At 41.0% G+C, this 60,948-nt stretch overlaps 3 protein-coding genes across 3 annotated transcripts; 1 reads left to right on the forward strand and 2 right to left on the reverse strand.

Moving 5' to 3' along the window:
• Positions 1-5,724: 5,724 nt before the first annotated feature.
• On the reverse strand, positions 5,725-31,788 carry crabp1a (cellular retinoic acid binding protein 1a). Its single transcript, XM_085357668.1, has 6 exons — positions 31,756-31,788; positions 29,919-29,931; positions 28,043-28,114; positions 24,231-24,409; positions 10,119-10,232; positions 5,725-5,775 (listed from the first exon to the last, which is right to left on the reverse strand). The coding sequence occupies exons 3-6, from the start codon at positions 28,110-28,112 to the stop codon at positions 5,725-5,727; spliced, it is 414 nt and encodes a 137-aa protein (XP_085213794.1). The 5' UTR covers positions 28,113-28,114; positions 29,919-29,931; positions 31,756-31,788.
• Positions 31,789-32,798: 1,010 nt separating this feature from the next.
• On the forward strand, positions 32,799-40,482 carry skic8 (SKI8 subunit of superkiller complex). Its single transcript, XM_085357669.1, has 11 exons — positions 32,799-32,885; positions 33,226-33,275; positions 33,370-33,397; positions 34,109-34,214; positions 36,099-36,271; positions 37,245-37,393; positions 37,642-37,735; positions 38,721-38,814; positions 38,994-39,086; positions 39,528-39,606; positions 40,215-40,482. The coding sequence occupies exons 2-11, from the start codon at positions 33,264-33,266 to the stop codon at positions 40,302-40,304; spliced, it is 918 nt and encodes a 305-aa protein (XP_085213795.1). The 5' UTR covers positions 32,799-32,885; positions 33,226-33,263; the 3' UTR covers positions 40,305-40,482.
• Positions 40,483-41,382: 900 nt separating this feature from the next.
• slc25a44a (solute carrier family 25 member 44a) lies at positions 41,383-60,091 on the reverse strand. Its single transcript, XM_085357670.1, has 4 exons — positions 59,817-60,091; positions 46,054-46,749; positions 44,924-45,051; positions 41,383-43,048 (listed from the first exon to the last, which is right to left on the reverse strand). Exons 2-4 carry the CDS (start codon positions 46,685-46,687, stop codon positions 42,857-42,859), a joined length of 954 nt encoding a protein of 317 aa, XP_085213796.1. The 5' UTR covers positions 46,688-46,749; positions 59,817-60,091; the 3' UTR covers positions 41,383-42,856.
• Between the last annotated feature and the right edge of the window lie 857 nt (positions 60,092-60,948).

Raw genomic sequence — 60,948 nt, forward strand, 5'->3', positions numbered from 1 at the left:
AATTCAGTGAATTCTTAAAACTTTGGCAAGACTGTCTCTGAAGCCCATGTGGAGTAGCTGTAATTACTTTTTACCAATTAACACTTTGCTTTGCAATTAACACCAGACACCGAAGAGACAATTGATGGGTTAATTGTTTAGAACATAAAAATGGATATCTACTGTGTTAGAAAGTTATGCATTACTCATTAAAGGAATTGGTTACAACCTTTTAACCCTTTAACAAAGTCATGAAAATAACTTACTATGTAAATAGTACTGTTGGTCAAATCTCTAACCTATAATGTTGCTGTTTCTCATAATTATTTACAACTAGATTGCAAGCTAGCTTAAATCTGTCTGATTATCTGAATGTTGTTTGTTATGCCACATTTCAGCAGTTGGCTTGGTGGAATTTCACTTAAGATTAATTAACTAATTAGGGTAAAGTCTTATTGTGGGGGGAGATGGAAAAAAATCCAAATGAGCCTCTTTCAATAAACAAGCAGTGAAGAGGAGGGGAACTTTTTATTTTCTTTGCAGTACTGTACTCCAGTGTACTTACAGAGGAACTACTGTTTGGTGCCCAGAAGAGCTGCTCCCTTCTGGGCACCAAACAGGAGAGAGCACCCCTTGAGGTGGAGGGCCCCCCCAGTCTTTACAAAATGGAGCAAAAAGACAACAATTGCTTTATTCAGCTGTTTGGACCTGCCATCTGAACAGCAGCTCGTCATTAAATTAACATCACAGCAGGCGCGCGCCCTGGCCCTTGCTTCCCGGTGCATTGTGGTGCACTGAGGAGGAAATTCATTCTTTGAGCGGATACCAGGTCAAAAAGCAGGACTGGCATGGACTCGTCCTCACAGTCTTGGCGTTGAGGAATGGGAACAGAAGCAGTGCTGCTGTGTAAGTCCTTGCGAGTCCAACTGTTCAAAGGACAACCTTTTAATCCCTGGCAGCCGTGAAGGACAAAGACAGATTTGCTTTTTGTCTTTTGATGTTGTGCCACTTTCTCGCCATATCCACCCCAAGGACACGACTGTAGTCCACGCCAAGGCCTCCAACCACTGGTGAGGCTGTGACACATTTCCCTGTGCTAAGGCTGAAGCGTTCTTGGCCTGGGCCATAGGCTTATGTGTCGTGCACCTGCTCAGTGGAAGTGTCTTGTAGCAGTTTCCAAATGTTTTTTTTTAGCAGAAAGTTTTGTATGTTAGTAGTGCACGGTGAACAGTAAATTAGCTAATGAGCTTCATTGAAATGTCGTTTAAATAAAACAAATGCAAAGTTATTGTTAACGCAGAAGATTTGAAAACCCTGATTAATAAAGGAAATTGATCACATTCACTTCACATTCATATTTTCAGATAACTGATCTAACTGTCCTATTCAAACAGTCGGGCCATTGACTCCAACCTTTGTGAATGGGTGCATTTGTTTTAGTCAACCCGTTTTCTTTTCCTTAAGCTATTAGCATGAAAGAAGCCTTTCTGGGGAAAAACATTCAGCCTTAGTCCATCACACGAGGAAAGAGAGTTCAAGTAAAAGATGTAAAGAAGAAAGTTTAAACCAACAGTATCACAGTCTGGGGAAAACAAACTTGTTAGGAGTAAAAAGTTACTTAATCACACATCCAACAGTTACAGAACTACACTATCACTCATTGTGGGTCTACTTGAGTTCTGTGTGCGAACTACTGAATGGAAAAATGCTCTCTGTTCACCAGCTAGTTGTTGCTGTTTTGGTTTTTTTAAACTGTGGCATCCCCTCTTTTGTTTTGTTTTTTAGCAACAGTGCGTAAATGTCTGGGAACTGAGAAAACTAGCTGCTGGATTTCTGGGAGAGCAATGTTGTCCCATTCTTGCCTGAGTCAGTCCTGGGTCTTCTTTGTCTTATTTTTTGTTTCATGGTGTGCCAGATGTTTTCAGTTTGGTAAAAGATGTGGACTGCAGGCAGACCAGTTTAGCACTTTTAAATACAAAGCCATGCTGCAGTAATAGATTTTGTAGGCGGTGTAGCATTGTATTGCTAAAATATGCCTGAGAAAAACATGATGGATGGAAGCATATATTGCGCTAAAACCTGTATAGACTTTTCAGCATATATGATGCCTTTCCAGATGTGCCGTGTACCCTCTTACCACCTGAGATGCTGGCCTTTAAAGTGATTGCAGTGATTTCCATGACAGAATTGTGTCCGAGTCCTCAAAGATCAGTCATTCAGTATTGATTTTCAGCCTTGCCCCTTGCACACAGAGACTTCTCCAGATTTTTTATGATACCCTATGCTGTAGCTAATGACATATTTAAAGTATTCCCAGCCTTTTGTTGTCCCGTTTTTTTCAGACCTGTTGCAGCCATTAAATTTAAAATGAGTGAATATTTTTTTTCAAGAAATATTCAAATGTCTTAGTTTAAACATTCAATATGTTTTCTCTGTTCTATTGTGGATAAAATATGGGTTTGTGAGATCTCCAAATCCTTCTGTTTTTGTTTATGTTACACAGCATTCCAACTTTCTGGAATTGAAGTCGTATTGTTTTTGGCCACGATCCCCACGGCGAGGCGTCCGCTCAGAGGAGTCTGTGTAACATGTGCGGTGCAGACATGAAACATTCCTCTAATCAAAATCTATCAGTGTCAGAATACTGCTGACTGCAATGAAAGAAATGTACACAAACAGATTGCATTTTATTGACTATTTCATTTTGCCACGAGACCAGGATGATGGCCGTCATGATGCTAAATGAGCAATGTAGTGAACACAGCTATATTACCTGCTCCTGCCAGAAAGTGCACAAATATGGAGATAACACAGATTCTTTCATTTAAAAAAAGGATTAATTCACCAGCTATTAATTCTTTCTGTCTGACAATCTGGTCATCGCCCTTTTGTTCATCATAATTCGTACAGATTGTTTTTTTGTTTTGTTTTTTCAATCTAACTGCCTCAGCAATGATAAACATATGCTTCCATTAATACTACTTCTTCTTGTCCTTCTTTTTTCCCTGGACTTTGTAGTTCAGGTGGTTATTTTTCACACCAAAGATCACTTGAGAAACAGATTTGAAAGGGTGATGAAGCAAACAAGGTCAGATAGATTAAGTGACCACAACTCAACTCTGCCTGTTTGTTCCAACACTTCCTCCACATGACGGGCCCGGGGAGCAAGTCACATGAAAACAAATTTCCTTCATTTCTACCTCGCATCTATTTCTCTTTTACACCCTCAATGCATTTTCCAAAACCTTACAAATGTCTCCATTTCTTCTTATGTCTCCGTGAACGGTTGACTCTTTTAAATGTGTAGCTGTGGCATAAGTGAAGGTGGAATGACAGAGGCTTGCTTGGAAGCCTTTGCTCCAGTGTGACTGGTCTTATCTTGTGGCCCAGCTCGGTCTTTAATCATGTTGCCTCAGCGCTGCATCAGACACAGAGACGCGTCTCTCTGGAGTTTCTGCTAAGCGCCGGCGCTAATGATGAGAAGCAGGGGTGAGGAGAGGAAGGCGGGGGTATGATGGGATGTCGTGTTTTCTGCATCTCTTTGATAAAAGAGGCAACTGAGTTTTTAGAAGTGTCTGAGAGTTCTTGCCACTTCACTCCAAAAGTGCCTTCAATCGCCTGTTTTACCGTCAAGATTTGAAGTTCATATTATATGTTTGTTGTATCTGACAAGGTTGGTTTAAATGACTGGGACTAAAAGCACAAAATAAGAAAATAAAAATATAAGTGTTAGTTTGTTTCTTTGTTTACGTGGAATCTTTGACTTATTAACATTAACACATTTCTGGAGTTGGGAATTCAGCATGAATATTTACAGTATCTTTTTTACAAAATAATGTGACATTGTGCTCCATCTGGTAGCTACTCTGGAGCTGTCAGTAACAGTACATCATTAGTCAGCACTCAGATGAGTTTGCCCAATGGGATTTTAAGCTCATATTACATTTTATAAGGGGGAAATTATAGTTGCACAGACCTCTATAGGTTGGAAGACGAGACTTTCCACGATGCACTGAGCGCTCCTTCTCCACTGGCCTTTTTTCACTCACAATATATTTATTTTTATTTATTTATATATTAATTTTTTCCTACACCTTCATGTTGGAGGTTTCTTCCTGCTAAAAGGGATTTCTTCCTCACCACTTTTGCCAAGTGCTTCCTTAGGGATCACTGGGGTTCTCTCTCTAATTATGTAGGGTCCTTGCACTATAAAGTGAGGCTGTGAACTGCCGACCTACAAAAAAACATTGCGTTATAAGGAAGAGAAGTAAAGAAAAGGGTAAGAAAACTGAATGAGAAACTTTTTAACCCATTCAGAGGTGGACTTGCTGGTGTTTTTCAGATTATTGTCCTGCTGTGTAACTCAAGGACTTCAGGTCAAAAGTTCTCCTCCTGAGTTTTCTGGTAGAGAGCAGGATTCATGGTTCCATCAGTTACAGCATGCCATCCATGTCCTAGACCATCACACTAACGCCACCATGTTTGACTGTTTGTGTAATCTTTTTATGAAATGCTGTGTTAGTTTTATGCCCGAAGTAACCGGTTGCAAACCTTTCAAAAAAATTCAGCTTTTGTCAGATCAGACGTTAGAAAATTTTCCTAAAAGTCTTGTGGGATCATCAAGATGTTTTTGAGAGATGTAATGAAAATGACTCGGCCTTCCGAAAAACATGGTTAATCTCAGTAAATTCTCGATTTAACAAGGTGACAATTACTTTTTCACACAGGGCCAGGAAGGTCTGGAAAGAGCTTTTTCCTCCAAGAAATGAAATCATCATTCAAAAACTGCACTTTGCAATTACTCGGGTCATCTTTGTCTATTATTAAAATTTGTTTGATGATCTGAAATATGTATTACAAATATGCAAAAAAAAAGAAGATAAGAAACCAGGAAGAGGGCAAATTATTTTATTTTTTTTGCAGATTTTACTGATTCTATACATGCGGTTTTGTGTTTCCAGTGAAGTTGCAGCTCTCTTTCCAGTCATGTAAACTGGTAAGGCTAGTTGATCAGGACTTTATTCAAAGTAGGATGATGCCAGTAGTTGTTTTGTCTCGTGAGTGACTGCACTGCATGCTCATAGGGTGGCTGTAGCTCAGGACATAGAGCAGAACATCTACTAGCCAGAAGGGTTGTGGTTTGATCCTGCATCCATCAGAGTGTGAATGTTCGATAGTAAAAAAGTGCTTGTATGAATGTGAGGGAGTGGGTGAATGATGCATGTTGGATAAAGCGTTTTGAGTGCGCAGGTAGAGTAGAAAGGTGCTATTGCTACCATTGTCACTGAAGCAACTCATACATGTGAACGCTGTTTCTCTCATTGTGGTGCTTTCACCAAACTATTCCTTTGAAATGATGTTTTGATGGCCAGGGCACTTTCACTTTAAATTCATGTAATCGAGAAATGAGCGCAGAGACTATTTGTTTCCATTTTTTATTGTGTGTTCTCATTGAACATGAACATTTAATCGATGCAACTGATGACTAACTCCTACTTAAACAACCGACACCGGGATTGTACGTATGGATATGGAGATACCCAGCTACTGTACTGCTGACACAATATTCACTATTAATAACCAGATTACAGAGACATCGCTATGGGATACTAAGCAGGCTGATGCTGAGAGATAATACAGGATACGTCGCAAATGCGTTAGCATGTTAGCATGATGTGTTGTTGGGTTTAAATGAGCTGTGGCCCAAATGGGCGTCTGCCTCGGTCTGATGAAGGTCGTAGCGCTTCACTCCCGGACATAAATCCTTGTGCACACTACGTCATCCGCACCAAAAATCTGGAGGGGACAAAAAGATAATTTCATCCATGTGATAGTGATTATCGCTTATAATGGTCACATTTTAAAACTTCAACAAGCCTGCCTAAAAGTCCTAAGGCATTTGGACTTTTTCAGTTTTTGAGTGTGCAAATAAGTGCACACTAAATCTTTCTGAAAGAATGTGACTTTATCCTCTGTTCTAAACACACTGAGATGACAAAAGCCGAGCCTTGAGCTAATGCAAACATTTTTTCCCCCTTTGCACAAAGACACAGACACCGCAGCATAGTTTGTGTTGACATGCAGGACCACAAAATACCAGAAAATATGTGTTCTCAACCGATCTCCCAGGACTGATCATGAACAGGTTTTGTATTTCACATGAGAGTACTGATGTGTTTCCTGTAGTCTTATTACTGTTGAAGTGCAATGGACTCATTTGGAAATGGCTTATGTCTGTTTCTGAATATGTCCTTTGTTTGCTATGAAATTGAATTTCATTTGTTCTCCACTGTTTTCTTTATAAATTTAAAGTTTATATGCTTTTTTTAAAATAAATTTCTGCTGTATATACAGGAGAATTTCCAGAATTTTTTTTTCTTTAAATAGAGTGGCACAGGTGGGCCTAAGACAGGAATTTAAAAATGTTCTCTTAAACCATTTAAACAACAGTGAGGTATCTGAGGGGGAATCAGGGGTGGTGTCCTCAAAGAAATTGTCTACAGAACCAAAAATCTGTGCCAAAGGTGACAAAAAGATTCTAGTTTCTCAGTTTCCCCCTCGCTCACATCCAGAATCTGATGATAGCTGCTGAATTCTTTGGTCAAAAATCATACTAGCAGTTGTTCACTGTTAAACTTTAAATGGGTGTTCAGTTCAGTTCAATTTTATTATATTTATATAGCATCAATCATAACAAGGCATTTTATATTGTAAGATAAAGACCAACCCTACAATAATACAGAGAAAACACCAACAGTCAGAGAACCTCTTTGAGCAAACACTTGGTGACAGTGGGAAGGAAAAACTTCCTTTTAACAGGAAGTCCAAGGAGCTTGAAAAGAAAAGCGTCTGGACTTCTTTAGGTTTCTTGATTTGATTGATTTCTTTACTTCTTGATTTCAAGAAACTTAAAGAAGTCCAGATGCTTTTCTTTCCAAGCTCATTAGACTACGATCACCTGGATGACTGAGGACCTTCACAGACCTTTTAACAGGAAGGAAACCTACAGCAGAACAAAGGCTCAGAGAGAGGCAGCCATCTGCCGTGCGACGGGTTGGAAGTGAGGGGAGGGAGACGGGACAAAAGACACACCGTGGAGGAGAGACAGAGGTTAATAATAACTAATAATAAATGCAAAGTGCTGTATAAACGCAGAGTGCATCACGGGAAGCCCCCAGCAGCGACAACCACATGTCATACGGCTGAGAGTGGTTTGAGTCTGCCCCTGCTTTCCTGTCCTTTCTTCACTGAGCCTATCAAATAAAGCTGAAAAAGGCCCCCCAAAAAACCTATATGCTTGATCAAAAAGGAAGGTTTTGAGCCTAATCTTAAAAGTAGAGATAGTGACTGTCTCCCAAATCCAAACTGGAAATGGTTCCACTGAAGAGGGGCCTGAAAGTTAAAGTTAAAGGTGCAGGTAACAGTGCACATGACTCCCACCCACTGGGATCTGAATTGCGTTGTATAGATTTCATACTAGAGAGCTGGCAGGATAAAAATATCTGATGTCTGTGCCTGACATTTATGTTTCCACACACGCCTCCATCGAATAACATCTAGAAAGGTTCTGGGCTGTGACACATGTGTTATAATGGTTTTAGACTCATATTAATAGGTTTCCCATTTTATTTTTGGCCATTTAGTTGTCAATCAGAGTGATTGAAAGATACTTTCAAATCGACTTACTTTCTCCTTAGAAAGTATTCTTGCTTTGAATTCTGAACCAAACAACAATCTGCTTTTTTCTTCAGGATAATGTCAAGAGAATAAGATTATGTGGGCTGAAGAAGAAAACTTTTCTCCTTTTAATAGTGAAGTATGTGCCACTACATCAGTGTCACATTTATGCTCATCAGTCTGGGTCTACCTCACACTGCCGATGATGAAACCAAAGGAAACTTCTGAATGACTGATTTATGCACAGCTCGAGCCCAGCCTTCTGTTCTCTGATTTCATTTCAAGATGATGCAGCTGCAAAAAGACGTCCACACAACAACTTTATCCCTCAAGTATTTCCAGACTTAAACCAATTAAACAGATCATGCAAATCATATGGAAATGTGCCCTAGTTATGTGCCACATTCAGACCATTGCTGTGTGATCTTGAGTCTTCCTTTGAGTCAGGAGCTGAAGCTCTGCTATTGTTAGTCGCTTTTTTTTTTTTTAAAGCAGATAGCTTCAAATTAGATTCACACAATATTTCTTTCGGGTTTTGCAGCTCCTTGTCTGACAGAAAGGCATCTGGGTGTGAAGATGACTCGTGGCTCTCTCGTTCTCGTAATGGTGCTTCATGACGTGCTGAACAATTAGTAAATGATGCCTCTGTTCGTTCAGTGATTTAGAAATAAAGCAATCAAGAGTGTTGGCTTTCCGCTTCAATGAGTTTAAAAAAACATAAACCATGTAAACCTGCTTGTTTAGTGTGTGGTGTGTTTCTGTTTCTGTTTGTTGAATTTCTTGTTTCGTGTTTCTAATAGTCTTATTTTCCCAGTGTTCCCAGTAGTGTTTATGCATTTATTTCCCTTACATTTCATCTGCCTTCTGTCTTGCATTTGGTCTTTGCAATTTTATAACAAATTATGGAGATAAAAAGTCTGGAGGGTTTTTAAAAAAATTTTTTTAAAGTTTAACATTTGGTAATCCTGCTTAAGAACTCTTATAATCTGTCCAGTGAGATGAAATGCAAACCAAAGGAGCCTATCAGAGACCTATCAGAGTATAGTGCATTAGTTGCCTAAACCTATCCGCAGATGGCTCCAAATGTAATCCAGGCAGCGATTATGTTTGCCACTCCAAAGTCATTTTAGTAATCTATAGACCAGAGCGTAGACCACTGAGTCAAGGTTAGACATCAGCCTGGCAGATCAGATGATGTCTCAGCTGACAGCCTTGCGTGAGTCCTATCCTGTCACATCCCCCATGCTGTTTAATCAGCTTCAGCTTGTGCACATGTGCTGCTTCTCTGCAAGCCCCTTTGCAACCCAGAGGTTAATGGCAAGGCAATGGCACACTACTCCTTAGTATTATCATGGATGGACAGTTTAAATTACATTGCATATTATTCTTTAAACTCTACATATTATTCTTTAAACTCTACAGTAGCATGGACAAATGTGGCTTCAAGCTTCTCTGACTGTGTAGCGACGTACATGGATAATAACAGTGAGGAGAGCTGAGAAGCACAGAGAGTGAGCTTCTGTCACAGTTCAGCAGGATCACTCTCCGTAAGTGTGTGAATGCTTCAGCTCCTCCACAGCAGCATGGCTACCAGAGGGGCAAGCTCTGTAACACATTTTGCTTTTATCGCCTCGAGAAGAATTCATATGTTCAGCCTCCTCAGCTTGTCAGTTTGAACGAGGAGCTTCGAGCAAAATACTATTTAGACACTGAGGATTTGATTTAAGCTGTTTCTTGCTTGATTCTGGCCTGTAATATAGAGCTATATAAACATTCTGTGATGACTTATTTTCAGCATCTAAACCTTCCATATTGTTTCAGGCTTTGGCCTTTTGGATATTCATCTCATAAGAACAACAGGAATGAGTGTGGGAGCGCTGAACATTGAGAATAGAAAGCTGTTGAGGCCCTGAGAACTGGTCTTCTGATGCGTTGCTCTGCTCCCCTGCACGTCATTTGAGGGGCTTCAGACCCATTGACTCCTGCCCATATTAATCTGGATAAATACAGGGGGTATTACTGCAATGTCAGCGTAGCAGCCCCTCTTGTTCTCTTTTCACATCTCTCTGCGGGGTGGATGAAAGCTTGCCTCCTTGGTAAACAGCCTCTCTCATTTCCTTTATGGATGAATCTCCAGGGTGACTTCATACACTCACTGCCTGAGTTTTATTAACCATTTCTCAAACAGAGTACACTAGTTGCTCAAAAGGCACATCTTAATGCATCTGATGTCTTCTGGGTCCAAGCCGTGATGCCTTACAGAAGAAACCTTACAGATCCTGCTCTCGATCCGTGTAAAATAACATTTTTAGGCGAACATTCATTCTTTGTCTTTCTCTTCATTTAGCCTCGACTTTTCTGCTTTTGTGTTGGTAAAGTTGCTTTGGGGTTTTTTTCTAAGCAACAGTGGTCATCTATTAAGAGGCTTTCAGTGAGAAGATGACTTATTAGTGTGCGCTCACCAGTGTGAGCTCATCTCCATTCAGCTCTCGGGTCCAGAAGGTCTTGGGGCCGTCACCATCCACCAGAGTCTGCTGACAGTGAATTTTGTTCTCTGACTCCCAGGTGGCGATGCTCTGGGAAGACAGGGACAAAAAGGCACCAGGGTCAGCACGATTTTCTAGAAGATATATATTCATGTTGCACTTTTACACTGTTTCAGGGTGTGCAATGTGATCATTTCCCAAATGGGCTTTTTGAATTTTACCCTTAATGCATGTCAGCATCAGCACTAAGTTGATTTAGCCAGAAGTGAGTTTTGCTCACAGACTGCATGTCAAAGATGCATTCAGCATTTTGACCGCCGCCATCTTGTTTTGTTTTTTTAAACTACGCATTATGAGAAACCGAAGAATGCTGTGTGTTCAGACACTGCTGACTTGCCAATCACAAGGTAGCACACCCTAAAACATGTCCAGCTTTAACATGAGTTTCATTCTAAATGGGAGCAATAATTTCAAACATGAACATTAAGCTATGCTGAACAATAACTAAAAGTAGTAACTGAGATCATAAATACACAAGGAAAATCTTTACCGAGCTCATAAATCAGAGAACACGAGAAAGACTTCTGAGAAACTTCTGAGAAATCGCCATTAGAAAGAAATGTAGGATTTAACCTTTTATTACCCAGACAGCTCACAGGCCACGTGGACTTAGTTTCAAATTTTGGCTGTAAAATGACCAAAATTACAGAATTACCAAAAATGACCAAAATGGTTGATGAGTTACAGTAATGTAAGGGTACTGTGTACACAGCAGAACTCTGTGAATGCATAAAGGTTTCACATTTGGTTGATATATAGTTCCCAAGCTTGATGTTTTACTGTATATTTAAAATATCAATATAGCAACGATTTGTAGAACATTTACACATTTACCAATTTTAAACTCATTTGCCAGCATTAATGTATCTTCAGTCTAGCCATGTACTGGTTCAGTGGACGTATTCGCCAATAACCTGACTGAACAACTTTATTCGGCCACACATGAATTAGAACAACAAGCAAAGCTGCTTACAAACACTTGATGCATGTAACACATTACAGCCAGTCCTGGCAGACCTCCATTGGCTTCACATTTGCTAAAAAATCCAACACAGCCTACTTGAGAGAAAAAAACCCCAAAAAGGTCAGCGTATATAATTTAGACGGTGTGGGACTCATAAACTGCCCTTGTAGTTCATTTCAGCTGTCCACTGTTTCCACAGCTGTTCTGTTAAATAAACTGTATGATATTTTAGGAAATGTGCTTCTCTTTCTGGATACGAATTCATTGAGGAGTCATTTTACATCATACATGTTAATTTACTCTTTGTTGTAATTTTACTCAGATTTCATATATTTAAAAATGAGAGAAGAATTCAGAATTAGAGAACTTTTTTTTTCTAGTTTAATCAGTGTCACTGGCATCTACCGGTTTAACAGAGTGAAGCAGGGAGGTATGCAGTTTAGCACAAAGACTGGAAACTCAGTGTACCACCAGCTCTATTATAACACCAAATGTTTTATTTTGTTAATCCATTATTTTATTGAATTTAACAAAATATCAGAGTGTAACTGGTGGCTAGGTTGTCACTCAAGAATAAAAACACTGCCTTATTCTTCTCTGACTCTGATTTCCCACAGTTGAAGTTTGCTTCGTCTCCATACAACCAGCTGCATTTTTCATTTCAGCATTGCATCCTAATTAGCTAAGTGATCTCACTCCAAAGCCTGGAACTGATCAAAGCTGTCAAAGCATTATCCAAGACTGCATTTAAGCTTAAAAAACCCTAAAAAAATCTCTACAATATGAACTCTCACATGGTGGAGTATTTGTGTTTTGATTTCTGATCATTTGTTTGATAGTTTGTGCTATTTTGTAATTCGAAAAAAGCACCATTCCTCTGATTTGAATTCAGCAGCCACCTCGGTTTCTCAGAGGCAAATGTTAATCACCATATCAAAGGTAGCCAAAGCCATCACAGATCCCCGCGGGCTGCCGTCCACAGTCTTTGCCAAGCTGAAGAACAGCAGGGCTTTCTTCCAGCGTTCCCTCTGTTTATCAGCCACGACAGCAAGGCTGATATGGTTTTTCACTTTGTAACTCTGTGTGTATCAGTAGCAAGTCTTAGAGAGATTTCCTGTAGCAGGAACTATACCACAAAGACTTTATATGGTGCTCATATTTATATATCTGTGGACAGATTTTACCAAACGTCACATGCAGTAACAGCTGTGCAGCTGACATAAAAAATAAAAAGGTCAGCTGATGATATTCCTGCCAGATCATCTACTACTTTCTTTCTTTAGCTCTTTTTTCCACTCTTTGCCTTTTTTCTTTTTTCTTCATTTGATCTTTCTTTTGCTTTCCTAGTCACAGATAAATTCTCATGCATCCTAAGTGCTTATGTACACACATTTGAGGCCAAGACCAATGTCTGCAGCATGTGTTTCACCTTTTCCAGTGTTGTCTGTAGTGTTTTACTTATCAGAAAATCCCCTGTCTTTGCTTTTCTTTTAGTCTCTCATGTTTTACCAGATGCAAATAATATGATGGGATGTGGAGGGAAAGCATCTCATTTCCTGTTAAGGTTTAAAGTTTTATGTTGGATTTTTCAAGCTTTCTTTCAGAGCCCAAAATAACACTCTCGCTCAGCTTCCTCCCACAGTTTGATCACATTATCTCTCTAACGGCAGTGTTTATCCTTTGGCTTTCCTTGCAGCTGCCAGAAGACAAATGACGTGTCAGACTGGTAAAGAGAGGGCAGATGCACAGTTTTTTCTAAGAACCGTTTAAAACGGACTCCTACAAAAAGATGACAGATATTTGAAAAGAAAAACGCAACCTCTTTAGTGATAGATTCCCACGGGAACTTATGGTCACAAATTGTCATTTCGTTCATCTAATATGCGTCTTTGCAATTTTTTCATTGTTTCAAAATGGCTTTTGCGGGCATATTTTTCAGTATCCCATAATAATATCATATGAGCATATGAGAAAATAGAGAAGAAAAAAAGCTAATGTTGGCTGTTAAATTTCAGAATCTTTAGATTATTATCCATCAATGAATATCTCAGTGTAAACCTGTGTAACTGTGGTGGGTCTCAGACCCCAGAGTTAGTGTTCTTCCGCCATTATCATAATAATGTTGAGCAAGGATCAACATCGCAATTGACCAATCATGTTGTTGTGATGTCATAGCTTTGCATGTGGGGAAAAAGAAAAAAATGTGATTGATTATACAAAACTCCCTTGTGGTAAAAATGGTAAACATTTCCACTCTTTTCTTTATTAATTTATACAATGTAATAAACACTTTACCAAGCAGCATATCCGATCTGTATGGAAGCCCGTTTCCGCCACTAAAAAAAAAAAAAAAAGGATCCATAACTCAAAATTTCGAGTTATTTTCTCGAAATTTCGAGTTATTATCTCGAAATTTTGAGTTTTTTTCTCGAAATTTCGAGTTATTATCTCGAAATTTCGACATATTAACTCAAAATTTTGAGAAAAGCAACTCGAAATTTCGAGTTAGCGCTGCCAATCAGTAATCTACGTGAATGACGTCATTTCCATGTTACCCGGAAGCTGAAGCCCTCAGCTACAAATGCTACAGCTAAGCTACCGGTATTACATCCAGTCGTGAATGCACAGATTGCTGAGTGTTTTCAGCCTGGCTTCACAAATGATGAAATCCCTGTGTTATTAGCTGAATCACATGGTGTTACTATCAGCAAACATACTTTAATTTGTTGGGATCCGTTTTTGAGTGCGCGGTCCTGCGCCATATGCTTCCGGGTAACAAGAAAGCGACCTCATTCACGTATATTTTTGATTGGCAGAGCTAACTCGAAATTTTGAGAAAATAACTCGAAATTTCGAGAAAATAACTCGAAATTTCGAGTTATGGATACTAGCTTTTTTTTTTTTTTAGTGGCGGAAACGGGCTTCCATAGGATCTGACATCCGAGCGTTAGCTAGCTTTAAGGCTAGTGCTAATTGAACGCGATTGGTCAGTTGCACTGCTGATCTTGTACCAGCATTATTACGATGGTGTACAAACAATACCACTGCATCAGATTAACATATCATAATTGCATCATTTCCTATATTTTTTGTCATTGAAAGCATCGCTCTTTAGGTTGAAGTGCTACACACAACATTAGGTGGAATTATGAAAATCACTGGGTATTTATTAAAGCGTTTGACACAGCAGTATTTTTCTAAGATGTACATCGAGGTCATATGAAACTTGACTAAGCAAAAGGTAAACGGTCCACCCTTAGAAAGAAATTTTTATCATTAGCCGGTGTTACAGTGGTTCGTTAGCAAAAAAGACACCACCATCATCAGTGCTGCCCATCAGCATAAATGAAGAAAGTGCTCTTTGCTATGTTGTGCTCAGATGATTTTTTACATTTACAAATGCAAAAACCACAATTGCAGGTAGTAAATTACCTGATAATAACCACCTCTCTCCACTAAAGCGTATCTCCTTTAACTTTCGCTGTCACCTCTGGCATTGACAGGAAGCACCTTATCAGTTACCACACAGATTAACCGGAGCTTTTTAACCTTGTGGTGGTGTTAATAAGCCCTCTGCTCTTCACAAGGTGCAGATCAGTTTGTAATCCTTTTAACCACTGGTGCAGCCAAGCCTGAAGGCTAAAACCCACTAAGGGCTTCTCTGCCAACCTCATCCACCTGAGACCTCGCCAACACCCGCGCACTCCCTCTCGCCCCTGTGGCACATGTGCCAGGGTCAGCGGGTCCTGCCTTCTGCAGGTTTTGCTCTAGGATTGTGTAATAATTGCCACACAAGGGAACAGCAGGCTTGCTGCTGACCACCATTGCTTCATTTTTACCTTGAAATATGCAGCAGTATTTTTAATTGTGTTTAAAATAAAATCGTGATTATGTGGGGCATTTCATCACCTTTCATCTCCTTACAGCTTTACTGTTTTGATTTAAAGCCTTAAGCTAAACAGCTGTTTTAAGACAAAGGGGGCATTAAAGCCTTGCCAGCAACAAACTGCAGGGAGCTCAGTGGTAATAATGGTCTATTTAGTAGTTTAATACACAGTAAGTGGTTAAATAAGCTTAAGATTGGGTGCATATTGGAAAGACCGGCTTCAAATAAATAATAGTGTTGCTTTATCTGTAAATTGGCAACTGCTAAAAAATAATTCTCCTTGTAATGTTGAACCATCAATGCTATACAGTGTTTTCAGTTTCAGCCTCCCGTGAGTGTCCGGGATTTGTTCAGCACTGTTTGCATAACCCCTAATTAGTGGCTGAACTCAGTCCAACACTGAGGTTGTTGTCATTTTCTTTTCTGTGAAAATGTCCTGCTGGTTTGCAACCATCTCCTCTTTTTTCACTTGTTTCAGGCACTCTGTGGTCTCAGGAGAGAAACATGGGATCAGTCAGAATGCAGAACGAGAAGAATTTGCTGCACATCAAAACTAGCTAGAAGACTTTTTTTGTTATTATTATTTATATTATAATTTAAAATATTTGGTCCCGTGCTGAATTTGTAAGTCTTGCAAAGACGTGAACATTATCTAATTTTTGGACAAGCCCTTGTTGGTGGTAAGACATTTCTTGAAGTTGGTCAGTTTGCAGACATCTCAGGGTGGACTCCTTTAGGTTTCTTGGCTGCTGCTCAACAACTTGAAGGACTGAAGTCTGGAGACTAGCTAGGCCACTCCATGACCTTAATGTGTTCTTCTTTAGCCGCTCCTTTGTTGGAATGGCTGTTTTGGGTCTTTGTCTTGCTGGAAGACCCATCCATGACCCATTTTCAGTGTTCGGGCTGAGGGAAGGAGGTTCTTATCCTCCGTCTTTTTTTTGTTGTTATTCTGTCTCCAGTAAAATGAAGCTGCCATAAAAAATATGTACAGTTCATTTCTTCGTGAGTGAACAAACAAATTCAGAAGTGGATTGAATAATTATTTCCCCTACTGTGCATGCTATAACACAAATTTGATTAAGCCAAACACAATAAATATAAACCCCTATTTAAAGTGGCCCGACAGCCACTTTAATTTAAAGACAATTTTACATTTAAATCCAGGGTCAGGCACACCTCTGCCTGTACCTTTTGTCTTTCATAAAGCCTTTCGCCCCTAAATGCAGTGACGCTGATGCGCTAGCTCAAGCAACCAGAGGTGAGAAATGTGTGACGGTAACTTGACTTGTCGCCTTCCTAGCAGAGATGCTGAGAGCTGTGTAGCCCAGCCCCAGGGCTCAGACAGAGGGAGCCAACGCTGTCATATAAAATGGGTCATGTCTGCTCCCCCTGGCTGCAACATGTAGATCAAACCATAAAACAAAAGGTAAAGACAACAAGTCTGTGTGTCACATGTTATCCGGTGAGTGCAGCTAAAGCATTCAGGTATTATCTGCAGTGCTACAGAGAGAGAGATACAAGGCTCAAACTGTTAATGAGTTCAGTCCAAATACCCACAGGGATGCTGTGGTTTGGGATAAATACACACTGTATCTCCAATTTCTCAGGCTTTGGGCTGAATTATATTGACTAGCACATGCATGCAATTACACAGTTTCCTTTCCGTGTGCAGAATTTCTTCTCCACAAGCAGGAATTTCACTCGTCCTGTTGCCCAGGAATATTTCGGGATGTTAACTTTTCCATTACAGATTTGAAAATGGAACCAGACAACTGTCTAGCTTTTTGGAAGAGCAAGCTGGCGGGGAAATTACGTAATACAGGATAAAGAAAAGCAGCTTGAAAACTTGCTACTGAATGTCGACGGCCAATTCTAATAAAAAGAAAAAAGGTCTCTAAACGACTTCAGTCCCTCACGAATAGATGATAAAGGTATAGCGTGTTTTTTGATCATTTATGAGACTTGCAATGAAGTAGATTAACATTAAAAGGGAACCTCTTTATGTTTTAATGATGGTTGCTAATATTACCATTAACAGAGTTTTATATATGGAGTTCATGTAGGTTCATGTGTGTACTGTACAAGTAAACCCAGTGAGCCAGTGGGTAAGACTAATCTCTGTATGATGTTAACTAGTGGCAGTATTCCCAATATAGGGATGTCAGGTGCAGATGCCCCACCCACCTGTTGTTTAAATCTTCTAAGAGGGGGCAGCCAATCGGAGGAAAGTTGTCTTAAATGGAGGAGCTAAAAGTTCAAATATTTGACAAATATTTGACAATATCTTATCAAAGTATTTTAAAAATATGACTGATCTCCAAATTCATATAGGTTTGAGAAGGTCGACAAGATTCTCATTCGCACATCTGTTATGTAACTCTCTGCACTGCACTTTCTATATTCACATAGGTGAATATACTGCAGCACAGCTCTCACTTATTCCAAGCTACTTTTCTCCTGGCACTTATAGCAGGGTGACAGCTTACTGCTAGATACAGAATCCCTCCCAGCTGCAGGATTTATGCTGTGCAGCTCCAAGTTCTTGTTGAACACAGGCAAATGTAAAAGTGACTATCTTGCTTTTAAAATGCTCGTTGCAAATCTGCACGTGTGGAAATAAAATCCTCAATTTAGTCATGTTAACTTTTATGCTCAGTTGTATGTCTCCTCTAAGTACCACAACCCAAATTAATATGTTTTTCCCTCTTACATACAATAATTTTTATATCAATTATAGGCCCAGAAAGACAGATGTTTAAATCAGTGGCTCCCAAACTTTTTTTGCTAGGCCCCCTTTGTTTTACAAGAAAAATGTTCTCGCCCCGCCCCCTTCTCGCGCGCGCGCACACGCACAAACACATCCTCCGACTACACACACCCATATTTTGCTCCATTGCGGTTTATTTCACACCTCAAACATTTAGTTAACACTTAAACAAATACAAGTAATCTGCAATAAATTACAGGTAGTAATAAAATAAACTAGGGGAGACCGGGGATAGTTGTAACATTTTTGACATTTCTGTCTGTAAATTGAAGCTCTTTTAAGGTAGTGGATTCAAAATGTAATGCAAAGTATTTACATGTCTCTGCTATTAAATAGTGCAGCTATTTTCTCTGCAGCACAATTACCCATTGCATGGTATGGCCTCAAACACAAAGAGTGAAATGTTACAATTAACCCCATAGTCTGGGTTAGTTGTAACATATCCTGGGGTGAAATGTAACACAATGAAATAAGGGTACTAACAAAACATTAACGTGTAATCTTTGTTTATTCAACACATGAATGCACTTAGAGCCATTTATGTAATTATGTGTGTGTGTGACAGAATGCAGAAATCTAGCTTTTGAACATATTCCAACCCCCCAAAAAGACAAATTATGGAATTTTCTGCAACTGAATATTTCATTAATTTTGGTTGGTCTTCCTTGAGTTTGGCCTCATTGGTTCAGTGGGCATTATAACCTACAGCTCTTGCACCAATTTTGAACATAACAATGAAGCTGAAAAAATGTAGTTGTTCACCAGCATCGCAATTCCATTACTTTTTATCATGGCTTACCTTGGTGTGGTTTGCAAAGTGCTTCAGAAAGATGAGGAAATCTGTTTCTTGCATCCATCCTGATTTATTTCCACTACCAGTACTTCCTACTGGTCCATCTCTGACACAGTGGTCTGCATAATGTATGTGTGGGAACACAAACAGTGGAGGAATTGTGTTGCCAATGGCATTAACCGCATATAGAAATGCGACCAGTGAACCTCTCTCTGCTGATGTCGTTGCCCCAACTTGTTTAATATAAGTTAAAGTAATATTGTGGTAAGTTGCAACATCTGCATTATTGTTACAACTAACCCAGACTGTTGCTGTTACAACTGACCCAGACTCCTATAGCCATGAACTAGCTAACATTACAGGCAACGGCTAAAACATTAGCACTAAAGACCTACACAGAATATATCCCCATAGACATACAAATAACATAATTTAAGTTTGATGAGTTTAACTGCAAAGCAGATAATGCTATTACAAATTGAAATAAAGTAGAAAAACGTACTTTTTGGCATACAAATCACTTTTTTTCATGTTAAATTGTCTGTGTTTGACAAAATGTGCTGATTTTTCACATGTGATAGCAGAACTGAATTGGGCATGCACAGGATGAGTCACATCATTTGAAACTTAGCCCTGATTGGAGAAATTGGAAGTGTTACAACTGACCCACGTTACAACTATCCCCGGTCTCCCCTACTAACTATTTTACACTGTGTCCACATCTACACTGGTATTTTTGAAAACGCAGCTGTTTCGTCCACAAACGGCGTTTCGAATCACCGAAAACGGAGATTTTTTTAAAACACCTTTTTTGCATTATGTGGACAAGGAATACAGAGTTGGTCACGCAACGTCAAAGGTATGTGCCTTTTTTCCCATCACGCTGTGCACCACGTTATTGTTTACATGAGATGAATTGCAGAATGACAGATAGAGACAAAATACTGTTAATCTGACTATCTTCAGGTTTTACAAGCTTACATATACACACGCAGTTACAGTCCCTCCATTTAGAAAGGCAGAGGCTTCATGGTGTGATTATTTTACGCATGGTTGTTTGTTTTTTTCATGTGCTATAATATTCAACATTGCTATCAATACATTTTTCAAAAAATGCCTCTGTGTGCAAAATGGGTTTAAAAACATAAACAACTGTGGGACACTGTTTGTCCGTGATTTGAACAGCCCAGTGCTTGATCCCGACACAGGGAAAACCAATTCTGCAGGGGAGACCTACCTTGGCACTTGTGCAGGTGAAACCAAAGGGCAGATATGCTTCACCAAAAGTTCATTTTTCTTCCTTCCTTCACACAGATTTGACATTTATAGCAATAAACAATATGACACCATGTATAAACTACATAAACAAAGTAACTAATGATATTACAGTAACAAATATAAAGTAGAAAAACGTCCACGTCTCCATTTACAGTACATAAATATTATCTCTGTAATATCAGGAAATGACTGAATGCAGATGATGTAAGTGACAAAAGTAAAGTGATTAATTTTCTATTAGGTCAACTTTAGAGGAGTGCAACTGATCATATGAGATCATTTTATTCGTTGATATGCAGACACAGGTGGCGCTCAGCTCTAAGAAGGTCAGTTTTCACATGGGCCTTATCAGGCTTAATCGATCCCCGCTTCCTCTTTATTTAATTGTGCAGCCTGCATATTCACTTTACGGATGATGTAAATGCCTTGTTGTTCAGATCGTATCGAGAGATGTCTCTAAGAGACGAGCTCACTATCATCACAAGCAACAGAGTACAGCTGTTAGTTCAGGATGTCTACATTTCCTCCCCTCAGATATGCAGATTGTTGTAATTATGAATTACACATTGAGTGACTGTTGCTTTACTGGGATTTGTTATTAAATGAACAATTTTATTACATCCTTAGTCCACTCTGCTCCCCCTGGGGCACACACACACACACACACACACACACACATATATATATATATATATATATATATATATATATATATATATATATATATATATATATATATAAAAAACACCCAGCACGCCTCTGCGGGCGGTTTATCCTTCAAGCTCGGGTCCTCTACCAGAGGCCTGGGAGCTTGAGGGTCCTGCGCAGTATCTTAGCTGTTCCCAGGACTGCGCTCTTCTGGACAGAGATCTCCGATGTTATTCCCGGGATCTGCTGGAGCCACTCGCCTAGCTTGGGAGTCACCGCACCTAGTGCTCCGATTACCACGGGGACCACCGTTACCTTCACCCTCCACATCCTCTCCAGCTCTTCTCTGAGCCCTTGGTATTTCTCCAGCTTCTCGTGTTCCTTCTTCCTGATATTGCTGTCATTCGGAACCGCTACATCGATCACTACGGCCGTCTTCTTCTGTTTGTCTACCACCACTATGTCCGGTTGGTTAGCCACCACCATTTTGTCCGTCTGTATCTGGAAGTCCCACAGGATCTTAGCTCGGTCATTCTCCACCACCCTTGGGGGCATCTCCCATTTTGACCTCGGGACTTCCAGGTTATACTCGGCACAGATGTTCCTGTACACTATGCCGGCCACTTGGTTATGGCGTTCCATGTATGCCTTGCCTGCTAGCATCTTGCACCCTGCTGTTATGTGCTGGATTGTCTCTGGGGCATCTTTACACAGCCTGCACCTGGGGTCTTGCCTGGTGTGATAGACCCCAGCCTCTATGGATCTTGTGCTCAGAGCTTGTTCTTGTGCTGCCATGATTAGTGCCTCTGTGCTGTCTTTCAGTCCAGCTTTGTCCAGCCACTGGTAGGATTTCTGGATATCAGCCACCTCCTCTATCTGCCGGTGGTACATACCGTGCAGGGGCCTGTCCTTCCATGATGGTTCCTCGTCTCCCTCCTCTTTCTTGGGTTTCTGCTGCCTGAGGTATTCACTGAGCACTCGGTCAGTTGGGGCCATCTTCCCAATGTATTCTTGGATGTTCCTTGTCTCATCCTGGACTGTGGTGCTGACACTCACCAGTCCCCGGCCCCCTTCCTTCCGCTTAGCGTACAGCCTCAGGGTGCTGGACTTGGGGTGAAACCCTCCATGCATGGTCAGGAGCTTTCTTGTCTTTATGTCAGTGGCTTCTATCTCCTCCTTTGGCCAGCCTATTACCCCAGCAGGGTACCTGATCACGGGCAGGGCGTATGTGTTGATGGCCCGGATCTTGTTCTTACCATTCAGCTGACTCCTCAGGACTTGCCTGACCCTCTGCAGGTACTTGGTGGTTGCAGCCTTTCTAGCGGCCTCTTCATGGTTCCCATTTGCCTGCGGGATCCCCAGGTACTTGTAACTGTCCTCTATGTCTGCAATGTTGCCTTCTGGTAGTTCAATCCCCTCAGTTCTGACTACCTTCCCTCTCTTTGTTACCATCCGACTACACTTCTCCAGTCCGAACGACATTCCAATGTCATTGCTGTATAGCCTGGTAGTGTGGATCAGTGAATCGATGTCTCGTTCACTCTTGGCATACAGCTTGATGTCATCCATGTACAGGAGGTGGCTGACAACTGCTCCGTTCCGTAGTCGGTATCCGTAGCCAGTCTTGTTAATGATCTCACTGAGGGGGTTCAGGCCTATGCAGAACAGCAGTGGGGACAGAGCATCTCCTTGGTAGATCCCGCACTTGATGGTAACTTGTGCTATGGGCTTGGAGTTGGCCTCTAGTGTTGTACGCCACATCCCCATTGAGTTCCTGATGAAGGCTCTTAGGGTCCCATTGATCTTGTACAATTCTAGGCATTCCAGTATCCAGCTGTGGGGCATTGAGTCATAGGCCTTCTTGTAATCAATCCAGGCAGTGCACAGGTTGGTCAGTCTGGTCTTGCAGTCTCGGCTGATTGTTCTGTCTACCAGTAGCTGGTGTTTTGCGCCTCTGGTATTCTTGCCAATTCCTTTCTGTGTCCCGCTCATGTATTGACCCATGTGCCTGTTCATCTTAGCCGATATGATGCCTGACAGGAGCTTCCATGTAGTACTGAGGCAGGTTATTGGTCGGTAGTTGGAGGGGACCGGTCCCTTCTTGGGGTCCTTGGGGATCAGGATATATATGTATATGTATATATACATATGTATATATATATATATATATATATATATATATATATATATATATATATATATATATATATATATATATATATACATATACATTTATATGTCTGTGTCAAAACTTTAGCTGCTTTTGAGGATGAAAGAGTCCTCCCTCGGGGACTGCAGAGGTTCAGAGAGAAACTCTCACCAGTGCCCTTAATCTCTCTGCTCTGACGTGAGCATGATACCAATAGATGAGACTGTGAGGAGGTATTAATTTCTCATTCGGGCCTTTGAAACAGCTTTGAAGCTCTTGAAGACAGAAAGAATTACCAGCAGTACAAACAATGCAGACAGTTTAAAGCATGAAGCCGATTGCGTGTAATATCTGCTGGAAAAGAAGACCAAAGACAACTATTTGAGACGTACCAAAGATTACAACATTGTGCTTATATGTCACATCTTTTCATGAAATTAATGTGTTGAAGGATGCCTGCTGATTTAAACCTCACATTAGTGCATGATTGTTTTCTTTTTTCAAACAGCTGCAATGATCTGTATAAAATGCTTAAGCCAACTTTAATGAACTCTAAGGCACTTTGTCAGCAGTTCAGAGGCAATACCCACGACATCCTAACCCTTACACTTAAACTAATTCTGATTTTTTTTAAAGTTTCTATGTCCACCTTCAGGGGACTTCTGTTGCAGCACATGGGAGGCGAGTCCCCACAGTGGGTTTGTGGTCCCACAGTCACACCATTAATCAAGCTTCTCCTAACACATGGGTGACTGTAACATAAACCATCTGCTTCGCATCTTATTTGCTTCGCAGAAAAACAGCACAAAAATTATTGTGTTTGAAAAAAACAGAAAAAGATAGAGTTTAACATTTAAATGAGGGTGGGGAAAAGGGAAAGCGAAGGGGAGTAAAGCAATGTGGTTCTCATAAGCACCACAAATATAATTGAAAAATCTCAACAGCCGTGTCTTTTTTTTCCATCCAGAAATTATGACTCGATTGCTCAGTAAAATCCACACATCTTGTTTTGAAATCTCTTTCTCTCTACAGAGCTACACCTGCCTCTTGTACCACTTTACAGAAGGACATGCGGACCTCAAGGGGCTGTGCTAGTGACAGGGTATAAATATTTATGACACCTTTGTGTCTCTAAAACCACCGACATAGGTGGTTTTAGAAAGCAGAAAGAAAATAAGTTCTGCATTAAGTGATTGGTTTGTGGATTTTTCTTTTTAAGTAACTGGACTGTTTTCAAAGAGCCAGTTCTGCTGATTTTTTATTTATTTTGACAATAAATGAAAATAAAATCCTTTTGACAGTGGTGCTCCTATTCCAGACCGTCCCATTATTTTCTGTTTTTAATTTGCCAAATAATATGCAAACTTAACATTTTCAAGAACCTGAGACAAAATTGAGCGTGCTAGAACGGCCTAAAACATACCTTTAAACTAAACCAAACTAAGCCAAAAAAAATAGACTTAGTTAGTTTTAGCCTTTATTCTGGACCACGTTTAACTTAAGGTTACCACTTGATTTTTTTTTTACTTCTCACCAAATTTACCTTGCATTTCCGTCCATCCACCGTCTCCTCGTCAAACTCTTCACCGATGTGGAAGTTGATTTCAGTGGTGCGCACACTGGTGGAGGTTTTGATGTAGAACTGCTCCCCGTCCTGACGGATCTCCACATGAGGGTTGGAGGCCGCTGCCACGGCCACCTTCCTCAGCATGGCGTTCACTCCTGGATGGACACGACCCGAACCAGGTCAACAAGAGGGAGAAACAAAGGTCAGTCTCACGATTGTAGCTGGGTTTCACTAATTTATAGTTTCAAAATATCCTTTATGATGTTTTAAAGTTGTTCAAACTCTCCACTGTCTAAAAAACCTTTTACTTCCTCTCCCCTTATGCAATCTTTCTTCTGACTGGTTGCCCTTCACAAACAGAAGGTTTGAATAATGGTTGGGTGTGGCTTTTCTACCCAGACTCAGTGGTATGTGCTTGGAGTCACAATATTATCCCTTATGTTTGCTCTTGTTGTCTCTGGGACCCATTTTTGGTGTTCACCAAAACCAAATTTCTTTTGTTTTATTAATATTTCAATGTTGGGCTCTTTGGCTTTGGCTTGTTTTCCATTAAAAGCAAAAATTAAAACAAGTTAAGTGACTTCACAAGGTTCCACTCACATGATCAAGATGGCAAAAATTCTCTCTGCTCAGATTTTAGAAGAGAGAAGGATTTGAAAGAGTTTTCAGATTGTGAGACCTTTTGGCTTTACTGGATAGTGCAAGGCAGACAGTTGGCAGGAAAGAGGGGAGAGAGTGAGGGACACGCAGGAAATGGTTTGGATCAGACTCGAGCCTAGATCCCACAAGCAAGGACCTCAGCCTTTAATACTTGGGTCACCTGCTCAACCAGATCAGCTACACCAGCATCTTCAATTCAGAGTCTGACTCGGCGCATGAGACTGACCATCAGTCAGCTCCTAAATAAGCTGGTCAGCAGCCAGCAAGGGCAGAAATATGGATGTCAGAAATGGTCTTGCATGGTCTTCGTTTCCAAGGAATGAGCCACCCCACACGCCTGCCAGTGTGATTACTTGTGGTTCCTCTGATATTCAAAAGTAGAGTGGGAGGAAGAGCCTTTTAGCTTTCAGCCGCTCTTCTGTGGAACCTGCTCCCAGTTTGGATTCAGGAGACAGACTTTCTCTTTACTTTTCACATTAGACTTAAAACTTTCCTTTTTGATAAAGCTTATAGTGAGAGATGGATCAGGTGAACCCGAATCCTCCCCTAGTTTTGCTGCAATAGGCCTCTGGGGGTCTGGGGGCTTCCCGTGATGCACCAAGTGTTTCTTCTTCAGCTCTTTTCACTCTGTGTTTATACACCACTCTGCATTTAACTATTAGTTATTATTCATCTCTAGCTCTCTTAATCATTGTGTCTTTTGTCCTGTCTCCCTCCCCCAACCAGTCATGGCAGATGCCCCCTCCTTCCTGAACCTGGTTCTGCTGGAGTTTTTCCTTCCCACTGTCGCCAAGTGCTTGCTCAAAGGAGGACATTTAAATGTTGGGGTTTTGACTTGTACTTGAAAAGAAGTCAAATAGAGATTTCCAAAAACAAGTCTTTTTAGTCTGTTTTAGTAAAGATACAGTGTTTCATTTTTTTTTTTGAAATTTTGACACATTATGAGAAAAAGTGGGAAATGCTGTTTATTCTGTACAGTAACAAGATGTAGGAAACCAGCCATCGATATACCCTCAGCCCCACCCAGATAGTCTTCTCTGGGCTTGCATGCCAGTTTCTATCAGCTCAGGACCTTAAATATAGTGAGACAAGCTGACTGCAGGTTTCCTTGTATTGGTTTGTGTTTGCATCCAAACATGTTTGAATATTAACCAAGAATGACAGCGACACATTTGTGAGTGAAAACACAATAAATGCTCTGTGGCTCGGGCAGAGCCCACAACTATTTCACTAAACTGCACTAAACTCACTGTGAGGGATTATTCAGCCATGTCTGCAAGGAAAGGAAACAAACTGTTGAAGATGTCAGGTCAGGTCAGCGTTGACTTTCTCCTTTTGTTTGACGGGTGCAAAAGTGGTGATCCTGCACGTGGCTCCATGCAGGCGTGTGACAAGTGTTTGGCATGCCCGGTTTGAGTCCGCAAGACCATCTGGCCTTGCGTCCTGCCAAAACCCTGGCTCTTTTATGTCTCAGTGCCCTTCTCCTACCAACAGCCGACTTACAGTTCCATCCATAGACAGTTTATAAGCTTGCAAACAACATCAAGTGTTTCATTTCCCAATCCCTAATTAGCTCAGATCATTCTATCCCCAAACCGCTGTGTTAACAGTCAGGATTCAAAACACATTTGACAGTTTACTTGACCCCACCCATGGTCTAAGGAGATCACAGAGTGGTTTGGGGTTTTTTTTAGCATTAAATATGCATGAGGATCAGTGCAGGCTGCCCTCATGTCTAAAAAGGCTGCATTTCCTTTGAATTTAATTTGCATGCATGTCTCAAGGTCTATAAACGGTTCTAACGGTGCTAACAACTTGACTAAAGTTTCTATTGAGTATTTACAACATGCTTTGGATGCAGGTTTGCACACATCAGGTCTTTTCGTTCTGCATATTGTCCCCTCTTTCTTCAGGGGAAACCTCTGAGCCAATAAATAATTATAAAGATGTTGATGGAAAGTGGAGGCCGCAGCACTGGCATCCACGTCAGTTGCCCATCACTGCCCTCTCTCATTCTCATTGATGGGGTCCTTATGTAAGAGCTACCGGGTGATCTGACGTGGCAGATGTTAATGTGTTCCTGAATGGATGAGGTGCTAAACTAGCAGAGTGACTGATTTCCCCATTAGAGTTAAGGCCAGATCAGCTGCTGCCTGGTGAATGTCAAACGCAAAATGGGGAGGGGTTGCTGGAGAGGTGCTTTAGTGAACTTTCCAAACTCCTTAATGACTCCATATAAATAGAGGCTGGAAATGAAAGAAGTGTGATGTTAATTTATTTATCCATAAAAACTGAAACCAGCATTGTTTCAGTCTTTGCCTCGGTGATCTCCAACTAAGGCTATAGGTTCAAACCAGAAGACATTTTTCAAACATGTCAGGAGACCAGATACAGTAGATACGACCAGCATCCATATTGATATTAAATGACATAGATTAGACCTGGATGATTTTTTTTATGCTAAAACCTGAAGTGTCCATTAACATTTTGAATCTTAATCCAGTCTTTGGTGTCAGCAGTTCGGGAGAGTTCCTGGAACCTCTCACAGTGGAACTTCTCCCTGAAGGGTTCTGCATTATTCTAAAGACAGGCGGCCCTTTGCCGTGCTCTGCCTGCCTCGGCGCTGCCAGCATGACTAAACACTGCAACACAATTGAATGACCCAGTTAAACTGGTCTGAACCTAAACCATCACAACCATCAGTTAAGATTAAGAAGAGTGAAAAAACAAAGAAAAAAGAACAGAGGCGAGAGAAAACACTGGGCTCCAGAGACCTCCCCTGGCATTAATGCATGCCCTACTTAAATGCTTAACATGAATAATGTTGTGCACCCCCCATTTTCCTCCCCATGTAACAATACAACGTCTGTTTAGGGTGGAATTTAGCATCCACTGTTTCTTATCTCCCTTAAAGCCAAGGGTTTTCCCTGCGGCAGCATCTCTCCGTTCTCTGCCTCCTGTTCCCAGGGAGCTTCTCCGAACAATATGATGTTGTCGGAAGTCAGGAATGCCATTCCCAAAGAACAAGAAAAGCCCATTTCCTATATGGGCATGATGGATAGTCAGCCTTGCACAGAGATGTGGCTCTGGCTGTGGAGGAGACTGAGGGAAGGATAGAGAGGGCTTACCTAGAGCTTTGAGAAGTTCATCAAAATTCTCGCTCTTCTTCATCTTCCAGGTGCCAGCAAAGTTAGGCATGTCTGCTGAGGCTGAGTGAGAGGGCTCCAGAAAGAACCTGTTCCACGCTCTGATGATCTCTCCTCTGTCTCTCTTTGACTCTTTCTCACCCTCCTCCTTCGCTGCGCTCCCGTGTCCTCTGCTCTGGGCTCAGCCTCCCGCTCACACTGTTAACACCCAATTGTTTCTGTTTCTTTATTCACACAGACAGACGCTCACTCACACACACATACACACACACACTCCTGCCGCTTTTTTCATCCGTGCGTCTCGGTGTGCTGGATGCTGGATGTCTTCAGCTCCTTTTTAGCAACTGTCTTTAATGAGAGGCAGTGCAGGTCCCTCCCCCCCTCCACCCACCGCCCGGACGCTCTGTCCCATTAATACAGGAGAACAAGACTGACACGTCTGCTCTCTCTGGGGATCAGGAAGACTAAATTCATTCTTTTAAAGAGTATTTATAGACCAGCAGCTTGTCAACAGCTGCTTTAGGAGTAGCCATAGTGTGAAAGTTTGCTTTCATAGTAATTGACAAGCTGGATCCAAAGGCAGAAAATATATCAGGTCACAGGTTTTACAGATTTTTGTGCACTTCTACAGATCCTGTGAGATATTAGGTTAAACCGAATGAGCTTAAAACACATCGTGAACCACAAACCCAGATCAAAGATTTTCCTTATTGCTTCAGATAGTTCTTGTGTAATCCCCTCGCAGGCTTTAACAAACAATGTATTTATTATGCATTCTATTGTGTTGCATTAATTATGTATTAGCTTGTGAACTTTTGCCTTTTCCAGTCAGAAATGTGTTGCTGTGAGAAATCTGCTTACATGAGGAAGTAGAACAACCCCAAAATTTCCTAAAAGTGAAAGTTGATGAAAACAGATGTCTGTGTGTCTCACTCATGCTAATGATATAAACTAAATAACATGAGGGAGTGAGTGGAAATTGTCAGGGTGCGGAGAGAGTGCTGGATCATGAAAGGCCAAAAGGCTGTAATATGCTTCCCAGGCAAATGCTGCCCGCATAAATGCAAGTCTCTCTCTCAGCCAATCATATACAAAATTTTGGTCAGGATGTGACTGTGTCCCATTTTCATGCATGTATGTATACCGACCCGCCACTTCATTAGTAACACCTTGTGATTGCCTTTAAAACGTTAAATTCTTCCATGGCACAGGTTCAACAAGGAACCAAGAAAAATTCAGCAGACATCCACTCTCAACATTTCTCCAATCGTCTGCTGGGCATTTTTGGTGAGCCCATATAAATTGTTGCTAGTGGATAAAAATATTCTGACTGTAAAAATACTTTGCTGTTAACAAGTGATTGTTGAGAAAGACTCAAAGGTGTCTTGCTATTCTCCTTATACCTCTGACATCAACGAAGCATTTTCTCCGATGCAACTGACACATTGCTCACTGGATATTTCCCTGTTCCAGATCCTTTTCTAGAGGTGCTTATGTGGGAAAACACCAGTCGATTGGAGGTTTTGCAAAACTCAGACCTGTCCATATATCACCAACAGCCATGCCATATTTCAAGTCACCTAAATCTTCTTTCTTCCCATTCTGATGCTCAGTTTGAACTTCAGCAGGTCGTCTTGACCATGCCAACACACCTAAATGCACTCAGTTGCTCTCATGTGATTGGCTGATTACATATTTGTGTTAATGATCAGCTGAGTCACGAGTGGTCCTTTCATAGACCCCTCAGTGTCTGAAAGGGACAGCATGAGATCATGTACCAATTAGTTTTGTTGTCTAAACCTAACCAAAGAGCAAAAGTAAAAAGTTAATGTGAAAGATACAGCGGTCCCATGCACACCTCTGTCGACTTGCTGGAAGTCACGTATTTGTGCCATTTACAAACCAGCACTCATGTGGTGGATGCATGTTATTGTTATTTACCCTGGAAAAGGTCCTCTGACGCAGCACAGCCTTATCATGTCCCTACAAACTGCTAAGCAGTGTTTAGTCCCTAAACCTTACCAAAGGACGAAAGCAGGAATTTAAAAAAAAAGTTAATGATAATTCAATTCAATTCAATTCAATTTTATTTATATAGCGCCAAATCACAACAAAAGTCGCCTCAAGGCGCTTCATAACAAAGTGCAGTCCAGACAAGACGTCAGCCATAGCTGTCCAATTCATAAACCAGCAACCTGTGGCACCACAGTCCCTCTAACCCTCTTGTTTGGGACTTGGTGGTCTCTAAATGTGTCCTGGTAAGATGCAGATACTCTGATAAAACAGTTTTACACGACCCCTCCAGGATATATAATCTATATATACATATACAAAAAAATCCACTCTAGCCCCTGCAGGTGGTCTATCCCTCAGGTTCCCAGGCTTCCGGTAGAGGACCTGAGCTTGAGGGTCCTGTGCAGTATCTTAGCTGTTCCTGGGACTGCACTCTTGTAGACAGAGATCTCAGATGTTGTTCCTGGGATCTGCTGGAACCACTCGCCTATTTGGGTGTCACCACATCTAGTGCTCCGGTTACCACTGGGACCACCGTTACCTTCACTCTCCACATCTTCTCGAGTTCTTCTCTGAGCCCTTGGTATTTCTCCAGCTTCTCTTCTTGCTGATGTTGCTGTCATTCGGTGTTGCTACGTCTATCATTATGGCTGTCTTCTTCTGTTTGTCTACCACTACTATGTCTGGTTGGTTAGCCATCACCATTTTGTTCGTCTGTATCTGGAAGTCCCACAGGATCTTCGCTCAGTCATTCTCGACTACCCTAGGAGGCGTCTCCCATTTTGTTTCTGTGCTGCCATGATTAGTGCCTCTGCACTGTCTTTCAGTCCAGCTTTGTTAGCCACTAATAGGACTTCTGGATGTCAGGCAGTTCCTCTATCTGCTGGTGGTGCATACTGTGCAGGGGCCTGTCCTTCCATCATGGTTCCTCCTCTTCCTCCTCTTTCTTGGGTTTCTGCTGCCTGAGGTATTCACTGAGCGTGCGGTTGGTTGGGGCCATCTTGCTGATGTATTCATGGATGTTTGTTGTCAGACTTGATCTCTTTTTAAATGTAAATGCCACTAATTTTATTCTCAGTTTTCAGTCCACAAGAATTAATAGCAGTTTGTTCTTTCTTCGAGACTAAAATAGAAACTCCTGTCTTCATCTAAGAAAATCTTGATCTGATCTACAAACAGGGTTAATAGTAAATTCAATTCAATGCTGCTCTGCTCTTACAGTGCTTCGTTTTGTCATGTCAAACATAATGACAACATCGCTGTCCTCCTTCCAGTACGCCGCATGCAGCCATTGCCACAACAACAGGTTCATTACCCGCCATTATTACTTCCCTGAAACTCATCTATGCTGAAAATAGCTGCATCATTATTGTTGCTGCATCAAGTGCCTGAAGAAAAATACATGCGTGCGTTCCAGTCGAGGCTGAGAGAAAAGAATCCAGGTCCACACGTTGTACTGTATGCAGCGTGTTTCAGGTTTAATACTGGAGGCACGGATTCCTATTTGCCGATGTTTGCTTTCCCCTTCTTCTGCATGTATGATGAAGCCCCCCTACAATAAGAGACTGTCCTATAAGTCTATGTCTGTGTTTCCAGTTGTCATCGTCACAAATGTCCAACATTTTAAACAAACAATGAAGCAACTGTGACTGGCAAAGAGATTTTTAATTTACTTTTTCTGCATTAGTGAAAAGTAAGTTATAACATTATATCATTACATTTGTATTTTACCATGTTGTCATTTATTCATACATGAACCTTATAGGAGCCCACACTTAACTGTACATTAAAGATGGAAATATCCTCTGTCTGAAAACTGAAACCAGTGCAGAAGAGCTTTAAACCTGCATCCTTTATAATAGCCACTAGGGGTGACTCTTGTGATTTCAGAAGGAGTTCATAGAAGTTTACTGGGAAACAAACCTACTACTCCTGTGACCTATGACCTCTTAAACAGCTTTTCCAATGGGCTCCATTACCAAATTAGAGTCTTACTGAATAAAACATGTTGTTCCTTTAGTCCATTGTGGTCCCCATTAGTGTGCAAAAAGACAGATAAATCAGGACTAATATGGCAATTGCTAAAATGCTCAAGTAAAGAATTCAAAAAAGGACTTGATATCAGAGCTGCTACATCCTATAGGTACAGTCTGAGTTTATTCAAGAAAAAAACATCCTTTGCCGAATATATCCACTTTCCTTTGTCTGCACATTTCCAAATTATCTGAGCTTTGCCTCTCTAATTTTGTCTCCAACCTGAACTATTTGATGTGCTCATTTCTAATATCGTCCTTGCGATCCCAATGCAAATCTGACATCTTCTACAACTTACATGCAAAGCCACATTATTGTAAGCAGGTCTCACCACTCTTAAGGGTTTTTTTGTTTTTGTTTGTTTTACTGCAAACACTATTTAAATTAACTCTAATTTCAGTTTTTACCAGGAAATGAAAAACTGGATACAAAGTCACAAATCAGATTTAGAGTATCAATTTTTCTGTCTGACTGAAAAAAAATGTTATCCTATGACCACAAATGACCTATTATTGTGCAAATTTTAAAATATAAATCTCCTTTGCGTTGAAATTCGTATTCAATATGAAAATAATACCCACAGTTTTTTAATTGTATGAACTTCTTCTCCGCTAGCGGCGATAGCGAGCTCTTAAGGTAGAAAAAAGTTAGGGGGGAAATGATGCAGAAGAAGAAGTCGGCTGAAAGCGGAAGTTACATCAAATGTTATTATGGCGTCTCACATGTAGCTCTCCTAGCCTCTAAAATTTAATAAAACATTGTATAAGGGATTTCTGAGGTACGTATTATCGCTTATATTGCCGCAGTTAGCAGGTTCACACAATTAGCACATTTAGCTCAGTTTACTCAGCTGTAGCTGACAGGAAGCTGCATTTCATCGCATCGTTAAGCCGCAGTGATACAGTAACCGCTGGTAGACAGAGCTAACAGGCGTTAGCATCAGTTTTTCCTCACTAAGTTCGTTTTTCTGGGTCTTCAGAGTTGGGTTAAAGTAGTAGGACTTTAATTTTCGACTATCCCGGCGTCCAGTGTGTGCGTTGGAGGTTAAATTCATTGCCAGAGTCCATTATTTCAGAAGTTATTTTGGGTTGCTGCCACTGACTCTTATTTAATCTTAGGTTGAAGTGAGTGTAACTGGATATCCAGGACCAAAACAATGAGCACTCAAGTAAGCAGTAAATACAACCAGCCTCATACTTTGATGTTTTCTTGTTGTTTTTCTCCGCAATTAGAGTAACTCTAAATTTGTGTTTTGATTTCAGTACAGCATTTTGTTCAAGCAAGAACACGGTGAGTAAACATGCTGGGTCCCACTACGTTATGAGTTATAATATAAGAACGAGTGTTTTTTTTTTTTCTTTCTTGACAGTGTTGCAGTCTTTATCACGTTTTTTAAACTGAAAATTGTCTGTTTTATCCAATAGGATATAGTCGTGTCATGAAAATGAGATTGTCAAGCCTACCAACAATGTCACTAAAATCTTACATAAATTTTGCCAGAAGACAGTCAGTCTGCAGCAGTCTGGGATCTTATTATTGTCTCCATCTTACAATGCTAAGCTGCTGTTGTGATTGAGCACTATGTAAATAATATTGAATTGAATATCTGCGGAATGGTTCAATGGGATCATGTTGGTAATTGCATGCAATCAGTTTCTTATATTACAATGATTAACTGTGATAAATAAGGAAGATTACACATCTGTTGCTTTCTGTATAGATAGAAATTCACATTTGGCAACCTTCCTGTTATATAGGAACAGAATACCACTCCCTCGAGTTGTGCATATTGACAAAGACTCATTCAGACTGATGGCAACATGCTGGGAGTCTGTCTGAATTGATAAACCAGGTCCCAGCTATTTGCAATCCTTCAACAATCTCTCTAAGAGTGATTGCAGTCACTCTCCCTGACACACGCACATGTAACGTGTTGTCACCGTGATAAAGCACCCCTTTGTTCACATTTATTTAATTTTTTCTGCATTTGTATCCTCTCAGCACACGATGATGCCATCTGGACAGCAGCGTGGGGTAAAAGTGAAGCAGACGGCTCAGAAACCATCGTCACAGGCTCACTCGATGACATGGTGAAAGTCTGGAAATGGTATGCATTTTATTTGGACGATACTATTGCTGATCACACGTAAAACACTGTACTAACCTTTAAAAAAAACAAAAATCAGAAGACATTTAAAAGCCAGTTTCCAGTTTGCTTAAATTCACTTTTTCTGCTCATCACTTTAAGAGCTTCTCTGGAGTTTATTTGACTTGACATGATCTAATAATCAGAGGTGGAAAAAGTAGAGACATTCTGTACTTAAGATATTTGTGTTACACAAGACTCCAGGAAAGGTTGAAGTACTGATTCAATTTCTTCTTTTCTTCTTTCAAAGTAACAAAGTAAAAAGTTGCTCTTTGGCGGATGTTTCTACCACATATTTTTATGCAAAGCTAAGTGAGCCTTGTACTCTATTAATGTAATAATAAAATATTAGAAGATGGGAATACAAACTTTAGCATGATTTTTAATTCTAATTGTGCTCAGTTTGAAATAGAAGAAAAAGAAGGAAGTTTAAAAACAAAATAGCTCTGTTTTCTGTTGCTGCTTTGTAGAGGGTGACTTTGCCTCTAAACAGGCAAATTAGCACAGTCAGGGGTTAAAGTGGGGTTTTAGCAGGTGGAGGAACCCTAAAGAAAGAATCACAACTCAAAATAATTTCTGTTGAAAACTCCAGTAGATTTTCTTAGTGTACAGGCTGTGATCAGCTGATCTGTGCTATTAGTCCTCTGTGGTTTACTGCTGTTTGTGGCTGTACACAGCTGAGTTCAACAAGATGTCAGCAGATGTTTCAAGAGTTTTCCTGGCTGATTTCCATCCTCTACACTGACACAACACCGTTTACTGTCTTTACATTAGACTGTTTAAAGTTGGTATGAAGGTAGAATTCAGTGAAGGAGTCTCAGCATCGTCAGTTTAACTTCAGATTAATCTCTACTGCCCTTTGTAGCAGAGATATACATAAGGTCACCATGAAACCAAAGCCACTGTGCACCAGACACACACTTTAAATCGTCACTGTACAGCACACAGACCTGTTTATCCTGCATTAACCTGCAGAAGATTTTCATGCAACCTTTAAATAGCACAGTTAGTCTACTTCAGTTTGTTTTGCAGCACATTTCACAATATGAAAAAACATGATGTCACATGTGCAGACTCAAAAAGTGATTTAAAAGCACAAGATCTTAAGCTTTAAATGAGCAGCCCTTACATTTAAATCTGACCTCTCTTCTTCCTCTCCTGTCTTGTCTTTCTTATTTTCTCCATCTCTGAGTGAAGTTAGCTCTCATTCAGTCCCTGTGAAGTACAGCAGCTGGACCTTGAGCTGCAACACACTGTGAGAGAAACTGCACACAAACAGTTTGTGTGTTTGCTGATTTTTGTTGAGCTGATAGAAACGCTGCATTTGAAATTACCTGACACTTAAAAGAAAGTCAGTCCCTTTATGCTCCTCTTCTGTAGGGCTAGCTAGATGCCGAATTACCCCAACCACACACTTATGGACACCTGAAGTTTTGGTGTTGTGCCAAAAAAAACCCACCACCCACTTAACCCCTGACTTTGGCACATGTCATCTCTTTTTATGCAACATCTCCTGGTGATTAAGACACAAACAGAACTGCCTGTCATGTGTCACTAATTAGTCTCAAATTTGATTTATGAAGGCCCGCAGTGACGTGAAATAATTACTAACTTCAGATTTGTTAAAGTAAAGCTAATGAGCCTGTTTTGAAAGTGTAAGGAGTAGAAAGTACAGATATTTGTTTAAAAATGTGGGGAGTAAAAGTAAAAAGTAGTCAGAAAAAAGTACTCTACTCAAGTAAAGTACAGATACCTGAAAACTGTACTTAAGTACAGTAATGGAGTATTTTCACTCCATTACTTCCCACTTCTGCAAATAATCTCAGTGTCGTGCTGTCCGTGCAGGTCAGATGAGAAGCTGGAGCTGCAGTGGACGCTGGAGGGCCACCAGCTGGGGGTGGTGTCAGTAGACATCAGTCACAATGGGGCCATCGCTGCCTCCAGCTCCCTCGACGCACACATCCGTCTCTGGGACCTCGAGTCCGGGAAACAGATAAAGTCGATGGACGCTGGGCCAGGTAAGACCTGACCTCACACACTTTGTTTGCTGCTGCCTTTTTTACCACTTGGCACTTAAGTGAGGTCACTACAGAGCAAACCGTTGCCCAGTTTGTATTCAACAAACGTGCAGAGGATGGTAGCTTGCCTGCTCTGCTGTGCAGTCTATACATGTTTGTTTAATTTTTTTTGTACACTCACCTTCCAGGAACACTTACACCCAGAAATGTCCGCTCGGTTGTGTATCTTCAGCCCAGCTGTTCTTCATGTCACTTTACATTAGTGACACTCTCTTTCACTCAGCAGGCGGTTCTATTGCAGACTTTTTCTTTATTCCCTCCTTAAGACAATTAATTTCACTGTTCTAACTCTTTGTTTCCTTGCTATTTTTATGAATTGATGTTATATTGATCGGATTCTTTAATGATCTTTACATTAGTGAACAAAGCGCTCGTTTGGTTAAAAGTAGACTTGTGAAAACACCTGAACCTGTGACACAACGGGGCCATCGCTGCCTCCAGCTCCCTCGATGCACGCATCCATTCAGGTCCTGTACAGATAGTGTGAAGGTTTAGAAACTGCAAGAGTACTCTTAGAGCTTTTTCCCATATCATTTTAATAAAAGTAATCCAGGCGCCAACACTTAATTGGTTCTTCCTCCATGACTTTGATAAAGTTCTCCCTTTATCAAAGGTTTGATAAAGCTTTGGGCAGCTTTTCTCACACGTAGCTCTGGAGCAGGAAATAGTTTGACCACATTTGCAGTTTGGGAATACTCTGTATAATCTTAGTTCCTGGGTTAACAGTGTAGCACACATTAAGATGCACTTTGCCAGGCTAATGTTTGATCTGCTGCTTTTGTATTTTCACTTTGATGATGTGTGAAAAAATCAGGGTTATAGTTCATTTGTGGAAATGGCAAACAAAGATTGTGGTGATGTCCAGATTTAAGCATTTTTTTTGGTTTTAATCTTTCTTTGCTCTCCTCTGTAGTGGATGCATGGACTGTGGCCTTCTCACCAGACTCCAAGTACATTGCCACAGGAAGCCATCTTGGCAAGGTCAACATCTTTGGTGTAGACAGCGGAAAGAAGGAATATTCTTTGGACACGCGAGGAAAATTCATCCTGAGCATAGCTTATGTAAGGAGCTGTAAATTCTGGTTTTGGTCAGCTCGGTGGTGTTTTGTCAAGCTCAGTCTCTGAGGGACGAGATGTCACCGCTTTAGTCTTCCAGTAACTCATCTTGATTTGCTCATTCACCACAGTGTATCCCTTTGTTTTACCTCTTAACTCATTCTTTCCAGGGCCAAAGGTTAAATGTGATCCAGTCTCATTTCGCTACAGTTGTTACATATAAAGTAATCAGTTTACTGGTCCTTGCTTCTCAGAGCCCAGATGGCAAGTATCTGGCCAGCGGAGCTATCGATGGAATCATTAACATCTTTGACATCGCCACTGGAAAGCTACTCCACACGTTGGAAGGTTGGTTCAGTCATCAGAATTCATTTTAAAAGTAACAACCAATTATTTTCATTTCATTACTCATTTTGGATGAACTCTGTGAGTCATCATCGATTATGATGACTAACACTAGTCAGGTTATCTGGTGAAAAATAAGTGTTTATTTATTGATTTACTTTCCTGTTTGGCCCTTTTATTGCTAAGAAATTGCAAAACAAGTTTCAGAAGCCAGAAATGACATATTCCTACTGCATTAGGGTTAGGGGTACTTAGACCTCACAGGTATGGGCCTAATTTATAGCAGGGACAGTGAGGCTATATATGTCCCAGTTGCTTTCTTTCAAAGCATGGCAGTGGTGGCATCATGCTCTGGGGCTGTTTTGCTGACAGTGGCACTGGTACATTGCACAAAGTGGATGGAATAATAAATGAGGAGGAGGAATACCTCCAAATTATTAATTTACATCTCAATTTAACATCTGTACGGTCAAAAGTTGGACACAACTGAGTGTTCCAACAGCACAATGATCCCAAACACACATCAGTACTGGTTTTGGGATGGATAAGGCAGGCTAACATTAAGCCTCTGGATTGGTCTTCCCAAAGCCCCGACCTCAGCCATATTTAAAATTTGTGGACTAAAAGCAGCATTATAAGCGAGGTCAATGCCAGGAAGCCAACCAGTGAACGAAATTAATATTCAGTTTGGCTTTGTTGATTGTCAGCACTTAAAACAATGATAGAAAACACAGGAAAGCAGGATATCTCATATAGAAACGCTGGCACAAGGAATTTTCTGTTCTCTCTGGATGATAAATAAGTAAACACAGTTTAAAATTTAAAAGCTAAACATGATTAAATATTTTTTTAAATTGTGGCTAAACAGTGAAGGAAATGCAGACAGCATAGTCTTAAGAATAAAAAGGGCTTCAAAGTTTTTAAATGTATGTCACAAAGATCACCAACATGTGTGAGAACTCTTACAGAGTGTTTACCGTCTCCGCAGGTCATGCCATGCCCATCAGATCCCTCACGTTCTCCCCGGACTCCCAGCTCCTGGTGACAGCTTCAGACGACGGCTACATCAAAATATATGACGTGTGGGTTTGGGAGCTTCTTCCAGACAGCAGCTTTAACTCTGTAGATGATATATGAGTTCATTGATCCTGAAGGACATGGAGTTAAAGCTAGCGCTACTATTAAACAGCAAAGTTATGGTATAATAAAGATTACAATGCATTCTGTTTGCTTAATTAACTTTGCTGGAATCACTTCACAGGCAACACGCCAACTTGGCCGGCACACTAAGCGGCCACGGGTCCTGGGTTCTCAGTGTCGCCTTCTCTCCTGATGACACTCATTTTGTCTCAAGGTAACATGAAGCTCCTCAGATGGTAGCACAGTGCTAGTTTATATCCTGATAGTTAAAAGCTGCACTTTGTAATAAAACACATGGAAAAATCACATCTGTTATTACTTGGAGACATCGTGTGATTTAGAAGTTCTGCCTCCAGGTCAATATTTTCTGCTTCATGTTCACACAGGATAAATAAAGTGACGATACTATTCAGGAAAGAGACTTGAAACACGATGCTGTTGTGCATGTGTTTGAATATAATGGCAGATCCACCCTCATCAGTTGTATGTCAGGGATTTCAAAGTCTGTTTCCTCATTCTGCTTTCTCATGCTTTGCTCTCCTCGTGTGAAACTTTAGTCAGTGAAAGCTGTTTTTCAGTTTCCACAATGCTGAGTCAAACTGAGCTGGCCAAGATAAAATCTGTAAGATCTTCTAATTTCTCCCCCCCTTTTCAGCTCGTCTGACAAGAGTGTGAAGGTGTGGGACGCCGGCTCCAGAGCATGCATCAACACATTCTTCGACCATCAAGACCAGGTGACTCTGCGTTTTTAACGTGTTAACAATCAAATTCAAAGTAATAAAATCCTGTTACTGTCAGTTAAATCAATATGCCTGGTGTCATCCAGCGGCCCGTCACGTGACCTCTGTCTGATGGTTGAGCTGAGTGGAAAACCAATAAGCCTGGCTGTCATTAGATCTCTGGTTGATGCCTGTGGGCAGTTTGATCTGTTTTCCAACAAAGCCTTTAATAAAATAGCACGTGTCCTCAGGGACGACATCAGAGGCAGCTGCCATTATTGTTTTTGTGACGGCAAAACCAGAAAATCTACAGGGACAGTTTGCAGCCAATTAACTGCTCAGCTTTACTTTGTTCTCTGTTTAGACATCGGTCTTTTTAATCTGTTTGCTCTCTTCGGATTCATTTCTGCCTTCTGCACTGCTCAGTTAGGGTCAGACTGCATTTTTTAGATATTTTTAAAGCTTGCGTACACACACATGCACTTCAGCTAAAAAACAGTTAGAAATACTGAAGTAGTGTTAAATTATAGTACAGTATACAGGGCTGTTGTGGTGTGCGTTGTCATACATATGCAGTGAAGGTGCTCAGAGCTGCCCGTTTTGATCAATCCTCCTCTCCACAGGTGTGGAGTGTAAAGTACAACAGCACCGGCTCAAAGATCATCTCAGCTGGGGACGACCGTGCCATCCACATCTACGACTGTCCCATGTGACGAGACACATCCAGGCTGAGAGAGGACCTCCACAGCTGTCAACTCAAATCACTTATAGAAATTGATAATGAAGGGAGGGAGAGATTAAAGCTGTAAATGTGATGGACTGTTTTGCACCGGCCGAGTGCGGTCAAATAAAAGGGTTGTTTTTGTATTTTGGCGTTCATCGCATTTCTTTCAGAATGGAGCGCTCTCTGTCATGAATCAGTTTCATGGCAGTGTCCGATTTGATGTGATATTTTTATTCATATATGAAACCAGAATTTTGAAACAGAAAATAGGCGTTAACAGCGCAACTGATGACCTTAAACAATCCATCGATAGATTATACATAAAAGACGAGGTCACCTTATTTGTTAGTCAAATCCAGTTGTGAAGCCTTGAGCTGAGCATTTTCTTCTTTCATCATCTCAGGGCATTTGAAACCAACTGCAACACTGCACGGTCAGTTCAGTAAGGACTTGTAAATCACGATATACCTAAAGAATAACCTGCTTTTATTGTTCTTTTTGACTAAAAATGTACAAAATTGTTGTATTCAGTAAGTAATGAGTATTAGCTCCCAAACAGCTTCTGTTTTCTCACCCAGAGCTACAGCCACCTTTTAGATATCCTTTACTTAAAATAGTATATATAGATAAAATTCTACTCTTCATTCATTCAATTCCATTATTCATGTGTGGAAATTTACTCATTGCTCAGTGAGTTTGGCAGCTTCATGTCAAAATCGTTGCTTTTGTTAAACTACCAAAGTGACAGACTTTTGTCAGCTCCCCAGTTCTGCTGCTGGTTGCTCACTGAAATTGGTGGATGAACTCTATGCTTCATGGACCACTATTCATCATTCATCTTGATCCTTTATCCTGCAGGTCTGACGTCACAGAACCTTCTGGCAAAAGGCAAAAAAACACGTTTGGATTGCAAGCCGACAGGAGGTTATAAAGCACCCTCTAGTGGGAGGAATTGTGTACTACAACCACAAAACAACACTGAGCCTCACCAGCCACTCCGGTGAATCCAAGTCCTTTATTACTTTTCACCAAATGTCCACAGGTACTCAGTTTTTTTTTTTTTTTTTTTTTACTATTCATATTTGGCAGGTAGAAGGTAAATATCTTCCATACAGGTAAAAATCCACTTTATGTGCTTTTGTGATACTGAAGGACATGTTGAGTCCACTTATTCACAGGAACACCATATTTACACTGAAAAACAATGTTTGCAAATGCTGAAAGAGTTTATTTAAAGAAAAAATAAGATAAGGGTACACAGTATCAGGTGTCGCTGAGATGTGGAGTTTTTTGGGCAGTAGTTAAGTCAATTCAAAACATTGCAGCTTTAACCGGAGCATCACAGCTTACCTCACACTCATTAAATGACCCGTGAACTCTGAAGGCATTTACATAGTTTTTGTTTGCTGGTGTGGTGCCAATGCCTTTACTGACTGCTCTCATTTACCCAACAGCAAAATACCACCTTCTGTAACTGAACATCAGCAGATTTGTTCCGTATAAATCGCATACAGGATTACCACAAAGAAACTACCAGATTTCCATCTCTAATGTCAAATTCAAATTTCAAAATTCAAATTTTATTTGTCACGTACACAGTCATACACAGTACGATATGCAGTGAAATGCTTAGACATGTTGGTCTAATGTTGGTCTAAAGCTCTCCTCACACTCACTTTTGAGTCAACCTAAAAGAAACCAAAAGAAGCAGAAACTCTTTTCACCTTCCTGATTGGCCCAATCAACATAAACACGCATAAAATTCACAATGAAACCTGCATGACTGACTCCACAGACCAAATGTCAGCTTACTGAAAGGAGTTAAAAGTAAGCTGCACATAATTATAATAGGCCAGGTTTCACAAGGACCTCTAGACATAAATATAACTGTAACAGAACACTGAGCACATTATAGTTTGGGAATTCTAGCTTGAATTTCCACTCTTGTGTATAATCTAATGACATTTGCATGTTATTTAGGCTTAAACTCCGGAGAGATCCTTTACACTGTTGTTGTCACTGGAATGCGCTCTGGTTACAAGCTCTCTTACGCTTTTTAGTAGAGAAACTAGGCCATTTGTCTCCAGACTTTGGCACACTGAAATCCCCCTGCAGAAATATATTTGTTTTGTTGAGCAGCTCAGTTTTAAAATATGAATTCAGCCAACATACTCCAGCTAAGGAACAAGTAAAAACCCTGATTTTTCTGCATATATAATCATAAAAAACAAAAACGGGCCATATAGGAGCAATCGAATGTAGCATTTTTACGTTTCAGTGGATTTTCTAAAAGTAACCATGATTTCCTTTTTGAAAAAGAGAGTTTAGTTTTGGCAGAAATATTGGTTTCACTCTTAACTTTAGATTCCACAGCAGCAAACAGAAAAAAAGACAAGATAAGAAAAGCTGTAGTTCCCTGGCATACCTACAGACAAACATAGACACGTGCGCTTTTAAAATGACGCTGCTCCATGTGGCGCCTGTTGAAATCTCTGAGCTGTTGGCTGCTGTGAGGCAGACCTGCGTCCCTCCCGTCTGTTATCACCAGTGTCTGGACTCAATCAGGTCAGCTCGCAGGCTCAGTCTCTTCAGAGTCTCGTATCCGACCACAATGAGCACTGACGTGGGCGTGGAGGAAATGACGCGGGCAGACAGCCCCTTGGTCAGCCCGTACGCCCCCTCCTCCACCAGCAGCTGCTTGAATGTCCCAATAACAGACGTTCGTCCCTCCACCTTAAACAGACAGGACACATCACCTTTGCTAAGTGCAAATAAAACTTATCGTGAGGTTTAAACTCACCAAAACAACAACAAAACATTATTAATGCCTAATTTATGCTTGCTGCTGCAGTATGGACTGTGTCAGCATTACTGATTTATCAGTACAGGAGCTCACAGACTCCCAGACTATACAGAGGAACATGCTTTAACAACTTTCTGGAGAAAACTTTGAAACAAGATGCAAAGAAATTTCACAGATTTTGTCTCAGAGTAGAGCTTCTGCTCCTTCATATTAAAAGAAGCCAGTCGAGGTGGTTTGGGCATTAACTAGTAAGCCTAAGGATGCCTCCTGGATACCTCCTAGTGAGGTGACAAAAATGTGTCACACAAAATCTTTATGTTAGTCTGGTCCACATTGAACACTCAACCAGTCACCCCATAATTTTTACTAGTCTTTGTAGCATTTAGTAGAGAAAAATAAAGGATTCTGGTTACATATTTATCATACTACTTCTTCTCTCACTACTAGAAAAACTCAGTTTGGTCACACACTGTGTGTCGGACAGGGTCGTCTGCAGTACGGGGGCCCCACAGGGAACGGTTCTGGCTCCGTTCCTCTTCACCATCTACACTGCAGACTTCTCCCACAATTCCACCCAGTGCTTCCTGCAGAAGTTCTCTGATGACTCTGCAATAGTCGGCCTCATCACTGATGGGGACGACAAGGAGTACAGAGGTCTGACCCAAGACTTTGTGGACTGGTGCCAGCTGAACTACCTCCAGATCAACGCCAGTAAAACCAAGGAACTGGTGGTAGACTTCCGCAGGCACAAGCATTCTCCACTGCAACCACTGAACATCCAAGGTATGGACATTGAGGCTGTGGACAGCTACAGGTACCTTGGTGTTCATCTGAACAATAGACTGGACTGGACTCATAACTCAGACGCCCTCTACAGGAAAGGGCAGAGCAGGCTGTACCTGCTGCGGAGACTCAGGTCGTTTGGAGTGGAGGGCCCACTCCTGAAGAAATTCTATGACTCTGTTGTGGCTTCTGCTATCTTTTATGGTGTGGTCTGCTGGGGCGGCAGCATCTCTGCTGGGGACAGGAAGAGACTGAACCGGGTGATCCGAAGGGCCAGCTCTGTTCTAGGATGCCCTCTGGACCCAGTGGAGGTGGTGAGTGACAGGAGAATGGCGGCTAAGCTGTCATCCCTGTTGGACAACATCTCCCACCCCATGCAGCAGACTGTGACAGCACTGAGCAGCTCCTTCAGTGGGAGACTGCGGCACCCACGGTGTGGGACGGAGAGATTTCGCAGGTCTTTCCTCCCCACTGCTGTCAGACTCCATAATAAAGACTTTAACTGATCAAGCACACACATCCACACATATGCAATAATACTAAGTGCAATAATCTTTTCTGTCATCGTTGTATTTTTACTCAGTTGTATATAGTATTTGTATTCTATTTTTATCTTATTGTATATTTATTTTATTCTACTGTATATAGTATTTTATTTTATTCTATTCTGTACAGTTGTGTACTGTATTTATTCTTATTGTATTCTAATTTTTGCCTCATAACTTTTGCACTGTCCACTTCCTGCTGTGACAAAACAAATTTCCCACGTGTGGGACTAATAAAGGTTATCTTATCTTATCTTACACTCACTGTGCACCATTTCCACATAGCCTCAGGCATTACCATGCACTAATGAGCTGGCAGCATGAAATCCATTTTATTTGGATCACACTTAAATGCATATTTGTGTTCTCGCATACAGCTCTGGGAGGTAATGTCTTGAAAAGCTCATGGATGCAGAGGACCTGTGAAACAGCTTTTAGCTTTAGTGTCACGCACAGCTGTGGGTTATCTGAGTTTACCTGGACTCTTGCTCGAACAACATCCATGGGGTTGGTGATAGTAGAGGCAGTTACTGCTGCCATCGGTCCTGCAACAGCCTGCAGAATCAGGTGGGGGCACTCACTTGGTGCTAATAGGGATAACTGCTCTGAGAACACAAAAGATACAAAGTAAACAGCGTAAGGCCAAAGTGATTCATATCCACAGGTTTTCCTGATCCAACTGTTGAAGCTGCGATCTTCATTACCAGCTTCCGGCCCACTGAAGACATCCTTCTGACTCTCTTGTATGGTTTCGTTTTTATTTTGCATACTGAGTATTAGGGCTGCACGATTTTGCATAAAATGAGAATCACGATTTTTTGGCTTAGAATTAAGATCACGATTCTCTCACGATTTTCTTTTCCAGTATAAATATTTATTGCACTTATTAACTGCACATCAACTTCGTAACAGTTTAGACTGAACATAAAAACAATAAATAAACATAAAAACAACAAATGTCTCACGTTTTGTCATTGCCGCAAAATGTTGTACTGCTTGAAATTCCGTCTCCACCGTTGCTCGACGCTGCGTGTATAGAGCAGGTAGTGCAACAATAAAAAAATAGTTGCGGGACGGCACTGTGTAGCGTTTGTCTAGGGTGTTGATCATTTTCCTAAATCCCTCGTTTTGCACAGTGTTGATGGGAGCCATATCTTTGGTCAGGTGATAAGTGATAGCCTCCGTAATTTCTTTGTGCCTGCGGGAGTTCGACGTGTATAGGGAAGCGCTGTACAAGGTTCCCGTTATTGATGTTTGGGTGGTTGACCGGGACGGATTTTCTTCCTCCTGTCACTTTCTCGTCATCCCTGACGTGCTCTCCGTTGTTTTTTCCCTGCTAATTTTAGCATCACACGGCACAGCTTCTGTATCACGTGGTATAAGGCTCCGCCCTTGTCATTTGTTGAGCAGGAAGAGTGAGCGCTTGTTTTCATGCAGAGTACGTCCCGGATCAAAATGCGGTACAATCGTCATCGTCTTTTTTTTTTTTTAATCGTTGTCATTTGGAAATGAGATCGCACATAAGTATGAATCGAGATCGCGATTTTCTAACGATTAATCGTGCAGCCCTACTGAGTATTTTACATGATGCTTAAAAAGTGACCTACCTGCATAAAAATGATAAAAAGGCCACCAGAGTGCACTGTTCGGGATGTACGTGAGCAGCGATGCCACGTAGCCCCGGTAAAATCCTCTGAAGCCATCGGCAGAAAATATCTGCACCGTAATGTCACGGCTCTGTCCGAAACTCAGTTTGTGCTTCGTGGTTGCAAGACCCACTTTGGGTTTGGCCTTGAAGCGTGTCAGGTGCTCCCCTTGTCCTTGCATCATCAGATGCTGTGACACTATGTCTATGGGCACAGTGATGGTCTGAGCCACCAGGGACGCCATCCCTCCTGCCACCACAGACTTCACTGTGTTGCTGGGCGAGTACTGGTTCACATACTTGCGCACCAACTCGTAGGTGGTGATGTAACCCTGTCCCGCGATCAGGGTTAGCGTATTGACCATGAAGCCACGATAAAGGCCACGCACACCCTCCGTTCGGAGAATCTTGCAGAAGGCATCGAAGGTTCCTGAGTAGAGGCTCTTCCCCTTCTGTACTTGCAGGCGGGTGCGGATGACGCTGGCTGGGTAGACGGTGGCCCTGGTGGTCAAGGTCATGAAGACACCCAGGGAGTAAAACTTCCTCTTGTCCAGGTCCTCCCATTCGATAATCTGGATTGCACCTTTCTGCTGCATGGTGCCGGCCTGGGCAGCGACGCACCACTAAAGCTGCAGATCAGCACTGATCACCATCCTGCCTGCAAGAACCAGAACCACTCACCATTACAAGTCCTGCAGTCAGATAAGAACACATGTATTTGTTCATTCAGAATTTAGACCCCAGATTACTGATAGGAAACATAACCATTTCCTCACAATTTCATGGTGAAAAAAAAAACAGTAACAAAAGCTGCAACTGCATTTTGGGACGTTACTTTTAGTGTGACCGTTTCATACACTTCCACTGAAAATCAACTGAGAAGAGCTCAAACAAGTGAATATCAGGTACTTTTTCCTTTAAAAGGAGACCTATTCTACTTTTAGCCACGTGCCTCTGGCTGTGTAAGCAGCTATCCCACTGACGTGCTGTTCTAACCTTTCACCTCCAACAGGCAACCAATCAGAAGAGTTCCAAAATAAAAATACTGGCAGATGCCAGTGCGACCCCTCAGCCTCCTGGCAGATGCATCTATGTACATTTTTCTTGAGTTTTGTGTTCACGAGATTTTCAGAAAATTTGACCTCTGACCTTGACCTAGAAATTGAGGTCACCAGAATTCGAACCCCACCAAGATGTTTACTACGTGCAGCTATAATATTAAAATCCTTTTTTCTTGAGTTATTATGTTCATAAAGTTGGGTGTTCACGCCCCCCGACTGGCAGGGTGAACACAGTACCCCCTCCGCCACAAAAGGTTGTTCACAGTTCACAGGTGATTTCCTTTAAAAAATAAAATGCTGACTTTTAATGCTCTGGGAGTTTTCTTCTATCATCTTATTGTCGCATGCTACAGTTTCTTTTTTGTATTATAAGTGAGCAAGTTACACAAAAGAAGTGAGCGCACCCTCTGCACCAGGACATAAATGTCAGTAAATCAAAACTATGTCATTTAATCCCTGCAAAGCCTGAACCATTGAAATAATTGCCAGAGAGTTCTTTTTTTTCTTTTTTCTTTTTAAACTGGAAGGCTTAATAAACCTTCTGACAAATTTAAAAAAAATAAAAAAAAATGTAAAACAATTTACATATGAGTTCTAATTTACACAGTCTTACACAATTTGTGTAAATTGCACAATCTAGCTCTGGGGGTGGGGGGGGTGGGGTGTAGTTGCTTCAGAGCAGAGGTTTTTCCACAGAATTTTCGGTGATAGCTGATAACGTGTAAAAGGGAAAACAAAAAACACTGTCAATCACACCTATTTGGATGCCATCCAAGGAAAAAAATAACAACAACAAGACTCAAACCTGCAGTAACATAATGTCATTTTGTCAGATAAGACCAAGAGTAATCTCTTTCACTCAGTAACAAAAGATGAAGCAACTTTTTCCATTGAAAACTTTGATGGGACCTAAATTCTCATCATAGATAAACTCAACTCCTTTTGAAGCTTACATAAGAGAGAGTTCTCTACAGCAGCAGTGTAATTACTCTGAGGTGACAGTTATTTTTTTAATGTTTATTTAATATCGACTTTACTTGTTGCACATCAGCAAACAAATCTAAAATTTAAACATGCAAAATGTTTGGCAAAATGACTAATTTATATCATCTGGGCAGGTCACATTAAACTAAAATTTTCAGCAGACACATACAAAATCGAAACAAATAAACAAACACAACCCAGACAAGACACAAATTAATCACATATATTACAGTATCCAAGGAGTCTGACACTAAGAAAAACAAATGGTGCCCACCCTTGTTCTGGTGCAACCTCTTAGAAAGAAAAACGTGGGAACGCCCCTGTACTATGGCGTTATTTTTGTGCCACTATTCTGAGCGCACGTAAAAAAGGTTTGCAGGTGCAAGTGTTGCATTTTGAGGAGAAATTTATTTTGAGCGAAGAAAAGCTGAATTTGAGTGAACAAAATTCATTGCTGCGTGCAAAAAATGTATATCCGTGTTTGCTATTATCCATATACACACGCACAATAGCAGCCCCTCTCGCTCAGTTTTTGTATTTGCGCTCGCAATGTGTCGCTCACGCTCTCAACATTTCTGCCCGTGCACGCTCAACTCTTTCTGTACACCGTTATATTTGTGCCACAAAACCAGCCAATCACAGACTTGGATGCAAAAAAATCTGATTGGCTGTTTTTGTCTCCAACCAGCTCGAAAGGACGAAATGCAATATCCCAGAATGCATTTCGTCCAAAGCTCAAACGAGGCAGTGGCGGAGGAACACAGAGTGGCGGAGTTTGAAATATTACTCTTTCTGGGACACAAAATAAACTTTTAAGATATTTTCATGTTAGAATGTAGCTGTGTGAACTTCAAATATCTGCTCGATTTATCAAGACATCACATATTTGCATAAGTGCTCCAACGTTTTCGGAGATGCCTGTTACCCACCAGCTGACCGGGTGGGAACTCGGGTTAAACATAATATATAAGGCTGAACTGACAAAAAAATCACCGACTACACCACCAGGTATTATTGGAAAAACCATAAAGCCTTTGAACGAAAACAAACGCTGTTGTGACAGTGATGTACACTGTTTTGTTGGTATATATGTATGATTTGTATCACCTTCATGTTTCCAGCTTTACAGCTGTGGCTCCAGCAAACATCAGCTGATACTAGAAATTAATTTTAAATAAATTCTAACAACAGCTGATCAATTTGTTGTTTAGCGCAACATCCGCTGGTTTCCTGTTTCTGGCGCAAAGTGGGAGATAAACAAACAAGAGAGACGATCAGCTGATCATTGATCAGTTTCATGATTGAAGTAGCAACAGGAGAGGGAGGGAGAATGAGGAGAGAAGAGGCAGCTAAGACACAGAATAACTCCAGCTTTGTGTCTTTTTTATTCTCGCTGAAGTCTTTTCCCCTCAATACGGATGTATTGTAATTGGTCCAGCCCAGAGTTGATTATTACCAGCTGGCTAATCCACCACCTTTCATTGTTTATACCATTACAAAAACAAACTAACTAACAGAAAAATGAAAAATCACCATTGGCCCACCGGGCAAATGCCGGGTAAATGCCCAATGGCCAGTCCAGGTATTCGGTCAGCTGGTGGGTAACAGGCATCTCCAAAAACGTTAGAGCACTTATGCAAATATGTGATGTCTTGATAAATCGAGCAGATATTAGAAGTTTACACAGCACCATTCTCGCATGAAAATATCTTAAAAGTTTATTTTGTGACCCACAAAGAGTAATATTTCAAACTCTGCCACTCTGTGTTCCTCCGCCACTGCCTCGTTTGAGTTTTGGACGAAATGGATTCTGGGATATTGCATTTCGTCATTTCGAGCTGGTTGGAGACGAAAACAGCCAATCAGATTTTTTTTGCATCCAAGTCTGTGATTGGCTGGTTTTGTGGCACAAATATAACGGTGTACAGTAGTGATGTGCGATACCACTGATTTTCTTTCCGATCCGATACCAAGTAATATTCAGGGTGGTATCGGCGATACTGATCCGATACCGATACTTTGTACAAAAACTTATTTTATTTATTGTATCTCAAATTATAGCATCATAATGATTACAGGACATCAGATTATTTGTTCTTATCACTTAATAATGCAGAGTTCATCATATAGAAATAAAAAAAATGAAGTTGTGCTATTTGAACACCTTGCCTGCCTGCAGCACTAAAGGACTCCGTGACAGACGTCTGTCTCGCCCTAGCAGCACCTGACTCTCTCCTCCTCTTCAGTTCACCTCAACATACGCTCGTCATGTTCTGTGATATGATTTACTCTGAGGTGTTTGACAAGGTTAGTGATGTTGCCACAACCATACATGCCAACCCTCCCGATTTTTCCGAGAGAATACCGAATTTCAGTGCCCTCCCGAAAATCTCCCGGAGCCACCAATCTCCCAAATTTCGCCCGATTTTCTAGGACAACAAAATTGAAAAATCATATTGCAGAATTCATAGCGTGGCCCAGCCAATTCCAGTTTCCAACAATGGCAGCAGCAACTTAGTTTTAATATTACTCTTATTTCTCTTTTTGGGTCGCAAAAAAACTTTTAACATATTTTCAGGTGAGAATGTAGCTGTGTAAACTTCAAATATCTGAGCCGACCGACACATCGTCTTCAAACCCCCCCCCCCCCGGTCTGTCCCTATTCGGGTTAAACATGATATATAAGTCACTTTGATAACTTAAAAATGTTATTGTTTGGCTTTTTCAGTGTTTTATTTGTTCGTGAGTAAATCGGTTTGGCTGAGATTAAAGTTATTAGATTTGATTAAATTAAATTTGACTTTATTAATCCTTCACACAGCTGAATAAACGTCAAACAGAAAATGGTTAAACAGAAGTGTGAGACGGTCGAGAGTTTACGTCAGTGCCCGGTTATATTTTAGATAGCAAGGAGCAGACAGCAGAGTTTCACTCCACCGAGGGAGCTCGTGACGTACTACCCGGCTTTCTTTAGACCGCGAAGGCCGGGTCCTCAGGTGGAAGCAGCCTCTGAAATTGGACACCCCCGCTGTTTCCGGGCCGGCCAATAATAACGGTGACATTTAACGTATTTTATCCGATAAATAAACCCTGTAAAATGTATTTACCCCCCAACAGCCCTTTTGAATGTCTCCCTAGTATGGCCACAACACCTCACTCTTGGAGCACTTTTTTTGCCACATGTATTGCAAACCACGTCTCAGCACTGCGGTCAAGTGAGCCCTCACTTACGAAGTCGCAGTCAAGCTAGCCGCCCCGCCAGCCGCACCTAAAATGTTGTTGCACTACTCTTACGCATATTACGGTATAGGTGCCGACTGGCTTAGAAACGCATTGTTTTCTGTCCTGACACTATTTTACTTCACAATCCACTCCCAGTTTTGGTTAATCTCCACTTTCACCCCTGTGATCCACAGCCCAAATTACTGTATGATTCAGAGAAAATTAACAATAAAATTTACCCAATTTACTCAACTATACTTTTAATGTCCTCATCTTTGACCTCAGATTACAGGAAAACTGAAAGAGGTGACGCAGATATCTCACTGGATTCTGACTCTGGGTGACCCCCACTCTGCATGCTGTGATCCACAGCCAAAATTACTGTACAGTTTTTGAGAAAATTGATAGTAAAATCTTCCCATTTTGCTTTACTGTACTCTACATATTGACATCTTTGATCTCCGATTACAGGAAAACTGTAAGAGGTGACGCAGATATTTCACTGGATTATGAATCTAGGCCATCTCCACTCTTCACCCTGTGATCCACAGCCAAAATTACTGTACGGATTTTGAGAAAATTGATAGTAAACTTTGCACAATTTACTCTACTGTACTCTATATATTCTCATCTTTGAGCTTAGATTACAGGAAAACTGTAAGAGGTGACGCAGATATCTCACTGGATTCTGACTCTAGGCTGTCGCCACTCTTCACCCTGTGATCCACAGCAAAAATTACTGTACGGATTTTGAGAAAATTGATAGTAAACTTTGCACAATTTACTCTACTGTACTCTATATATTCTCATCTTTGAGCTCAGATTACAGGAAAACTGTAAGAGGTGACGCAGATATCTCACTGGATTCTGACTCTAGGCCATCTCCACTCTTCACCCTGTGATCCACAGCCAAAATTACTGTACGGATTTTGAGAAAATTGATAGTAAACTTTGCACAATTTACTCTACTGTACTCTATATATTCTCATCTTTGAGCTCAGATTACAGGAAAACTATAAGAGGTGACGCAGATATCTCACTGGATTCTGACTCTGGGTGACCCCCACTCTGCACCCTGTGATCCACAGCCAAAATTACTGTACAGTTTTTGAGAAAATTCATGGTAAAATCTTCCCATTTTGCTTTACTGTACTCTATATATTCTCATCTTTGAGCTCCGATTACAGGAAAACTGTAAGAGGTGACGCAGATATCTCACTGGATTATGACTCTGGGTGACCCCCACTCTGCACCCTGTGATCCACAGCAAAAATTACTGTATGGATTTTGAGAAAATTCATAGCAAAATCTTCCCATTTTGCTTTACTGTACTCTACATATTGACATCTTTGGCCTCAGATTACAGGAAAACTGTAAGAGGTGACGCAGATATCTCACTGTATTCTGACTCTAGGCTGTCGCCACTCTTCACCCTGTGATCCACAGCCAAAATTACTGTACGGTTTTTGAGAAAATTGATAGTAAACTTTGCACAATTTACTCTACTGTACTTTTAATATCCTCGTCTTTAACCTCAGATTACAGGAAAACTGTAAGAGGTGACGCAGATATTTCACTGGATTATGACTCTGGGTGACCCCCACTCTTCACCCTGTGATCCACAGCAAAAATTACTGTACGGATTTTGAGAAAATTGATAGTAAACTTTGCACAATTTACTGTACTATACTCTATATATTCTCATCTTTGAGCTCAGATTACAGGAAAACCATAAGAGGTGACGCAGATATTTCACTGGATTATGAATCTAGGCCATCTGCACTCTGCACCCTGTGATCCACAGCCAAAATTACTGTACGGTTTTTGAGAAAATTGATAGTAAACTTTGCACAATTTACTCTACTGTACTCTATATATTCTCATCTTTGAGCTCAGATTACAGGAAAACTATAAGAGGTGACGCAGATATCCCACTGGATTATGACTCTGGGTGACCCCCACTCTTCACCCTGTTATCCACAGCCCAAATTACTGTACGGATTTTTAGAAAATTGACAGTAAACTTTGCACAATTTACTGTACTATACTCTATATATTCTTATCTTTGAGCTCAGATTACAGGAAAACTGTAAGAGGTGACGCAGATATTTCACTGGATTCTGAATCTAGGCTGTCGCCACTCTGCACCCTGTCATCCACAGCCAAAATTACTGTACGGTTTTTGAGAAAATTGATAGTAAAATCTTCCCATTTTGCTTTACTGTACTCTACATATTGACATCTTTGAGCTCAGATTACAGGAAAACTGTAAGAGGTGACGCAGATATTTCACTGGATTATGACTCTAGGCTGTCGCCACTCTTCACCCTGTGATCCACAGCCAAAATTACTGTACGGATTTTGAGAAAATTGATAGTAAACTTTGCACAATTTACTGTACTGTACTTTATATATTGACATCTTTGAGCTCAGATTACAGGAAAACTGTAAGAGGTGACGCAGATATCTCACTGGATTATGACTCTAGGCTGTCGCCACTCTTCACCCTGTGATCCACAGAAAAAATTACTGTACGGTTTTTGAGAAAATTGATAGTAAACTTTGCACAATTTACTCTACTGTACTTTTAATATTCTCATCTTTGACCTCAGATTACAGGAAAACTGTAAGAGGTGACGCAGATATTTCACTGGATTATGACTCTGGGTGACCCCCACTCTGCACCCTGTGATCCACAGCCAAAATTACTGTACGGATTTCTGATAAAATTAAATCCTATTCCATTACCAAACAAAATGAGTTCATTGAAGTATTTGCTTAGCTACAAGAAATGTCTTTCCACACACAATTTAAATTTTTCAAAATGTCATTCACACACCACCTCAAGTATCAACTTCAGTTTTAGACATTATTTATTCAGTGCTTAATCACAACAATAGTCAACTTAAGGCACTTACATAATAAGTTAAACCTTACAATAATACATACAGAGAAAAACCCAACAATCATATGACCCCCTATGAGCAACAGTGGGAAGGAAAAACTCCCTTTTAACAGGAAGAAACCTCCGGCAGAACCAGGCTCAGGGAGGGGCGGCCATCTGCCTCAACCGGTCAGGGTGAGAAATTACATTTCTCAGATTACTGATTTCTCATATTACTACTACACAGTTTAGATACACTCAACAAAAATATAAACGCAACACCTTTGTTACTGCTCCCATTCCCCATGGGATGGACGTAGAGACCGAAAATTCGTTCCAGATACACAATATAACCATCCCTCCCAAACAGTGGTCACAAATCAGTCCAAATGTGTGGTAGTGGGCACATCTGCCATATTGAGATAATCCATCCCACCTCACAGGTGTGTCACATCAGGATGCTGATCTGACATCATGAGTAGTGCACAGGTGTACCTCAGACTGCCCACAACAAAAGGCCACCCTGGAATGTGCAGTTTTGTCTCACAGCAAAATGCCACAGATGCCACAAGCAATGAGGGAGCGTGCAATTGGCATGCTGACAGCAGGAATGTCAACCAGATCTGTCGCCCGTGCATTGAATGTTCATTTCTCAACCATAAGCCGTCTCCACAGGCGTTTCAGAGAATATGGCAGCACATCCAACCGGCCTCACAACCGCAGACCTCGTGTAACCACACCAGCCCAGGACCTCCACATCCAGCAGGTTCACCTCCAAGATCGTCTGAGACCAGCCACCCAGACAGCTGCTGGAACAATTGGTTTGCACAACCAAACAATTTCTGCACAAACTGTCAGAAACCGTCTCAGGGAAGCTCAACTGCATGCCCGTCGTCCTCATCGGGGTCTTGACCTGACTCCAGCTCGTCGCCGTAACAGACTTGTGTGGGCAAATGCTCACATTCGATGGCGTCTGGCACGTTGGAGAGGTGTGCGCTTCACGGATGAATCATGGTTCACATTGTTCAGGGCAGATGGCAGCTGAGAATGTCCCAGTTCTTGCATGGCCAGCATACTCACCGGACATGTCACCCATTGAGCATGTTCGGGATGTGCTTGACCGGCGTATACGACAGCGTGTACCAGTTCCCACGAATATCCAACAACCTCGCACAGCCATTGAAGTGGAGTGGACCAACATTCCACAGGCCACAACTGACAATCTGATAGACTCCATGCGACGATATGTTGCACTGCATGAGGCAAATGGTGGTCACACCAGATACTGACCGGTTCTGGGTCCCCAGACCCCCAATAGCGCAAAAAACTGCACATTCCAGGGTGGCCTTTTGTTGTGGGCAGTCTGAGGTACACCTGTGCACTACTCATGATGTCAGATCAGCATCCTGATGTGGCACACCTGTGAGGTGGGATGGATTATCTCAATATGGCAGATGTGCCCACTACCACACATTTGGACTGATTTGTGACCACTGTTTGGGAGGGATGGTTATATTGTGTATCTGGAATGAATTTTAGGTCTCTACGTCCATCCCATGGGGAATGGGAGCAGTAACAAAGGTGTTGCGTTTATATTTTTGTTGAGTGTATCTAAACTGTGTAGTAGTAATATGAGAAATCAGTAATCTGAGAAATGTAATTTCTCACCCTGACCGGTTGAGGCAGATGGCCGCCCCTCCCTGAGCCTGGTTCTGCCGGAGGTTTCTTCCTGTTAAAAGGGAGTTTTTCCTTCCCACTGTTGCTCATAGGGGGTCATATGATTGTTGGGTTTTTCTCTGTATGTATTATTGTAAGGTTTAACTTATTATGTAAGTGCCTTAAGTTGACTATTGTTGTGATTAAGCACTGAATAAATAATGTCTAAAACTGAAGTTGATACTTGAGGTGGTGTGTGAATGACATTTTGAAAAATTTAAATTGTGTGTGGAAAGACATTTCTTGTAGCTAAGCAAATACTTCAATGAACTCATTTTGTTTGGTAATGGAATAGGATTTAATTTTATCAGAAATCCGTACAGTAATTTTGGCTGTGGATCACAGGGTGCAGAGTGGGGGTCACCCAGAGTCATAATCCAGTGAAATATCTGCGTCACCTCTTACAGTTTTCCTGTAATCTGAGGTTAAAGACGAGGATATTAAAAGTACAGTAGAGTAAATTGTGCAAAGTTTACTATCAATTTTCTCAAAAACCGTACAGTAATTTTGGCTGTGGATCACAGGGTGAAGAGTGGCGACAGCCTAGAGTCAGAATCCAGTGAAATATCTGCGTCACCTCTTATAGTTTTCCTGTAATCTGAGGCCAAAGATGTCAATATGTAGAGTACAGTAAAGCAAAATGGGAAGATTTTGCTATGAATTTTCTCAAAATCCGTACAGTAATTTTGGCTGTGGATGACAGGGTGCAGAGTGGAGATGGCCTAGATTCATAATCCAGTGAAATATCTGCATCACCTCTTACAGTTTTTCTGTAATCTGAGCTTAAAGATGAGAATATATAGAGTATAGTACAGTAAATTGTGCAAAGTTTACTATCAATTTTCTCAAAAACTGTACAGTAATTTTGGCTGTGGATCACAGGGTGCAGAGTGGCGACAGCCTAGATTCATAATCCAGTGAAATATCTGCGTCACCTCTTACAGTTTTCCTGTAATCGGAGCTCAAAGATGTCAATGTATAAAGTACAGTAAAGCAAAATGGGAAGATTTTGCTATGAATTTTCTCAAAATCCATACAGTAATTTTTGCTGTGGATCACAGGGTGCAGAGTGGGGGTCACCCAGAGTCATAATCCAGTGAGATATCTGCGTCACCTCTTATAGTTTTCCTGTAATCTAAGCTCAAAGATGTCAATATGTAGAGTACAGTAAAGCAAAATGGGAAGATTTTACCATGAATTTTCTCAAAAACTGTACAGTAATTTTGGCTGTGGATGACAGGGTGAAGAGTGGCGACAGCCTAGATTCAGAATCCAGTGAAATATCTGCGTCACCTCTTATAGTTTTCCTGTAATCGGAGCTCAAAGATGTCAATATGTAGAGTACAGTAAAGCAAAATGGGAAGATTTTACTATCAATTTTCTCAAAAACTGTACAGTAATTTTGGCTGTGGATCACAGCATGCAGAGTGGGGGTCACCCAGAGTCAGAATCCAGTGAGATATCTGCGTCACCTCTTATAGTTTTCCTGTAATCTGAGCTCAAAGATGAGAATATATAGAGTACAGTAGAGTAAATTGTGCAAAGTTTACTATCAATTTTCTCAAAAACCGTACAGTAATTTTTTCTGTGGATCACAGGGTGAAGAGTGGCGACAGCCTAGAGTCAGAATCCAGTGAAATATCTGCGTCACCTCTTACAGTTTTCCTGTAATCTGAGGCCAAAGATGTCAATATGTAGAGTACAGTAAAGCAAAATGGGAAGATTTTGCTATGAATTTTCTCAAAAACCGTACAGTAATTTTGGCTGTGGATCACAGGGTGAAGAGTGGCGACAGCCTAGAGTCAGAATCCAGTGAGATATCTGCGTCACCTCTTACAGTTTCCCTGTAATCTGAGCTCAAAGATGAGAATATATAGAGTACAGTAGAGTAAATTGTGCATATTTACTATGGATTTTCCCAAAAACCGTACAGTAATTTTGGCTGTGGATCACAGGGTGCAGAGTGGAGATGGCCTAGATTCATAATCCAGTGAAATATCTGCATCACCTCTTACAGTTTTTCTGTAATCTGAGTTTAAAGATGAGAATATATAGAGTATAGTACAGTAAATTGTGCAAAGTTTACTATCAATTTTCTCAAAAACTGTACAGTAATTTTGGCTGTGGATCACAGGGTGCAGAGTGGCGACAGCCTAGATTCATAATCCAGTGAAATATCTGCGTCACCTCTTACAGTTTTCCTGTAATCGGAGCTCAAAGATGTCAATGTATAAAGTACAGTAAAGTAAAATGGGAAGATTTTGCTATGAATTTTCTCAAAATCCATACAGTAATTTTTGCTGTGGATCACAGGGTGCAGAGTGGGGGTCACCCAGAGTCATAATCCAGTGAGATATCTGCGTCACCTCTTACAGTTTTCCTTTAATCTAAGCTCAAAGATGAGAATATATAGAGTACAGTAGAGTAAATTGTGCAAAGTTTACTATCAATTTTCTCAAAATCCGTACAGTAATTTTGGCTGTGGATCACAGGGTGCAGAGTGGGGGTCCCCCAGAGTCAGAATCCAGTGAAATATCTGCGTCACCTCTTACAGTTTTCCTGTAATCAGAGCTCAAAGATGTCAATATGTGGAGTACAGTAAAGCATAATGGGAAGATTTTGCTATGAATTTTCTCAAAATCCATACAGTAATTTTGGCTGTGGATCACAGGGTGAAGAGTGGCGACAGCCTAGAGTCAGAATCCAGTGAAATATCTGCGTCACCTCTTACAATTTTCCTGTAATCTGAGCTCAAAAATGAGGACATTAAAAGTATAGTTGAGTAAATTGGGTAAATTTTATTGTTAATTTTCTCTGAATCATACAGTAATTTGGGCTGTGGATCACAGGGGGGAAAGTGGAGATACACTAAAAATGGGAGTGGATTGTGAAGTAAAATAGTGTCAGGACACAAAACACTGTGTTTCTAAGCCGGTCTTCACCCATACCGTAATATACGTAAGAGTAGTGCAACCACATTTTCGGTGCGGCTGGCGGGGCGGCTAGCTTGACTGCGACTTCGTAAGTGAGGGCTCACTTGACCGCAGTGTCTCAGCTGTGTGTGGAGGTAAAATACGTCCGCACATGACTTCAATTACGCTCTGCCATTGTTGTGAGTGCGCACGCCAAGGGGCTGCGAGACATTTATACAGCTGTATTTCGCACATGACTATGAAAGGCGGAAGAGGAAGTAGTTCCTTTGAATGTAGACGATCCGAATGTTATAGTTTCTTTCCACTGTGTTCCTGTTAATGATAAACTACAAATTTACTCTAAATTACTAAAATATCGATATTTTAATGTGAGAATCGATTCTAGAACATAAATGATTGGTATCGGAGGAATCGATATTTCAGGATCGATCCGCACATCACTAGTGTACAGAACGAGTTGAGCGCGCACGGGCTGAAATGTTGAGAGCGCGAGCGACACGTTGCGAGCGAGCGCAAGTGCAAAAACTGAGCGAGAGGGGCTGCTATTGTGTGTGTGGATAATAGCAAACACTGAAATACATTTTTTGCACGCAGCAATGAATTTTGTTCACTCAAATTCAGCTTTTCTTCGCTCAAAATAAATTTCTCCTCAAAATGCAACACTTGCACCTGCAATTTTTTTTTACGTGCGCTCAGAATAGTGGCACAAAAATAACGCCATAGCAGCACTGCCCTGTGTGAACGTCTAATCGAACTTTAACTCCTTCAAAAAGGCTGGTCGAGAAAAGCGGAAGCACGTGCAAAGGCAGTGTGCACTTGCAGTTTGTTAGCTAGCAAACAACGCTACTGATTCCATGCTGTGCGAATTCGTCCTTTTTAAAGAAACAAGGATTAAACATAATCACCCACAAACACACCAACTAACCTTGCAGGCGGTCACGAAGCTCCTCTTCCGTTGCCACTGCTGCAAACCTGAGTTGTTTTCTTAAACTCGCACGGCCTGCTCTGCTACAAGAAGGGTCATGTCTTCCGTCCATCAGTGCTGCGAACAAATGCCCTCAAACGTGATAGGTCATGACCTGTGTTCTTCCGCAAACTGTTGTTACAAATCTGCTTAAACCTCTGCTAAAGAAATCAGGGGACGGAGAGCTGTTTGCTCTTCCAGGTGACCCCTATAGCTGGTATGTTTACGTAGTTACCTGCTTGTACGACGATGATGGTGCCTTTAGGTCCTGAAAAAAGCGTTCGAATTCCAACAAATCACACACAACCAATGAGAAATTTTTAATAATGTAGAAGTTTTTACTCAATCAAAATGAATCCATAAACGTGGTTTATTGTTTGTTTGTTGTGTTTACCGGTGGCAGTCTATAAATGCACAATAAATTTGTCACCTGTAACTGACAGTTAAAACTTTATCCTTGAATAGTCCGAGGCGCATTGAAGGTCGCAGGGAAAGAGACGGTGGCGCTATACTGTCACGTGGGGCCTGTGCTTTTTAAAGTCACAGTGACTCATATTAGTGCTTCTGTGTGCACAAATGAATTCCTCATTAGTTCATGTATATAAACTAACTATGAAATACATTTTGAATAATTAATGTTTGACATATGGGACATTTTTTCTTGGTTTTAAGCCGTCGCAAATCCCACCTTATACTAATTTAGAGCACAACTGATATATTTAAATATATTGGTATCAGTTTGTGTTGTCTAATTTGGTCCAGTGTGAAAAATAAGTTTAATAAGTATGACCTCAGTCCAACGGAAGACCCAGTTGGGATAATCTTGAAATATTAAACAAATCAAATGACAGGGCCTTTTTAAAAGAGGTAAAATTCTTCAGAATATAGATAGAAATAAAATTAGAGTGTTACCTTGGATGTTAAAACTTTTGTTTTTATTAGAAACCACTATTTGGATGTCAGTAAGCTATTAGATAATGAAAATTCCCCAGTCGATACATATTAAGGCAGTCTGCCAATCATAAGCTAATTCACCCTTAATTTTTACACTGCAATTACAATATTATATAATAATATTATTACAATATTAACA

The sequence above is a fragment of the Diplotaxodon limnothrissa genome, linkage group LG7 (assembly GCF_057381915.1).
Source record: "Diplotaxodon limnothrissa isolate DT_005_m linkage group LG7, D_limnothrissa_male_GT1.1, whole genome shotgun sequence".
Lineage (NCBI taxonomy): Eukaryota > Metazoa > Chordata > Actinopteri > Cichliformes > Cichlidae > Diplotaxodon > Diplotaxodon limnothrissa.

Excerpts from the sequence above, each read along its gene's own strand:
- crabp1a (XM_085357668.1), bottom strand. The coding sequence starts at position 28,112 with ATGCCTAACTTTGCTGGCACCTGGAAGATGAAGAAGAGCGAGAATTTT. Across the intron at positions 24,410-28,042 it reads TGAACTTCTCAAAGCTCTAG|GAGTGAACGCCATGCTGAGG; the intron begins GTAAGCCCTCTC and ends GTGTCCATCCAG. Across the intron at positions 10,233-24,230 it reads TGGATGGACGGAAATGCAAG|AGCATCGCCACCTGGGAGTC; the intron begins GTAAATTTGGTG and ends CTGTCTTCCCAG.
- skic8 (XM_085357669.1), top strand. Across the intron at positions 34,215-36,098 it reads ATGGTGAAAGTCTGGAAATG|GTCAGATGAGAAGCTGGAGC; the intron begins GTATGCATTTTA and ends CTGTCCGTGCAG. Across the intron at positions 39,607-40,214 it reads TCTTCGACCATCAAGACCAG|GTGTGGAGTGTAAAGTACAA; the intron begins GTGACTCTGCGT and ends TCCTCTCCACAG.
- slc25a44a (XM_085357670.1), bottom strand. The coding sequence starts at position 46,687 with ATGCAGCAGAAAGGTGCAATCCAGATTATCGAATGGGAGGACCTGGAC. Across the intron at positions 45,052-46,053 it reads TTTTTATCATTTTTATGCAG|AGCAGTTATCCCTATTAGCA; the intron begins GTAGGTCACTTT and ends TTGTGTTCTCAG. Across the intron at positions 43,049-44,923 it reads TTGTTCGAGCAAGAGTCCAG|GTGGAGGGACGAACGTCTGT; the intron begins GTAAACTCAGAT and ends TGTCTGTTTAAG.